Here is a 50,731-nt window from a genome sequence, read left to right on the forward strand (position 1 = left end):
AACTGAAATAATAATTTCGCGAATGTAGGAATATACTTGGATTTCGATGGGGACGGAGGTGGAGAAAACGATTTCTTAGTTGCGAAGCATCAAATACGTTTTGCTAATTCGTTTTGGAAACGGCGAAGTCGCTAGACTGGATATATATATATATACGAATGTATTTCGTTCGCGAAATGGTTTTTCTACATCCATTTGAAGTTTCGATTTATTATTTTTAGTAATATATGTTGAATATTCACAATTTATATTTCGTAATCTGGAGAATCCATACGACGATTGAAAATTTGTATGAGCTTTTGCTTTTTTTTTCATATTCGTCATTTACCCAACATTCTTAAAAGGCTTCATTTTCTTCCCATCGAATTATTGAATTTTTTCACGAATATTGAAATAGTATATCAGTCCAACCCAAAAACAAAATTAGTATAAATTTTTTATTATTATGCTTGATTTTTTGTTCTGAAGGGGTGTCCTCATATGAAGAAATGAAGGAGGAAATATCAAAAGCATAGGGAAACATATTTTCTGCGAAATAATTTAACGAAAAATAGTATTAAACTATGAAATTGAATTAATTTCATTATTTTATATGAAATTTTATGAAACAGTTTCGTTCCAGGCAGAAGGTCGCTTTGGACATTTTTTGATGGCACTATTTGCATCTCAATTGTTTCTCCATTTATTTTTCTGAGTAGTGTACCCTTTATTTCTTAGGCTTGAGAGAAGATCTAAGCATGTTTATCCGAGTCTATTCATTGCAATTTGACTAATTGTCTTCAATTCTGATAAAGACCAACAGGTTTATCTTTGGTGTGACAGTTCGACATCAGATCATCTTCATCAATATCTTCTTCGTCCATTTGACCATCGATATCTGGTGGAATAATTATATCAACAGGCTGATTTTCATATTGGACTCTTTCTATTGCTACCTGAAGAATTTTGAAGGATCTTCCTTGTAAGTGGATTGAATATTATGATTTCATATTTCTGAACAAACCTGCAGTAATAATAATATCCCACATTATTACAGAAATGAAAAAAAATTCCGTACTGAAACTACTGAGGAAATGCTCAGTGGCATAATATGGAGACAAGGTTAGAACTATTCATAATAGAGGGCCACTAAAGAGTTCTAATGCAGGGCCTCTAAATAGATCTAACTCTGTTTAGCTGTTATGTACAGTTACCTAAAAATTACTCACCAAGAACGATTTCTAAAAGTTTCAAGAAATCTACAAACTTTGATTTTAATTATTATTAGCATATTAAATAAATTAGATATTATCAAATGTGCGATTTTATTTCAGATAGTAAGATTAATATCACACCATTGAAACAAAAAGTATTGAAATTATTCGTCAGAACAAAGTGTAGGCAACATTCAACAGACAGAAATAAAATGAGTATCTACCTAAGGAGAAAAGAGAACAACTATTTCAAATGTGCACGTTATTCCGTAAGTGAATAACTCAAAACTTCACTTTTGCCACTAATAAATTCGAAGTTCAACTTCACTTCACTTTTCCTATTAAATGTACACTTTTTGGTATGACCAACATTATTCATAATAGAACTTTAGCTGATTTCCATACGAAAAAGTGACGTCTGATGTCTAATAAAACTTAGACATTATGAACTGACGTTGATAAAGTCGATATTACTTGACGTTTGCGGAAAATTAGTATTATCTGAACGTTTTGCGCATTTCAAAGAGCTAACAGATTTATAGATATGAAACTTTTGTTCATTCTGAAGAATTAAAAAATCTTATCGATGAATGACAGTATTCCCCTTATATGACTCCGGCTCATAATTTTGGATAGATAACTCGAAAGAAGATTCGCGATCTCGGAATAAATGAAAAATATTTATATATAAGTTGTCCAATGACAAAACTAATTCGAAAAACTCAATATCTTTGAAACGGATAACATTTTTGAAAAATCGAAAATGGGATTCTTTTCAACAAATCGGCTAAAAAAAGAATATCGGGTGTCCTATTCAAAAAACACCAACTGCCCTCTTTATCCTTAAAACGGTAATTAATTTCTATGATACGTTATGAGTACCATATAAACCATAAAATTTATGGAAAAAAACTTTCAAGAATTTTTGGAATCCTATACATGTAACACTCATGAAGAAGAATGTGTTGAATATTTTTTTTTTTAATCCTTTATTGAAATTTACAATCTACAGTTCACAAGTATTGAGTAAATGTGGTTCATTTAATAGAAGTTATGATACATATCGACACGTCTCATTCACAAAACTTGAATTGGCCAAGTTTTCTGTATTCTCCTTCTGTTGTACTGATTTTCTGCTAGTTGGTCTATGAAGCTATTTTCATGCTCTTCCAGCTTTCGTTGATATTTTCTTGATCGTTTTTTGATTTCGTCATTAATAGAGGGGATTTTCAAATCATTTTGTATGATCAAATTGGAAACATAACATGGTGCATCTGTTGAGGAACGAAGGATTTTGAATTGCAGTCTCTGTATTATTTGGATATTTGAGGCCTTGGCACATCCCCAGAATCGAATGCCGTATGTCCATATTGGTTTAACTATGGCTTTGTAAAATCAGTACCTTGTTTTGAAGGGATAGCTTGGATTTTCTGCCTATTAGCCAGTACATTCCGACATTCTTTGGAATGTCGGATGTATATATGAGATAAACAGTGGACCCAGTATACTCCCCTGTGGTACTCCTGCTCTTATTTCAGTTGGTCAAGATAAAGCATCACCCTGTTTCACAGCAAAATATCGATTGGTGAGATATGATAAGAAGTATGGCTGAGGAAGAAGATTTTCCAATTTGTAGAGTTGACCATTATGCCAAACCTTGTCGAACGCTTGGGATGAATCTAGGAATACAGCAGTACAATATTTATTGTCTTGAAGAATAATATGTAATTTCTAAGGAAAAAAGTGTTTTCACCTATCAGGCCCGGATTTTATCGAGTGAATTTTAACATGCAACAATTGTTATTCCAGATCTCCTAATCAAAAATTCCTTAGATAATTCCTCTTCTAGTTTGTTCCCTAGTGTCCAATCCCCCAATCTTAACGTAATAAATTCCCTCTCGCGATCAACCGAAACTTACGAAACTTATTTCGTCGTAATTCTGAAAATGTCCGACCATGTCTTAATAACTGCCGCTCCCGGCCTGCTGCGAATCATATTTGGCATCCGCATTTCCGCCTGACTTCCCACCAAAGCCGTCGTAGATCTTCAGATGTGGATGGCAATTTAATTACAACCTATATGTTATAATTACAGGAATTTATAAAGATTTAGTCGACCGTATACCGTTATTAAATCGTTCTCGGTTACTATCTTCTTCCTTTTAGGTTATGCGTTTGATCTTTATTGCACTGATTGCAACCCTCCATCAGGAATCGTATTCGGGTGCTTTTGGACGGCAATAATTGGTATCGTTAAGGAATGAGATCGTTCTGTAACTGGGATCTCATTTATTTTTTGTTTGATTGCATCATCAACAACTCTTCTGTGTTCGTTAATAGTTTCTTTATGTGTAATTCAACTCTTTTCTATGTCGAAGATTTCAATGGAGATGTTGAGTTGGTGCTTTTATAGCAGGTGTTTTAATAATAATAATAATAATAAATAATAAATAACTTTATTTACCCAACAGGAAATTTCCCAGTAACAGGGTAACAAATTACATCAATTTAAAGAAAATACATGTGAATTCCCTAAAAAACTAAACGAAATGGCAAGTACTCCAAAAAATTATAGATATAAAGAAGTAAAAAAAAACTTTAAATAAACAATTACAATAGACTTATATTGACTTTGTTAGCACAATCACAAAGCCTATACACTGGTGCCCGCTGGAGTATGTTGGTCCGAGGCGTGGGTAGACTAAATGTTGGAGAACTTCTGGCTGCCATCCTCGGGACGTGAATGAGAGAGCAGAAATGGGCAGTCAATCCTTCCACCTAAAAGTTTTTGGGCGAATCTCGCGCACTACTGAACCTGCCGCTCAAATAAAGTTGAAAGCCTCAGCTCTTCCATTATGCCGGAAAGATCAACACCACGCTCCGGATATATGCCTGTCTTCCTATAAACGACGTATTTCAGGAACTTCCTCTGAACTCGCTCAATGGGAGTAAGATGCCTTGCATAAATTGGGAACCAAATCATGTTAGCGTACTCCAACCTACTGAGAACAAGGGAAAAGTAGACATTTCTGAGAGCAGATAGATCGTCTAGCTCACGGAAGCTCCTGAACAGAAAACCCAAAGACCTACAGGCAGATGAACACAGATCCTCAACATGTGGAACAAAACTCAGCTCACTGTCAAACCAAACTCCCAGGTCACGAAAGTGATCTCCAGCCGCAATAAAATCACCACCAATGTGATAATCGAAAGCTAGTGGCTGCGTCTTCCTGGTGAAAGTAACTTTAAAACACTTCTTCAAATTTAAAATAAGTCCATTCCGCAAGCACCAACTTTGAACCAACTCCAAACTCGACTGAAGAAGTAATTGGTCATTAATTCCATGTATTCTCATGAACAGCTTCAGATCATCAGCATAGGCTAGAGCCTCACAATTGAGAGAGCATAAAAGGTCATCAATGAATATTATAAACAGCAATGGTCCGAGGTTAGATCCCTGAGGAACGCCAAACTTGAGCTCATACTCAAAAGATCTGAATCCATTGTAGAAAACATAATTAGTTCTACCCTTCAAATAGGAACGAAGCAACCTCACAAAGTCAGGCGCAAAACCAAGTGATGCTAGCTTGTTCAAAAGCAAATTATGGTCAACGGTGTCAAAGGCGCGTGAGAAATCTGTATAGATCACATCAACCTGACCTCCATCATCAAGGGACTCTGCTATGTTTTATAGAATTGAGAGTATTCTAAAGCACTTCTTTCATGTATAAGGATTTCCAATGATAGATTTCATTGTGAATAGCCCGCTATCTCAGCAGCTGTCATATTTTAACATTTGAGAACTAAAACTACGCCATTACTGAAAATAACAACAAGGTCTTCAAATTCACTACAAAAAGAGGTGAAAATTTTGCAGTCAAGGTTCACAAAACGAATGCACTTTTGAGTTGTCGTGAAGCTCTTTATCAGACGGCAATAGTGAAACTGGTGGAAACATTTGAGCTGTTGGGACGAGTTAGTGAAGTGAAGAATCGAAACCGTGTTTGTTGCTCAAGAACAACAGTGAACATAGCTGCTGTCACCCGTAGACCCAAATTTGTCGGTTTCTCATAGATCTTGAGAATTAGGCAGTCCACAAATGACATTACACCGTATTTTGCATAAAAACCTGGGTCTTAATGTTTATTTTCAACAAGACGGCGCTACGTGTCACACAGAATCATCGCAATTTTTCAAGAAGAGTTTCCTGGCCGTGAAATTTGTCAAAAAAGTGATAGAAATTCGCCAGCGAGATCATGAGATTAAACTTCTTCAAACTTTTTTCTTTGATGCCATGTGAAAGATAAGGTCTATGCTAATGGTACACAATCAATTCAAGACCTTAAAGATAGTGAGAGGATCTCAGAATCCCTTTGACCTGGAAAAAAATGAATGGCACATTTTCGGGAACCATTTTTGAGAGAATCAATTCAACTGTTTTCAAGCTATAATAAAAATCCGAAAAATGGCATGAAATCAAAAATTCTCATGACTTCTTTATTACTAATGCTATAAACATAAAACAAAAACATTCTATAGGCACTTTTCAGTAGAATCCATTGGTGTAATCATTTTTTTTTCATTGCAATTAGTTTTGATGTAAGTTTACAACCTTGTGTTTTTTTTAATGTGAACCATAAAAATTTCTATAACCAATGAAATCGCTTTTTTTCTCCTCTCAAGAGTATTAAACATGATATAGTATTTCTCATCAAACTATAGAAGTCATAAAAATTTCAAGTTTCAAATGCTTATCTATAATAATCTGTGAACTTAATAATGAATATTAAAATATTCAGTGGCCACCAAGGTCTACGGATTTAACACCGGAAGTATTTTTCAACATTTTCATATTGATAAATGTTTTTTTTTATGTTACCAAAGAATACAATCTAACATTGTTACATTCGGAAATCCTAGTGACTACCGAATATTTTAATTATCTGAAGTTCACAAATTATCAAAAATAGGCACTGAAAATTTTAATGATTCTCATAGTTCGTTAAGAAATTTATATCATGTTATATATTTTTGAAAAGGAAAAAAAAAAAAGAAAGTAGTTTTCAAAATACAAATACAACTTCAAAACTGATTGCAATGAAAATCAAATAAAAATACCAACGGACTCAATAGAGTCCTGCACTTTTTCAATGGAAAAAGGGCCTGTAGAATGTTTTTGTTTCATGTTTACAACACATGTAATGAAGAAGTTATGAAACCATTTTCAAATTTGGTCTTCTAACTTGGCAGCAATTGAACTTATCAAGTTGTGGTCATCACCAAATATTCGTCTCAAAAATCGAGCCCGAAAATGTGCCATTCATTTTTCTAGCTCTTTCCAAAGAAACAACTCAACTCGTTTTTTTTATATCAAAATGAAACATTTTGTTGGAAAACCCTACATAATTTGTTATTGGATAACCCGTTGTACTATTTTTATGAGACTACTATATCAGAATGATCAAAAAGCTTTCTGAAAACAGAGGCCAAATCAGACAACTTCTAAATACAGAACTTCTCGGATAACTTTTTACAATCCGAACGAAAATTAACTCAGATTGAACATTCAGATGGTCTCTCACTTAATTAAACTTCAATCCAGACAAGCGTCACGTATGGTTTTTGCAGATATATCCCAGTTGCCATTGGTAACTATAATTCGGATCACAAAGTGGCTGCCAAATTCAGTAGGCGAGATGCGGTTTCGTTCCCAATAATAATTATATATATATATTATAATTTTCTTCTAATATCAAAATGAAACCTTTTATTGGATAACACTTCATTACGCTGGATTATTTTTATGAGACTACTATATCAGAATGATCAAAAAGCTTTCTGAAAACAGAGGCCAAATCAGACAACTTCTAGAAACAGAACTTCTCGGATAACTTTTTACAATCAAAACGAAAATTAACTCAGATTGAACATTCAGATGGTCTCTCACTTAATTAAACTTCAATCCAGACAAGCGTCACGTATGGTTTTTGCAGATATATTCCAGTTGCCATTGGTAACTATAATTCGGATCACACATTGGCTGCCAAATCCAGTAGTCGAGATGCGGTTTCGTTCCCAATAATAATTATATTTATTATAATTTTCTTCTATCATCAAAATGAAACCTTTTCTTGGATAACACTTCATTACGCTGGACTATTTTTATGAGACTACTATATCAGAATGATCAAAAAGCTTTCTGAAAACAGAGGCCAAATCAGACAACTTCTAGAGACAGAACTACTCGGATAACTTTTTACAATCAGAACGAAAATTAACTCAGATTGAACATTCAGATGGTCTCTCACTTAATTAAACTTCAATCCAGACAAGCGTCACGTATGGTTTTTGCAGATATATCCCAGTTGCCATTGGTAACTATAATTCGGATCACAAATTGGCTGCCAAATCCAGTAGTCGAGATGCGGTTTCGTTCCCAATAATAATTATATATATTATAATTTTCTTCTATCATCAAAATGAAACCTTTTTTTGGATAACACTTCATTACGCTGGACTATTTTTATGAGACTATGCTATGAGACTACTATATCAGAATGATCAAAAAGCTTTCTGAAAACAGAGGCCAAATCAGACAACTTCTAGATAGAGAACTACTCGGATAACTTTTTACAATCAGAACGAAAATTAACTCAGATTGAACATTCAGATGGTCTCTCACTTAATTAAACTTCAATCCAGACAAGCGTCACGTATGGTTTTTGCAGATATATCCCAGTTGCCATTGGTAACTATAATTCGGATCACAAATTGGCTGCCAAATCCAGTAGTCGAGATGCGGTTTCGTTCCCAATTGACCTTCCAGTTTCTCCTTTGACTTCAAAGGGTAAGGCGAATTTCCATTAGGAACTAATAACAATAAAGGATTGTTTGTCCTGGACGATATTGAGGCAACGCAAATTTCGAACAGTCTCAGGACCGTTCTTCGGCTGACCGCAAGATGATGAAGGTGTTTACGTCGAATCCTGCGAGAGGGCGATGATTAGTGAGCGGTGCCTTTTAATGAATGCCCCCTGTGACCCCTGAGGTACTTCCGGTCCCACCGGCATTGAAGACCCTTTGTGAGACTTGACGAAGCCTGGTTCCCGTTCAATTTCATAATTACGTTGTATTAATAACTTAAGATGTCGCTAAGGATACGCTTATCTCGGCTGGAGTATCCTCTTAAACCAACAAACTGTACCTACCGCAGCTGAGGGGAGAACAGTCTCATTATCAATTTGGAGAATTGAGGAGGAATACCTCATGTCTAATTAGACCGTTTTGAATTGGGTAACAATACTTGAATTCGTTTTAAGGATATACAGGGTTGTATATGACTCCATGCCGTTGAATTTTCGAGAATGCACTCTCTTCTCTGAGATAGGCTCAAGAAGTCGTAATAGATAGTTCATGTTACGGTATCATCAAGGTTGAAGACTCGTTATCTATTGAATCATTTTTCAATATATTTCTAACGGGTGTTTTTTATCGAGGTATATAACTTTAAGTTGGCATTTCTGTTCAAGATGGCGACCAATTTAACAGCTGTCAAGTGATTTATTCTCAGTTTGGTTTGGCAATTCATCATGAATAGACTCACGCCTGAACAACGCTTGAAAATAATGCAATTTTATTTCAAAAATAATGGTTCTGTGTGGAATACGTATCGCGCACTACGTCCATTTTATTTTGTTTAGCGATGAAGCGCACTTCAGGTTGAATGGCTACGTCAACAAACAAAACTGCCGCATTTGGATTGAAGCTAATCCTCAAGTGTATGTCGAAACACCGTTACATCCAGAAAAACTGACTGTTTGGTGCGCTTTATGGGCTGGTGGAATAATTGGTCCGTACTTCTTCAAAAACGATGATGGCCAGAACGTTACAGTCAATGGTGATCGGTATAGAGCCATGAATACTAACTTTTTCATTCCTGAATTGAACAACCATGATGTCCAGGAGCTGTGGTTCCAACAAGACGGCGCAACATGTCACACAGCTCGTGCCACAATCGATTTATTGAAAGACACGTTTGGTGACCGCCTAATTTCACGTTTTGGACTTGTGAATGGGCCTCCAATATCTTGTGATTTAACACCGCTAGACTACTTTCTGTGGGGCTATGTAAAGTCATTGGTCTATGCGGATAAACCACAAACCCTTGACCATTGATTGGCCGTGTTATTGCCGACATACGGCCACAAATGTTGGAAAAGTCATCGAAAATTAGACGTCCAGATTGGACTTCATCAGAGCCAGTCGTGTGGGTCATATGCCAGAAATCTGAGAAATCATATTTAAAATGTAATGCCACGAGATTATCTTGCGAATCAATAAAATTCATGTCAATCAAATAATCCATCGTTGAATTATTGCAATTTGAAGTTCTATAGGTCTAAAAAAAACACCCTTTACAACCTTGCTCTTTTAACCCTTTTCCCGCACTCATTTTGAGTTCCTTTCTCGCATGCAATTATTAAATAGTAAATTGAATTCTTTTGTCACATCTCTATGCACCGAACGTTCAATGATGAGATAACGATGGTATCGACATGCAGAAATATTAGGCCAATTAAAAAGTCTCCGGTCTGATACACAGATGGCGCTGCTAGTATTAAATCCATATGATTTTTAATTAGTATCAACCTTTAAACGATACGTGTTGAAATTTGACAGCAGTCAGACCATTAGTTTGTGAGTTATTTCGTTGTGAGTGTAGTCACTTTTGTTATTTGAAAAAAGAAGAAAAAAAAGAATTTCGTGTGCAGATAAGAAATTACTTTTTGAAGGGAAAAAATAGAGTTGAAGCCAAATCTTGGCTTGATGAAGAGATTCCGGGGTCTGAACTAGGAAAATCAACCATCATTGATTGGTATGATAAGTTTAAACGTGGTGAAATGAGCACCCAAGACGGTGAACGCAGTGGACCCCCAAAAGAGGCTGTCACCGACAAAAAAATCGAAAAAATTCACAAAATAATTTTGAATGAACGTAAAGTGAAGATGATCGAGATAGCAGACATTGTGAAGATATCATCTGAAGGTGTACAACATATTATCCACGAATATTGATACATGAGAAAGCTGTGTTCAAAATGAGTGCCTCGCGAGCTCACAATCGATCAAAAGCAACAACGTGTTAATGATTCTGAGCAGTGTTTGAAGCAATAAACCTGAATTTTTGCGTCGATATGTGACAATGGATGAAACATGGCTCCATCATTTCACTTCGGAGTCCAATCAGCCATTTGAAGAAAAAAAGGTGGTGTTTCATCAAGACAATGCGCCGTGTCAAAAATCAATGAAAACAATGGCAAAATTGCATGAATTGGGCTTCGAATTGCTTCTGCATCCACCGAATGCCAGATCTAGCCCCCAGCGACTTTTTCTTATTCTCAGACCTCAAAAGAATGCTCGCTGGAAAGGAATTTAGCGCCAATGAAGAAGTAATCACCGAAACTGAGGCCTATTTCGAAGCGAAAGACAAATCATACCACAAAAATGGTATCGAAAAGTTGGAAGATCGCTATAATCGCAGTATCGCCCTCGAAGGCAACTATGTTGAATAAAAAAATATAATTTTGTATAATGTGTTTTACTATGGTAGACCGGGGACTTTTTAATTGGCCTGTTATATCCAAGCATGCTTCCCCTTAAGTTCAAATAGAATGTGAATCTAACATTCCTACAAAAGCATCAATAATATAAATATAGCTTTGTCCCGGCGTCTGACTATCATGCCGCATTTCATTTTATACATAACATATTATTCATTCAAACAATTCTATTTCAGCACTAAATAATAACATTATTATTCCTGTGAAACGCATAAATTGATGCCCCCTGGATTAAGCTGTCCACTCTTGAATTTTATGATCGAATTTCGTAATTGTATTGTCAAGTGTGAAGATATTTGAATCCCCCCTCTTCCCCTCACATCCACATTCGCCGTGTAATATAAGCGCAAACAACCCAAATTAACATATTCACACATGCACCCGTAGAAAATAATTGCGTCGGATACAATCCAATTCTGAATGTAAATTAAAAAGAGTCAACCCTGCTCCTCGCTGCAACAAATGAAGTCATTGGTGTTGGCTCCTCTCTTCAAGTTAAAATCGAGGGATCAATTTGCATGCTCTGTGGAGCTATTCATAGAATTTCCACATACTAATCCTAATATTCATATTACCAGAAAAATAATAATCTACTCTTGAAAGTATAGCCTTCAATTATTTTACACTGGTATTCAAAATATTAGGTCTACAACTTTTTACTTCCGCCGTTTTGCAATAGATGTCATACGCTTAGGTATTTATAAACGCCATCAAAATATTACTCGATTTTTGTCCGCATCATGAAGTTATTCTCGATTTATCGATTAAACATATCAGCTTACGAGCCAAATTTGTGGAAGTTTTTGATTTTCTGCTTCAATATGAAGAAATCTGCGGCTGAGGCTCATCGAATGCTCTCAAATACATATGGTGAGGCCGCTATTAGTGAAAGAATGTGCCGAACTTGGTTTCAACTCTTCAGAAGCGGTGATTTTGACGTCAAAAACCAGCGGCGGTGGAAGAGATCAAAACTCTTGTCAAACCCAACAAGAATTGGCAGGATCATTGGGAGGGACGCCATAAATCATTTCAAAACATCTGAAAGTCATGGGAATGATTCAAATACAAAGAACTTGAGTGCGGTACGAGTTGAAGCCAAGAGATGATGAACGTCGTTTGTTTACATGTGAACAGCTGCTTGGAAAGCAAATACGGAAGGGATTTCTGCTTCGCATTGGTGACGAAAAATGAGTTCATAACGATAATCCCAAGCGCAGAAATCATAGGGATATCCCGCCCATGCTTCCACGTCGACGGCCAAACCGAATATTTACAGTTTCACAGAGTTGCTAGTATTGAATCCATATGATTTTTAGTTAGTACCAACCTTCAAACGATACGTGCCAAAATTTGATAGCAGTCCGACCATTAGTTTGTGAGATGTGTATTGCGTAATGAGTGTCGCTACATTTGTTATTCGAAAAAAGATAAAAAAAGAACTTCGTGTGCTGATAAAATATTGCTTTTTGAAGGGAAAAAATACAGTTGAAGCAAAATCTTGACTTGATGAAGAGTTTCCGGGGTCTGCACCAGGAAAATCAACCTTCATTGATTGGTATGCTGATTTCGAGAGTTTAAACGTGGTGAAATGAGCACCGAAGACGGCGAACGCAGTGGACGCCCAAAAGAGGCTGTCACCGAAAAAAAATCAAAAAAGTTCACAAAATGATTCTTAATGACCGTAACGTGAAGTTGATCGAGATAGCAGACATAGTGAAGATATCATCTGAACGTGTTCATAATATCATTCACGAATATTTGTACATGAGAAAGCTGTTTGCAAAATGTGTGCTAGCGAGCTCACATTCGATCAAATGCGATAACGTTTTAATGATTCTGAGCAGTGTTTGAAGCTGTTTGAGGGCAATAAACCTGAATTTTTGCGTCGATATGTGACAATGGATGACACATGGCTCCATCATTTCACTCCGGAGTCCAATCGACAGTCAGCTGAGTGGAATGCTTACGATGGACCGAATCCAAAGCGAGGAAAAACACAACAGTCAGCTGGCAAGGTTATGGCATTAGTATTCTGGGATGCGCAAGGTATAATATTCATTGATTACATCCAAAAGGACCATAATAATCAACAGCGATTATTATATAGTATTATTGAATCGTTTAAAGAATGAAATCGTTAAAAAACGGCCGCATTTGAAGAAAAAAATGAGCTGTTTCATCAAGACAATGCGCCGTGTCACAAATCAATGAAAATAATGGCAAAATTACATGATGGCTTCAAATTGCTTCTGCATCCACCGTATTCGCCAGATCTGGCCCCAGCGACTTTTTCCTGTTCTCAGACCTCAGAAGAATGATCGCTGGAAGGAAATATAGCGCCAATGAAGAAGTGATCGCCATTGAGACCTATTTTGAAGCGAAAGACAAATCGTTCTACAAAAATGGTATCGAAAAGTTGGAAGATCCCTATGATCGCTGTATCGCCTTCGAAGGCAACTATGTTGAATAATAAAATCGAATATGAATTACTATGGTAGACCGGGGACTTTTCAATTGGCCTGTTAGATGTTAATATGACGGGCGATTGTTCGATCTCAGCAAGCCGTTTATTTTCCCAAATGCGGCGCGATTCGAATACTATTTTTCCAATCGTTGATTACCTAGCAGACAACTCGAAATCACGGTTTGGCTGATCGAACACAAACAGGTCTCCTCGTTTGAAAACAATCCAATAAAACAAAAATAAATTGCGTTTGGAGGCACCGCTCGGCATATTTCCAACCCTTTCAGCCGGTCCATCTGGGGTGGACGTTCCAGCCCCAGGCTTGGACAAAGGAAAAAGAGACGTGTGATTGTTTTGTCAATTTGTAGTTGCCTGAGCGTCAAATTAGATTCATCGATTATTTGATTAATACGTGTGCGATTCTGCCGTGGCTACAAATTTCGCAGAACCACGACGTGAATGTCTTTATCGATTGCCGCGTTGGGGATCGGACGTTTTGAAATTTACATTCTAAATTGGATTGTTACCGACAGAATCGTCCTGGTCGGGGCTGAAACTGATCAATGTCTCCACGTGGGGATATTATTCTTCCTTTTTGCTTTCCGTCTAATGGATTTTTGGACAAAAGATGCAACGATTTTGCACGCTTCATTCCATGTTACGCTACTGGAATTTTTGAAGACGCGGTAATTTGTCAATTAATCGTATCATATCGTGTACCATCGGTCGGAACGCAGATGCGCGGATCTAGAGAGAATCTTCTGAAAGATTTTCAATGATTATTGAGACTTCAGCAAGAATACGTACCTAAGATATAGATTTCAGTCATTATTAATTTAATTTGAGACTCGGAATCTGATTTATCGGCGAGAATTGTGTCGGGATTCTCGGTAAGTGTTAACATGAATATTTGTATTCAACAAGTAATAATCTCACCAGAACGAATCAATTTAATTTGAAACAGTAGTTTTTTTTTAGAGTCATCCATCTTGTCGAAACGTATTTCAGGTTTGGTAGAATTTGGGGGCACTGAGGCTTTTTCACATTAGTTTTACATTTTGACTGGACATTTTGACCCTCTAAGTAAAGAAGAAGGGGACAATATTAATTGGTTTATTCCATTTTTTTTCACGAAAAAGCAAATCTACGATGAGTAAAATAAAAGTAGCCAAAGGCTAACTACACCTAGGTGCCTTGAATTTTCATCCATTTCAGACATGTTTCCATGTTTTCCAATTCGGTAAAAAGACTATTACTAACAACGTTATTCTGGATGGTATTAAAGCATAAATCGCTAAAAGGCCATCTTAGCGGAACCAATAGCACAGAGAAGATTGATGTAGCGGGCGTATTACGCTGAGATAACAGGAACAAGCCACTAAACATGATATACAGGAGGCGGTAACTATGTTGAGCTATAGGAATATCAACTTATCTCCTGATACGTACGGGATTCGACTTCGCTGATTTACGATCGATGCGTGTAAAAATTACGCCATAGTCTCCGAATTTATGGGGTAATTATGTAGATGATATAGTTAAGAGGGGTGTTATTGCAATAATGTGAAAAGTTTCAGTGGACCGTATAAATAAACGGGAACCCCATTTCGTTGAAGACACAACTACCCTAGAGCTTCAGAAGAGCTATTTCTTCTATTAAACCTTCGTTGAAGTTTGAGGAGAACCTTCCAAAATATATCTGAAATCTTGGCAATATAATAATAACAATAATAATTTATTGATCCTTCAGGCCGCTCAACAATGTTTATACGATAAGTCAAGGAAATATTAGAAATTAATCGTTATTATTATATTATTTAAAACAATTACTATTCTATTGACTAATAGAATAGAAGCACTTTTGCAGCAATAACTTCTCAATTACTTTTTTGAATGTTTGTTCAAAGATTTCAAATCGGGAGGCAAATGATTGAAGAATCTGTTGCCATGATATAGTGGAGATCGTTCAAAAATATGAGTCCGATGTTTAGGAACCAGAAGCACCTGTGAACTACGTATTCTATGATTGTGGGAAGTAGCAAGTTTTTTCCAATGAGTCTCATTATCCTTAACGTATAAGAGACATTTGAGCATGTGTACAAATGGGAGTGACAATAATTTATTGGCGAAAAATATAGGCTGACAGAATTCTCGATGATTCAAACTGAAAATGAGACGTTTTACTCATCTCTGTATCACAAAAACTCTTGAGAAGAAACTACAGCCTCCCCAGAGCAGAATAATGTGGGATATATGATAATAATAAACAAGGCTGTAATGAACACCAATGAAAGAACTAGGTGGTAAAGAAGTTTTGAATCTACTTATAGTGAAATAAGCATTGATTTTTTTTCACATAGGACATTAGCATTGACCAATGTGGATCCCATGAAATTTAATACAATCTGCTACAACAGACCTCTTTCATAATTTCTCAATCCGAAATACAAACAAGCTGTCAAGTTTGTGACACTATGATATGAAGTCAGCCTGAAGCTCTCTGAAGCTCACCACAACTTCGAGCCGCGATTACAACAGATGTGTCATCAGCAAATAATATATCAGTACTACGCAGGACAAATGAGGGAGTAAGTCATTCATAAACAGCAAGAATAATAGTGGTCCAATTACAGAGCCCTGAGGAACAACCAGGTCTATATTATATTCTCTTGAATAATGTTTAGCTTTTTTTGCTGACATACTTCAGTAATGGAGAAAACTACTCCGCCAATAGGAAAAAAAATCCTTTTAAAGCCAAGACTATGAGATTCATCTATAATAAAATTGAAGTATAGAGTATCAAAGACCCAAAAAGGGTTGGAAAAAAGTCCTGGAACATGCAGATTTGAATCCAGGCTTTCGTAATCTTTGTGGCTATCTGAGTGAAGTAACCAACGCTAAAATAAAACCATGCTGGGATTAAGGAATAAGGATTAAGGAATAAGGATTATTGAATTCATTCAAATATTACATCATTCTCTTTAAAACCACTTCCTCAAATACTTCGAAGAGAACTTTAAGAATCAATAGATTTTGCAGTTCGAGTTCTACAAACATAACTTAATAAAACAGTTTATCTTCGTGTCCAGGATTTACCAAGTTCAATGCTCACTGAAGGCATTCCGAGAACTATAACTATAAGCGGAAAATTTTTCAACGGCCTCCCTAGCCTCATTTTCTAACCTCGATCATCATCACAAAGTCTGTATTTTCCGAATGTTGAGCCGGGAGTTGTCTCAAACGATGAAGATGCCTCAGTGATGACGAATCCGTTTTCAAATTCGATCCGTCTGTCCTTATTCACGCCAACTTTCAAACAGAAAGACCTATAAACTTGAAATTTTCAAGGTAAGTTCGGATCTAGAATACTGTGGTAACTTCTAATAATGAACAAATCCCAACAGAGGTTCCATAAGTATGGCTCCAATTGCAGTTTCGATCGAGATCCATAAAATGACCTTCTATATCGCTAGACTGAATTCTCATTATTATTTATGCATTAATCACTCTCAATAAAATTCTCATATTTTACATGGTTCAATGGATGTTGATTTCACTGATAAATTCTCGCGGAATTCCATTTGTGCGAACGAATTTCCAATCTTCTCGTTTCAGGATGGCTTACATCAAACTTCTTGCTGCTTAACTTTCCATAATCTGCAATTTTCGAGAACGTGTTCCTGAGTCCATAATTCAAAGAAGGCTTATAGTTGGATCATTGATGTCTCCCTGTATTCCCTCCATAAGATCAACATGCTGCGATGCTAGCATTAAAGAAGACTTTTCTATAACATTCTGTCAGCCAACCGTAATGTGTTGATGTCTCTAGGAATTGAACTACTAACTGCAGTTTGAAACCATAGATAAAAATATATAATCTTATTTTCAATAAACAATGTCGCACCATAGATATACACTTGGAGGAATTGAAATTAATGTATAATACTTGTACTGGAGGCTTATTCTAACAATCGTTCATTAGCAAACTCTTTCTTTTTTTATTTGAACTCGTAGAAGAATATCAATTCCTTCTGCATATTCTTATAGATAAATACTTTTAAAATTGACTATTCACACAGAAAAGGATTCTGAAAAACTAAAAAAGATTTGATCTTTTCAGTATTTCGTCGAAAGTAATTTCTACTCATCAAATCAAAATAAGAACAAATTACTGCAGATATTTTTCGAATAGTTATTCATGATTCGAGCTGTGAATTTATCTTTACAGATCAGATGAAAAAAGTATTTATGACGGTGAACTACGTGAAAGAATGAACAACGCGTCTTGCCTTCATCAAAATAATTCGGTATTCTACAGAAAATACGCAAAACCTTGATGATTAATCGATCACGTAAAGCAATCTCTTCCGAGATTCAAAAACGATAAATATTTCTCGATCTAAGCTAGTAGATACATGTATATAAATTTTTGTTATATTATTTTCAATAATGAATTAGTTTTGAAATTGATAGGTCTTGATTCAGTTTCAATTATGTTCCTTCTTATACCAACTTTATTTATCTTGTTTCCACTATCTTCAGAATATAATCCCGAAGTGAGTACTTTTTCATAATGATTAGATAAAATATCAGGATACTGAGAGCTATGAGAGTTTCCGTTATGATTTCTTTGAAGCTTTCAATATTTTTTCAATGTTTTTTGAAATTCTGAGTTCAAGTTCAGTGAAGTTACTTTATTTTATTACGGTACAATATGAAATGAAATTAACTCAAAAGCTCCGAAACTATGATGCCAAATTGAAACTTTGAAAAGTGAATACAACTTTTCAATATTTCTTTTCTCAAATATCTTTCGTTGCAGAGATACAGAGTGTTGAATATGAAAAATTAAAATAAATTAATAATTGAATAAAAAAATCTTTCAATTGAATTCTTAAGAATGTTTGTGTTCAATAGGTGCTTCATTTGAAAAAATCACATTCTCAGTTGCCACCAGTGGCGTACAAGAAGGGCATCATGAAACCTCCTCTCCCCTATTTTTTTTACCGCCCTTAAAATCAGAAAAAACAGGCATTTGTCTCATTCCCAATTTAATTTTGAGTAAAAAATGTATACATACATGTTCGAATCCAGAAAAATCAACCTTTCTCAATGTAATTGCACTTTTATGAATACAAACATACTGGTAATGAAAAATTTGTTCGGCAGAAATTAATTTTAGAATTCGAATTACTGGTTCAAATAACAACTGGATATTCAACCAAAAAAATAAAATAATGACACTTCCACATGCATTTTTTTACAAACCTGTTTTCCTGCGGAGGTACAGGATGCAACCAAATGAAAATGTTCAAAGATAACTCAATTCCCTTAGAAAGGTTACAGCTTGTTACCAAAACAATAAATAAATAAATTCTGAAGTATTCTATTTTTATTTCAAATAAATTACCATGACACTTTTATGACAGTGTGGCAACTAATTTTGTTTTTCAAAATAGATTGATTACCCATTGAAGGGTTTCAGCACGATGTGCAGTCTGGAAGGAAACAACTTTGGTTATTATTCATTAATTTTTTCAACTTCTATTTCAATTTTGTATTATATATCACGAGGTCTGATTATATTCTGAATTAAGACCATTTTACTTAGGTGTCGAATTTTTTCACATATTGTAGTTTAGTTCCTGCTATACTTTTTTTTCTACATCATTAAATGTCATTTCAGGAGAGAGATTGGCTTGATCATTGTGACCTCATTAAATTAAAGGAAAGATGTGCTGCTGTAAAAACTACAGCTCCCATTCCCGAAACAACAACGAAGAAAGGGGGATTTTTTTGGTGGTGGAAAAGCCAGAAAAATGTTGGTTTTAGACCAATGGCTCATGAAAAAGAAATATTGGAATCATTGAAACAAAAGCTGATATCTGACTCGTACGTATCTTCATTGTCTAAAATCTATAATATTGAACGAGGACCTGATATATCATGTTTTAATTCATTCAGTTTGCTCACAAGTCATAGCTATCTTCAATTCATTTCATATTTGACTCATTGAATCAGAAGGCCTTTGAAAAATAAAATCAATATTTTTGTTAACGTTCATAAGGTGGAAAAAACTTCATTTTACTCGAATAATACGAAAATTCACCTAAACCTCATGCATATTTGTTGTTTAACACATTTCCAAACTGTTTTTACTATTTTATTATTCCAGAAAGAAGCGCAGTCCCAATGTTGGGCACTGAATGATTATAATTATATTGATTATTATAATTAAGTTGCTTCTGAAAAAGTTCTTTTGGAGGTTAGAAGGGCTTTCAGTCTCACCAAACGAGTAGAAAGTCATATAATGAAACCCATATCATCAAATATTTTAATCATTAATAGAACGTAATTCTAGCTAGTAACAAAAAATATATATTTATTAATGAAATATTTCAGTACAATATTCTTAATTTCCAGTAAGTTTAGGGGTGAGTCTGAAGAAGACGATCCTTGGACTTTTGACAGTGAATATGATTATTACTATGGAGGAGGAGATATTCCATATTACTGGAGTGAAACAGTTCCACCACTCTGATTCGATAAATCAGATTATCCAAAGAAATGAGTCTTTTATATGTCTATATATTCTACTATCGAAATAACACTTTGTACATACAAATGATAATAATATAAATAACTTTGAAAAATTTTTTTTAATAGAACTCTCCCATTATGAGATTTCAAATCTGTGCTGAATTTGGTCAATAAATATTCTAAGGTTGGTATTTAGTCATCTATATATTCTTCATCTTTTACTTATGTACTCAAAAATAATAAGGATTATAAAAAATTTTCAATACTTTTTGAATAATATCGATGCCTATGCAACTTATATAACGTCATTCAATCGCAGACCTGACGCACATATGACTCCACGGATGCCATACAATTTTTTTTTCTTATTAGAACCAGGCTTCGAAAGATGAGTGTCAAAGTTCAGACATAACATACAATTAATTTCTTATTGAGATATTGAAGGTTTCTATTCCGGTAGCAATAATGAATCTTTCTGAAAAAAAGTTATTGATTAAATAAAAACAGAGAAGCATTAGAGTGAATGTATCACTTTTGAAGGTGACAATTTTCACGAATAAAGTCGAATTTTTGAAAAAACTGTTTTCACTAGTAAGACTTTATCACAAGTGAACAAGTGATTTATTTCGAAACTATGATATCGCCATATCGACCCAAATCCCAACATATTATAGATGAGAATTATAAATGTTTGAAGATTACTTATTGAAAAAAAAACAAAAACTCTGAAATGAAGATAAAACCATAGTATGAGTTATGAATGGATATGAATGAATACCTATTTGTGCAATATTATTGTAGGTCTATGGACCGCATAAAAGTATTTAGGTGAAATCCAATCAAAATTTTCAGTATAGATATTACAGTCGAAGAAATAGTAGGTATTAGCTTATCAAAGATTTGTGTCACGCTTCTATTCGATATTTTAAGAGGTTGAATGCAATATATAATAAACTTATATCTACATTTTATTTCCGTCAGTAAATTAAAAAAAATATATAAAGCAGTTTTATATAAACTATTAGAAAAGTTTCAAACTGAATGAGGGTTGTTCATTCCGAATATTATTCCAGAATTTCTCAAGTTAAACTTAACAATTTCTGTGAGTAATAATAAAAAACGAAAATTTTTCCGATCATGCGATAACAATTTACCTAGTAAAATGTAGACTTGACTAAAAGGGGAAAATAACGAAAACTCCTGTTCTTGTTCAAACTGCTATTAAAAAAATCAACTACTAGTAATGACATTCCATGTTCAGAACAAAGATTGGCTGGAGCACTGCGATTAAAGAGATTACATTCAAATTTAGAACCAGCAACAACAGAAATACCCACTTCAATAAAAACTATCCCAGACTCCAACCGATATACCCATTTTGAAATCAAATTCCAAATGAGAATGACAAAAGGTTACTAATGTTTCAAATACACTGTGTCCGTAAAGTATGGCACAAATTCATTTTCAGCTAACCAGACCATTTTAAGAAATAATCTTGAAACACGTTGATTTTTTATTTTGATTTACCGTATTTTAAAATAATAATCTAATATACAGGGTGAATTACTTTCGATTAATGACGTCACCGTCATTTTTTTTTTTTTGAACACCCCCTTTTGTCTCAATTTTCCGATTACTCTAGCTGAGCGGTTTCCAAAAATGTATCAGATGTTGATTCCAATTGGTACAGAGTGGACAAAAATAATAAATTAAATCTAAGCAATAATTAAAACATTCACAAATATCAAAAATATTGTAGTACTAAACTGTAATTGAACACCAATAAATTACTAAACAAATAATGACATTTCACGAAAAACTAGACGACTATGTTTTTTTTAAATTGATAAGAAATTATTTCTTTCATATTCTGTCTGCTAGACCACAACTACATGTTTGCAAACAGCTCATTTTTATTAATCTAAAAATGTAACAAACTACAGGGTGTTACATTCAAACCAATTGCCGCTAGACAATAAGTGTTTTTGATAATATTGTTAATTTAACTAATGGAGAATGTTTCGCGGCGTTACTTTATGAGCACACATAAAACTATTGTATTTTTGTCCACCCTGTACCAATTGGAATCAACTTCTGATACATTTTTGGAATCAGCTCAGCTAGAGTAATCGGAAAATCGAAACCAAATGGGGATGTTTCATTCAAACAAAATGACGGGTCGTCATTACTCGAAAGTAATTCAGCCTGTATATTAGATTATTATTTTAAAATACGGTAAATTACAATCAAAAATCGATATGTTTCAGGATTATGTCTCAAAATGGTCTGTTAAGCTAAAAATGAATTCGTTCCATACTTTACCGACAAAGTGTATAGTGATCGTAATATAACGTACGTATGAACAAATTAATCGATATGCTTCAATCAAATCTCAGAATGAATACGCAACTTGATGATTAATTGGTCACGTAAAACAATCATTTCCCAGATTAAAAGACGATAATTCTTTCTTGATCTATGAGAATATATAATACCCTTTTCTTTCTATTATTTTCAGTATCAAAAAAAGTGTGAACCTCATATTTCCTATCATGCGGTCCATTTCATTTATGTCTCTTCTCATCATATCAACTTTGTTCCTATTTTTTCCTCTATCATTAAGATGTAATCCTGATGTAAGTACTTTCATTTGCAGTTGAGGAGCTACCTAATGCATTTTCATACAATAATCAGTCATATCAATTTTTTTCTCATAACATTATAACAGAAAATTTCATGAAACAGCTCGTTTTTTTATGGACATATTTCGCATCGTGAATATTTCTGATTTTCATATATACGATTTAACGAAAGAATACTAGAATAGTAGGTTATTACAAAGGGCTTTACATTTATTCCACTCCATTCTAGGGAAAAGATTGGCTTGATCGATGTGACATCAATAGATTAAAGGAAAGGCCTCCTGAAATAGCCTCTGCTACTTCCATTCCTTATACAACAACAAAGAAGAAGGGCATATTCTGGTGGTGGAAAGACAAAGGTTTTCCTCTTAGACCAATGGCTCATGAAAAAGAAATTTTTGAAATATTAAAAGAAAAGCTGATGGGTGAGTTGTAAGTATCCTCAAAGCTTGAATTGAAACCTACATCGAATATTTTGAAATTATAACTTCTTCATAAAATATCTCGAATCATAAAAATGAGTTCCAGTCCTCCGCTCTGAAAGTCTAGTAGCTTACCGCACAGCTACAGATTTTCATAAGAAACAATGAGATTATGATGAACATAAAGGTTCAAGGGTTATTCAAAAATTCATAACTCAGAAACTAGGACTTTACGGTGAACAAATTATATGCAGAGGCATCGTAGATATAGATGATTTCAATTTCGTGTTTATGTGTTGGTAAATTCACGAGAAATGAATTTTGTTATTATTTTTTTCTGAATTAAAAAGTTCATGGATTGTATTCTTAAGCTAGAAGGTAATGCAATTGACTTCTATACCAAATTTTATGTGAAAATAATAAACCAAAACAAAAGTCCTCCATTATTATACAGGCTGATAATATAATTTAATAACTTTGGCGTCGGATAGATCAACTCTTTTCATGAAAAATAAGTTCATATAAATATATACCCTAACAAGCTTTGATTTCGTGATAGAGGGTGTTAAATTTTGAAAAAGAACATAAGTTTTTTACTCACACCTCTAGTATTATTACATTCATTGTTTCAATATGCAGGTATTGAATTTTAGATAATGTAATGCTATGAAGACTATTATTCAATTTTATTTCACAAAAATTTATATCGCAATTTGTTTTCGTCTTGAAAATGTTTATTCAATTTAGAATATAGAGTTATACACCTATTTCAATACCTGTATCATTCTTATGTTCCAGAAAAGGTAACGGTTTGTCTGAAGAACTGGATCCTTGGACTAATGATGCGAGGGCTTTTCTTGACTATAACTATGATTATGAATATCAGAACCATGAAGGAATCCCTCCATAAGAATCTCATAAATCAGATTATCCAAAGTAATGAGTCGTTACTCTTGAAACAACACTTTGCAAATACAAATTATTATGGATATAAAGAATTTTGAAAAAAGGGTTTTTGAATTACACTCATTTCCTGCAACGTTTTCTTCAACTGATAATCCTCATAATAATCATGTTCGTAAAAATATATCACTTCAAAAGTACTCTCACATATGAGGTTCCATATCTAATTTGGAAAATAAATAAATAATCCAAAGTATTTAGTCCTCCATATTTTCTTCATATCCTGCTATTGAAAAACAACAATTTATACATAAAAATTATAATGAATTTTAAAACTTTTCAATAAACATTTCGATCTTTATTGATGCCCCTGCAACTCATTCCATGTCATTGAATGTCCCATACCTGGCGCACATATGACACCAAGAATGCCATACCAATTTGTTTTCTTGTTTTTAGGTAAAAAGCTTCAAAAGATGCATGTCAAAATTACGGAATATAGAAATAGTCCTAATCGAGATATTGAAGTTTAGTTACGCTACATTTTTTGTTTGTTGCAATACAAAAGTATTCAAACATTATAATCCCGACTTTTGCCTATACGAGTAGGATTTCTCCTCGCCGTCGGCCTCTCACTCCTCGCTAAGAGGAACATTCACTCAATCCCAGATATTTAAAATATCAGAAGGGTAGAGCTCGGTCGTGTCCGGTCCTTGTAGTCCCTCTGGTTCTCGTCGAACTTCTGGTCCTCTTACACGCGATCCTTGGACCTGTCCTTCCCTTCCTAGGAATTTTCTCACCGTCGTTGCAGTACCTAAAAGAACAGCTTTTTGCATTATATTACATATATACTCACTAAGTCCTAGTTGCTTGATATTTCTCCTGAGATTTTTGGGTACTGTTCCTAGTCCTAGTTGCTTGATATTTCTCCTGAGATTTTTGGGTACTATTCCTGTTGTTGAGATGATAATTGGAATAGTTCTTGTTGATATAATTCCCCACTGGCGCTTTATCTGGAATTCGAGGTCCCTATATTTTGAAATTTTTTCGACCTCTTTTTGACAGTTGGAGAAATTGAAATTAATGTATAATACTTGTACTGGCTTATTCTAACAATCGTTCATTCGCAGACTCTTTCTTTCTTTATTGGAACTCGTGGAAGAATATCAAAGCCTTCTGCATATTCTTATAGATAAATACTTTAAAAATTGACAAAGTATTCACACAGAAAAGGAATCTGAAAAACTAAAAAAGATTTCATCTTTTCAATATTTCGTTGAAAGTAATTACTACTCACCAAATCAAAATAAGAACAAATTACTGCAGGTATTTTTCGAATAGTTATTCATGGTTCGAGCTGTGAATTTATCTTTACAGATCAGATGAAAAAAGTATTTATGACGGTGAACTACGTGAAAGAATGAACAACGCGTCTTGCCTTTATCAAAATAATTCGGTATCCTACAGAAAATACGCAAAACCTTGATGATTAATCTATCACGTAAAGCAATCTCTTCCGAGATTCAAAAACGATAAATATTTCTCGATCTAAGCTAGTAGATACATGAATATAAATTTTTGTTATATTATTTTCAATATTGAATTAGTTTTGAAATTGATAGGTCTTGATTCAGTTTCAATTATGTTCCTTCTCATACCAACTTTATTTATCTTGTTTCCACTATCTTCAGAATATAATCCCGAAGTGAGTACTTTTTCATAATGATTAGATAAAATATCAGGATACTGAGAGCTATGAGAGTTTCCGTTATGATTTCTTTGAAGCTTTCAATATTTTTTCAATGTTTTTTGAAATTCTGAGTTCAAGTTCAGTGAAGTTACTTTATTTTATTACGGTACAATATGAAATGAAATTAACTCAAAAGCTCCGAAACTATGATGCCAAATTGAAACTTTGAAAAGTGAATACAACTTTTCAATATTTCTTTTCTCAAATATCTTTCGTTGCAGAGATACAGAGTGTTGAATATGAAAAATTAAAATAAATCAATAATTGAATAAAAAAATCTTTCAATTGAATTCATAAGAATGTTTGTGTTCAATAGGTGCTTAATTTGAAAAAATCACATTCTCAGTTGCCACCAGTGGCGTACAAGAAGGGCATCATGAAACCTCCACTCCCCTATTTTTTTCGCCGCCCTTAAAATCAGAAAAAACAGGCATTTGTCTCATTCCCAATTTAATTTTGAGTAAAAAATGTATACCTACATGTTCGAATCCAGAAAAATTAACCTTTCTCAATGTAATTGCACTTTTATGAATACAAACATACTGGTAATGAAAAATTTGTTCGGCAGAAATTAATTTTAGGATTCGAATTACTGGTTCAAATAACGACTGGATATTCAACCAAAAAATAAAATAATGACACTTTCACATGCATTTTTTTACAAAGCTGTTTTCCTGCGGAGGTACAGGATGCAACCAAATGAAAATGTTCAAAGATAACTCCATTCCCTTAGAAGGATGCAACCAAATGAAAATGTTCAAAGATAACTCAATTCCTTAGACAGCTTGTTACCAAAACAATAAATAAATAAATTCTGAAGTATTCTATTTTTATTTCAAATAAATTACCATGACACTTTTATGACAGTGTGGCAACTAATTTTGTTTTTCAAAATAGGTTGATTACCCATTGAAGGGTTTCAGCACGATGTGCAGTCTGGAAGGAAACAACTTTGGTTATTAATCATTAATTTTTTCAACTTCTATTTCAATTTTGTATATCACGAGGTCTGATTATATTCTGAATTAAGACCATTTCACTTAGGTGTCGATTTTCTTCACATATTGTAGTTTAGTTCCTGCTATACTTTTTTTTTTACATCATTAAATGTCATTTCAGGAGAGAGATTGGCTTAATCATTGTGACCTCATTAAATTAAAGGAAAGATGTGCTGCTGTAAAAACTACAGCTCCCATTCCCGAAACAACAACGAAGAAAGGGGGATTTTTTTGGTGGTGGAAAAGCCAGAAAAATGTTGGTTTTAGACCAATGGCTCATGAAAAAGAAATATTCGAATCATTGAAACAAAAGCTGATATCTGACTCGTACGTATCTTCATTGTCTAAAATCTGTAATATTGAACGAGGACCTGATATTTCATGTTTTAATTCATTCAGTTTGCTCACAAGTCATAGCTATCTTCAATTCATTTCATATTTGACTCATTGAATCAGAAGGCCTTTGAAAAATAAAATCAATATTTTTGTTAACGTTCATTAGGTGGTAAAAACTTTATTTTACTCGAATAATACAAAAATTCACCAAAACCTCATGCATATTTGTTGTTTAACACATTTCCAAACTGTTCAGAAAGAAGCGCAGTCCCAATGTTGGGCACTGAATGATTATAATTATATTGATTATTATAATTAAGTTGCTTCTGAAAAAGTTCTTTTGGAGGTTAAAAGGGCTTTCAGTCTCACCAAACGAGTAGAAAGTCATATAATGAAACCCATATCATCAAATATTTTAATCATCAATAGAAACGTAATTCTAGCTAGTAACAAAAAATATATATTTATTAATGAAATATTTCAGTACAATATTCTTAATTTCCAGTAAGTTTAGGGGTGAGTCTGAAGAAATGGATCCTTGGACAAATGATGCGAGGGCTTTTCTTGACAGTGAATATGATTATTACTATCAGTACTATGGAGGAATTCCACCACTCGGATTCGATAAATCAGATTATCCAAAGAAATGAGTCTTTCATATTGTCTATATATTCTAGTACCGAAATAACACTTTGTACATACAAATGATAATGAATATAAATAATTTTGAAATTTTTTTTTTAATAGAACTCTCCCATTATGAGATTTCAAATCTGTGCTGAATTTGGTCAATAAATATTTAATTTAGTCATCTATATATTCTTCATCTTTTTCTTATGAAACAACACTTTGTACTCAAAAATAATAAGGACTATAAAAAATTTTCAATACTTTTTGAACAATATCGATGCCTATGCAACTTATATAACGTCATTCAATCGCAGACCTGACGCATATATGACTCCACGGATGCCATACAATTTTTTTTTCTTATTAGAACCAGGCTTCGAAAGATGTGTGTCAAAGTTCAGACATAACATAACATACAATTAGTTTCTTATCGAGATATTGAAGGTTGCTATTCCGGTAGCAATAATGAATCTTTCTGCGAAAAAGTTATTGATTAAATGAAAACAGAGAAGCATTAGAGTGAATGTATCACTTTTGAAGGTGACTATTTTCACGAATAAAGTCGAATTTTTGAGAAAAACTGTTTCACTAGTAAGACTTAGTATCTCACACATTATAATATATCATCCGAAAAATACACTCAAATACGAGGTTTCATCTCTGAGTGAAATTTAGGCAATATTTTTTTTCTGAAGTCTCTAGCAAACCTAATTCAAATGTATTGAGATTCTTATTGAACATTGCCAAATTCAAATTATAAAAAAACCAATTGAGGGAGGTACACAGAAATTTATCAGAAGTGAACAAGTGATTTATTTCGAAACTATGATATCGTCATATCGACCCAAATCCCAACATATTATAGATAAGAATTATAAATGTTTGAAGATTACTTATTGAAAAAAAAAACAAAAACTCTGAAATGAAGATAAAACCATAGTATGAGTTATGAATGGATATGAATGAGTATCTATTTGTGCAATATTATTGTAGGTCTATGGACCGCATAAAAGTATTTAGGTGAAATCGAATCAAAATTTTCAGTATAGATATTTCAGTCGGAGAAATAGAAGGTATTAGCTTATCAAAGATTTGTGTCACGCTTCTATTCGATATTTTAAGAGGTTGAATGCAATACATAATAAACTTATATCTACATTTTATTTCCATCATTAAATTAAAAAAAAAAATTATAAAACAGTTTTATATAAACTATTAAAAAAGTTTCAAACTGAATGAGGGTTGTTCATTCCGAAGATTATTCCAGAATTTTGCAAGTTAAACCTAACAATTTCTGTGAGTAATAATAAAAAACGAAAAATTTTCCGATCATGCGATAACAATTTACCTAGTAAAATGTAGACTTGACTAAAAGGGGAACATAACGAAAACTCCTGTTCTTGTTCAAACTGCTATTAAAAAAATCAACTACTAGTAATGACATTCCATGTTCAGAACAAAGATTGGCTGGAGCACTGCGATTAAAGAGATTACATTCAAATTTAGAACCAGCAACAACAGAAATACCCACTTCAATAAAAACTATCCCAGACTCCAACCGATATACCCATTTTGAAATCAAATTCCGAATGAGAATGACAAAAGGTTACTAATGTTTCAAATACACTGTGTCCGTAAAGTATGGCACAAATTCATTTTCAGCTAACCAGACCATTTTAAGAAATAATCTCGAAACACGTTGATTTTTTATTTTGATTTACCGTATTTTAAAATAATGATCTAATATACAGGGTGAATTACTTTCGATTAATGACGTCACCGTCATTTTTTTTTTTGAACACCCCCTTTTGCCTCAATTTTCCGATTACTCTAGCTGAGCGGTTTCCAAAAATGTATCAGATGTTGATTCCAATTGGTACAGGGTGGACAAAAATAATAAATTAAATCTAAGCAATAATTAAAACATTCACAAATATCAAAAATATTGTAGTACTAAACTGTGATAGAACACCAATAAATTACTAAACAAATGATGACATTTCACGAAAAACTAGAGTACTATGTTTTTTTTAAATTGATAAGAAATTATTTCTTTCATATTCTGTCTGCTAGACCAAAACTACCAAGCATGTTTGTAAACAGCTCATTTTTATTAATCTAAAAATGTAACAAACTACAGGGTGTTACATTCAAACCAATTGCCGCTAGGCAATAAGTATTTTTGATAATACTGTTAATTTAACTAATGAAGTATGTTTCGCGGCGTTACTTTATGAGCACACACAAAACTATTGTATTTTTGTCCACCCTGTACCAATTTGAATCAATTTCTGATACATTTTTGGAATCAGCTCAGCTAGAGTAATCGGAAAATTGAAACCAAATGGGGATGTTTCATTTAAACAAAATGACGGTGTCGTCATTACTCGAAAGTAATTCACCCTGTATATTAGATTATTATTTTAAAATTCGGTAAATTACAATCAAAAATCGATATGTTTCAGGATTATTTCTCAAAATGGTCTGTTAAGCTAAAAATGAATTCGTTCCATACTTTACCGACTTACCGACAGAGTGTATAGTGATCGTAATACACAAACAAATTAATCGATATGCTTCAATCAAATCTCAGAATGAATACGCATTTTGATGATTAATTGGTCACGTAAAACAATCATTTCCCAGATTAAAAGACGATAATTCTTTCTTGATCTATGAGAATATATAATACTGTTTTCTTTCTATTATTTTCAGTATCAAGAAAAGTTCGAACCTCATATTTCCTATCATGCGGTCCATTTCATTTATGTCTCTTATCATCATATCAACTTTGATCCTATTTTTTCCTCTATCATCAAAATGTAATCCTGATGTAAGTAGTTTCATTTGCAGTTGAGGAGCTACCTAATGCATTTTCATAGAATAATCAGTCATATCAATTTTTTTCTCATAACATTATAACAGAAAATTTCATGAAACAGCTCGTTTTTTTATGGACATATTTCGCATCGTGAATATTTCTGATTTTCTATTTTCATATATACGATTTAACGTAAGAATACTAGAATAGTAGGTTATTACAAAGGGCTTTACATTTATTCCACTGCATTCTAGGAGAAGAATTGGCTTGATCGATGTGACATCAATAGATTAAAGGAAAGGCCTCCTGAAATACCCTCTGCTACTTCCCTTCCTTATACAACAACAACAAAGAAGAAGGGCATATTCTGGTGGTGGAAAGACAAAGGTTTTCCTCTTAGACCAATGGCTCATGAGAAAGAAATTTTTGAAATATTAAAAGAAAAGCTGATGGGTGAGTTGTAAGTATCCTCAAAGCTTGAATTGAAACCTACATCGAATATTTTGAAATTATAACTTCTTCATAAAATATCTCGAATCATAAGAATGAGCTCCAGTCCTCCGCTCTAAAAGTCTAGTAGCTTACCGCACAGTTACAGCTTTTCATAAGAAACAATGAGATTATGATGAACATAAAGGTTCAAAGGTTATTCAAAAATTCATAACTCCGAAACTATGACTTTACGGTGAACAAATTATATGCAGAGGCATCGTAGACATAGATGATTTCAAATTCGTGTTTATGTGTTGGTAAATTTACGAGAAATTAATTTTGTTATTTTTTTTTCTGAATTAAAAAGTTCATGGATTGTATTCTTAAGCTAGAAGGTAATGCAATTGACTTCTATACCAAATTTCATGTGAAAATAATAAACCAAAACAAAAGTCCTTCATTATTATACAGGCTGATAATATAATTCAATAACTTTGGCGTCGGACAGATCAACTCTTTTCATGAAAAAAAAGTTCATATAAACATATACCCTAACAAGCTTTGATTTCGTGATAGAGGGTGTTAAATTTTGAAAAAGAACATAAGTTTTTTACTCACACCTCTAGTATTATTACATTCATTGTCTCAATATTCAGGTATTGAATTTTAGATAATGTAATGCTATGAAGACTATTATTCAATTTTATTCCACAAAAATTTATATCGCAATTTGTTTTCGTCTTGAAAATGTTTATTCAATTTAGAATATAGAGTTATACACATATTTCAATACCTGTATCATTTTTATGTTCCAGAAGAGGTAGGGGTTTGTCTGAAGAACTGGATCCTTGGACTAATGATGCGAGGGCTTTTCGTGACTATAACTATGATTATGAATATCAGAACCATGAAGGAATCCCACCATACGAATCTCATAAATCAGATTATCCAAAGTAATGAGTCGTTTATGTTGTCTACATATTCTACTCTTGAAACAACACTTTGCAAATACAAATTATTATGAATATAAAGAATTTTGAAAAAAGGGTTTTTGAATTACACTCATTTCCTGCAACGTTTTCTTCAACTGATAATCCTCATAATAATCATGTTCGTAAAAATATATCACTTCAAAAGTACTCTCACATATGAGGTTCCATATCTAATTTGGAAAATAAATAAATAATCCAAAGTATTTAGTCTTCCATATTTTCTTCATATTCTGCTATTGAAAAACAACAATTTATACATAAAAATTATAATGAATATTAAAAATTTTCAATAAACATTTCGATCCTTATTGATGCCCCTGCAACTCATTCCACGTCATTCAATGTCCCGTACCTGGCGCACATATGACACCAAGAAAGCCATACCAATTTGTTTTCTTGTTTTTAGGTACCAAGCTTCAAAAGATGCATGTCAAAATTACGAAATATAGAGTTAGTCCTAATCGAGATATTGAAGTTTAGTTACGCTTCATTTTTTGTTCGTTGCAATACAAAAGTATTCAAACATTATAATCCCGACTTTTGCCTATACGCGTAGGCTTTCTCCTCGCCGTCGGCTTCTCACTCCTCGCTAAGAGGAACACTCAATCCCAGATATTTTAAATATCAGAAGGCTAGAGCTCGGTCGTGTCCGGTCCTTGTGGTCCCTCTGGTTCTCGTCGAACATCTGGTCCTTTTACACGCGACCTTGGACCTGTCCTTCGCATCCTAGGTCCTTGTAGTACCTAAAAGAACAGCTTTTTGCATTATATTACATATATACTCACTAAGTCCTAGTTGCTTGATATTTCTCCTCAGATTTTTGGGTAGTATTCCTGTTGTTGAGATGATAATTGGAATAGTTCTCGTTGATATCATTGCCCACTGGCGCTTTATCTGGAATTCGAGGTCCCTATATTTTGAAATTTTTTCGACCTCTTTTTGACGCATGTTGTTGTTATTAGGTATTGCTACGTCGATGAGTATTGCTGCCTTTTGATGTTTATCAACAAGCAGTATATCTGGCCTGTTGTGAGGGACTGTTTTATCAGTCAAAACTGTATGATCCCAGTACAGTTTATAGCGTTCAATTTCCAGGATGGTTTCCGGTCGGTATTTGTAGTATGGCACTTTTTCAGAATGAATTAGTGTTAATTTAATTGCTATTTCTTGGTGTAGTATCTTTCCTACTGCATCGTGTCTTTCTTTATATTCATTTCCTGCTAACATTTGGCATCCTCCCGTGATATGCTGGATTGTCTCATTCGTTGGACACCCATAACGGCATCGATCGTCAGTAATAGTTCGATCCTTTATGATAAAAAAAAAAACATTGGAAACATTATAATTATTATTATTATTTCTTCAGTCAAGTCTCTAGCGACGATAATTCAAATATATTGGATTCACATAGACAGTGTTGAATTCGATTTAAAAAAATTAATTGAGGTATACAGATAACCGCTAGAAGTTGACAAGCAATTGATTTTCAAATTAAGATTTTGACGCAAATCCTAACATTTCATAGATGTGACTGAAACTGTTCTAAGATTCCTCATTGTAAAAATATTTAATTGACACTGGAACAAAAGAGCCAACAACGAACATTCTTGTTCTTGTTCAAACTGTAATTTAAAAAAAAAACACTAGTAATGACATTCCATGTTCTTTCAGGACAAATATTGGCTGGAACATTCAATACATTCAAACTCAGAACCAGCAACAACAGAAATACCCACTTCAATAGATACTAACTATCCTAGATTTCGTATACCAAATAGGTATACCGATTTTTTATTCACTTTCCAAAGAAGACAAACATAAGGTTGATAACGTCTCAAATATAATGGTCGGTACGAAGTAAGAACAAATTCATCGAGATGCTTCAATCAAAGCTCAGAATGGATACGCAACTTGATGATTAATTGGTCACGTAAAAAAAACAGTTCTAGAATTGAAAGACGATAATTATTTCTTTATCTATCAGAATATAAAATACTGTTTTCTTTGTATTATTTTTAGTATCAAAAAAAGTTCGAACTTCATATTTCCTGATTCCTGCAGTCCAGTTTAGTTATGTCTCTCCTCCTCATATCAACTTTGTTTCTAATTTTTTCACTCTCATCAATATGTAATTCTGATGTAAGTACATACTTTCATTTTGCAGTTGAGATTGAGAATCTACCTAATGCATTTTCAAATAATAATAAATTATGAATGTCAGAAGTAATAACAATTTTCTCCCTTATTATATCATAACAGAAATTTTTATGAGACAGCTCGTTTTTATGGGCATATCATAAAATCATCATAAATATTTTTTTAAATTTCTATTTTCATTTACTTCTATTCATAAGAACGAATTAAAGTAGAAGTACTAGAATGGTGGAGTACCACAATATACACACTCTGGCTAAATATGTATCTTTGAAGATATAAACCTATAACGAATAATATTTTTATATTTTCAAGGAAATCCTTATTTTTACTCTCTGTAGTACGACAAGAATAGGTTGTTTTGAGATCACTACATCAATCATGATTTCGTCAGCACTCACAACCGAGCTCTCAACTGTTCTTAAAAAAATTACCAAATTTCAATTTCAGTCCATTTAATTTACTTTACTAGCCTAGTGATATTTTAATATCCTGTCTTATACTGAAAATTTTATTGTTGCTAGGGTGATTCGTGAAGGTAAGATTATCCGTATTGTACATAGTGTTTCAGATAAGATGCTACTTTTAAAATTAAAAGATCCTTCTGACATATGTTCTAAACCTCTTCTGAGCTATACAGGTGTTAAATTTACCTACAAGAAAAAGATAACGTTTAAAATGAAATGCAAATATTTCATATCAAAAATTGACAGTTGAGTCTTATAAAGTATTTGCCTGATTGCAAAAAAGTTTTTATGAATTTGTTAAAATAATGAGAGACTAGCATTGGTAATCTCTACTTCACACTTTTACCACTACATTTCAGGAGAAAAATTGGCTTGATCGATGTGACATCAATAGAATGAAAGAAATGCCTCCTGAAATACCCTCTGCTACTTCCATTCCTTATACAACAACAACAAAGAAGAAGGGCTTACCATGGTTGAGTAAAAAGAAAGGTTTCCGTTTTAGACCAATGGCTAATGAGAAAGATATACTTGGAATATTAAGAGAAAAGCTTTTAGAAGATTCGAATTCGTAAGTATCCTCAATGCAAATACTAGAAATTTACACTGTAGTTCATTATTTCCTTATGAAATATCTCCAATCAATAAAATTAGCTACTGCAGAGATATAGCTTTTCATAAGAAACAAAATATATATATATATTTTTTTTTTTTTTCATTTCACACAAAATGTATTCCTCTCGGATTACTCGGGCAAAAGCGCCAAGAACAATTCGACTGATTAGTGTGGAAAGAGTACTTGTCGTATTATGCTGACGGTTGCCAATATTACGGCCTTCTGCATCCTGTATATATGCCACGGTGCCACTTGATCACAACTTGGCACAAGCTTATGACAGCAAAATCGTCAAATACTCAGAATTAGCAAGAGAACTCAAAACATTGTGGAAACTTGAAAAACAGGTGAGAATATTTCCTCTAGTCATCAGCAGTAATGGACTCGTGCACGTTAACACCACGAAACACCTGGCCAAGCTCCAACTTCCAGACAACACTTTACAATGGATGCAGAAGGCTGTGGTGTTGGGAACGGTGGAATTAAATATTTGAAAATTCATTACTCTGAAACTAGGACTTTACGATAACAATTCGTATTCGTTTGATATACCTGGTCTCAATTTCATGTTTATGTGTGGTTTGAATTTTTGAAATTTTGTGTCCTGGATATTTCGCTTCAAAAATCCATGGACTGTATCCTTAAGCTAGAAGGTAATGCAATTGATTTTCATACCAAATTTCATGTGAAATGATAAACCAAAACACATATATAAGAAAAAACTTGTTTTTTCGGGATTTCCTGAATTGCTTCACCTCGAGAATTAGGTAAATTTATTCATCCTGGAATATGAATTGTAAGCATACAATTTTAGGAACTATTCAGCTGAATGTAAAGTATACTTTATAGTTTAATAGCAGATTGTGAAGATTAATTTTAAAATTTTTCTTTGTTCTTTTCATTCAACTGGAAATAAAATGTTATGTTCAAGACAACAATTGAATTTTATCATCAAAAATTGATATCGCAATTTGTTTTCTTCTTAGAAAAATATTTTTTGAATTCAGAATATAGAGATATATACATAATTCAAAAGCTATATCATTCTTATTTTTCAGAAGAGTTAGGGAGGAGGAGAACTCTGCAGAACTGGAAGCTCGGTATTGGCGATGGTTCACTTCTTATGAATCTTATAAGGACTATATTGAAACATTGGGAGTATAAAAGAATTATGTCTTTTATATTTTCTTTAAGTTCTGCTATCGAAACAACACTATGTACATACAAATTATATTGAATATAAATAATTTTGAAATGTTTTGGAACAGTAGGTATCATGCTTTTGCAATGTTTAATGAACCTCATAATCCTTATTATAATAATCACCACAAATAAAAAGTACTGTCACATATGAGGTTTCATCGATGTGCGAAATTCAGTCCAAAAACAAATAATTTAAACTTCAATATGTTCTTTATATTCTGCTATTGACAAACAACACTTTATATATCATGATTATAATGAATATTAAAATTGTTTAATACACTTTTTGAGCTTTATTGATGCCCCTGCAACTCATACCACGTCATTCAATGTCCCATACCTGGCGCACATATGACACCAAAAATGCCATACCAATTTATTTTCTTGTTTTTAGGTACCGAGCTTCAAAAGATGCATGTCAAAATTACGAAACATAGAGTTAAGCCTTACCAAGATATTGAAGTTAAGTTACGCTACATTTTTTGTTTGTTTGACAAATGTATTGCAACGAGTTTTATATTTTGATGAATTACTGAACGACTAGAGTTCAAACCCCGATACCCTCATACGAACTTGAAAAAAGTATGGTGCGTATACAAGTCCAGACAAGAGCAATTTTGGCAAACGGTTCTTCTCAGAACCAAACAATCGGTCCTTCTCAGGACCACCGCCCTGAAGACGGCAGGCTAATGCTTGCCGAAACATCAGAAACATCTAACCGCACAGATGATGGAAATAGCCCAATAAACTATCTAACAAGGTACTTCCTTCCACGCATTTTTGTTCCGAAGATTCGAAAAAAAGTTTTTGGTTGAACCAATTCTATAAGAAAGACTGCTCAAACCCATTTAGGACAAGTCAGTGCAAAAAGAAACGATTAGCAGAAGTGAGGGACGAATTATATAGTGCTTGAGTGCTCTGACTCTAAATTGAAGAGTGTGGATGAACAAGATTCCACAGCTTCTTAAGTTTTTAAATGACAGAGGGAACCAAAACACTGATTTCTTTCAATTCATCGATTGTTATTCAAGGGACCGGGAATTAAATTGACTGTATTACATAACGTTGTTGCATCGATGGACTGGCAGGAATTATAAAAAAATATTTAGAAAAGCAGAAGAAAAAAATTTCCTCCACCAAGATAATGCTTCTTGTCAGGAATCGATTAAAACCATGACCTAATTGGACGATTTGAGCTTTCAACTGCTTGACCATCGAACTTTTTTATCAGATCTAGGCTTTAGTAATTAGTTTATTTACAAACCTCGAAAGAATGATGCAGGAAAAGAAATTTAGTACTTATGAACTTACTTACAGCGGTTGAAGCCTATTTCCGAAGTAAAAATGAATCATTCCCACTATATTCAGAAAAATTGAGACAATTGAAAAACCAATGAAGTGTATTTAGGGCCAGTTGCACCATTCGCCTAAACATTGATTAAAAATTTAAACATTGATTACTCTCTGATTTCTTAAGAGAAATCAGAAATTAATCGATGTTTAAATTTAAATCAATGTTCAGGTAAATGGTGCAACTGGCCATAAGTGTTCGTTAATTAAAAACTTCGAAACTTTTAGTGATATTTCGTTCTAAGTACACTACTCTCACAGCTGCATTCTTCAAAGTCAAGCAATCACAGAACTTTCAATTTCCATGAAAATTTTCAAATCATCCTCAAAAATTAATTCCAGCGAACTTATAATATCAGACGTCATCTACAAATAATAGAATAGAAGAATATGAATAGAAGAGGTCCCAAAATAGGCCCTTGTGGAACCCCCGAGATGAATTTTATCATTAATTTCATATTCTTTCAGTAACTATTCAAAATGATAACCTTGGACTTCGATACATTTTTCCATTCTTCCAATAAATGATTCTGAACCGTTTCAGCAATATTTAGTTCATTATTTTGAAATCAAATGAAAAAAGTTTCAAATAATGTTAATATATTTTTCATGAACAATAAGAATATGCACTGAAAACTATACCTTTTCATTTGAAAAAATCAAGTTGACCTTGAAATAACCTTGAAGTCAAGATCAAGGTTGAAACGAAATAAGTATGTTCATTTTGTTTCCCCTTCGTTACCTAAAAGCTTTTGATTGGAACATTTTTTTTCTAAATAACAAAGTTTTTGAGATAATATACTGTCTCAAGTTAAATGCCTCACCCAGAATATTGAATATAGAAAAGAACCCAGAGTTCTTGGGAATGTCTTAAAATGCATTTTGCGTGCGAAAATTCCGAAATCGGAAACTTAAAATTTCTTTCACTCGAAAGCCTTCCTCTGTACGTATTATCCATTTTCATTTAGATTCGATTGACACCGAAGCAAAATCTGAAAAGATTAGAACCCTGAATTAAAAACTATCATTATCCTCAAAACTTGCTGTTACCTATTGATTATCAAATTAGACACTTTTAAATACTGTACAATTTGGGGAAAATTCATATGAGTTTCATGAATTCCTGAAAAAGACAACCAAATACGGAGACGCAGATTGATTTAACAGAAGCTTTGCGATTATTCTTTCTTTGTTTAGTTATCTTTATGATGGTTGTTATAGTTTTTTCCTTATGTGGTTAGCCACATCATTATCCTATTTTAAATGATAAGTGGTTCTCTAATCAGACTTATCATGCTCACAGAACTAAAGGAAGTTTTCAAACGAGGAAATGTTCATCCCATATTCCTCCATTGAATGAAATTCTTCATTTCGGAATGAATGAATCAAGAACATCACTCTGTTTTTGTCTGATTTATTTGATACCTTTGCTATTCTGATGTTATGTAAACTGTATAATGATAATTTTTAAACTCGCTATACAACTATAACTATTTCTTTACACAATTTTCTATCCTCAACAGTTTTACATTCATATTTTCTGAATCTTAAAGACAACAAATATAGTGACTCTGAATAGATTTAAAAAAAAGAAATCATGTAACGGCTACAATTATCGTTTGATATGATCTCTATTTTAGAAAATACTCGTAATTTCTTTTTAATGACAAATTATCGTTTAAATATATTGTTTTTATTCTTGGGTTCACTATTATTATTTATCATTCAAGCTAGTTTCTGAAAAAAATTATAATAAAATTAATTTTGAAAGCAACTGGTAAACAAATATTCAAAATGTCCTTATTATCGCCATTCGAAGTCGAAACAGATAACCGAATGTTTTCGTAGTCTCTTTGAATCTGTGAATTCATTTCCAGCAGGAATGTAATTGACCGCATTCGATTCTAAGTTCAATGAGTGCTCGAAATTGAAAATTCATCGTTTACTCATGGTCTACGTATTGATTAAGTTAACAATTCAATAAATTAATTATTCTTCATTTCCTGATTTCCACAAATAATAGAATTTCTTCAACTTGTTTTGCTACTTCTGCGTCACAGTCGATTTCCTATTGAATCGATCTGCAGATATTTAATATCTTAACTGAAACAAAGTTTTCCATAATATTTTGTCAGTCGATTAGTGCGTAGGTGAAGTGAAAAAATGAAATTCTGTTTGATAATTAACTTATCGTTAGTCTTAGATTCAATTTTTTATGCCGATGCAATGCCACCTGATCCCATAGTAAGTTGCTTTTATTTTTTTGTTGGTTAGTAGTTTGCTGATGTTGGTTTATTATTCTGACAATATTTAATTTCTTACTCTTTATTTGATGAGAATTATGTACCTTATGGTATCACTAGAATCATACTTCCCACAAATCAATATAACTCCTTTAAAAGCAATAAAAAATCACCTACTAAGATTAATTTTTTACATATATCTGCACTTAATTTTTGCTGATTTTTGAAACGTGAATTGATCAAAGGTTCGATTTACGTATTAAACTTTAAGCTGTGTGAAACTTAATCAAAGAAATGCCTAAACTAAATATTCTAAATAGAAAATCAATTTTCTGTATTCAAAAAAATTTAAATAAAATCGGAACAATAGTAACAATGGAAATTGATCAATGACAATCTATTAAAAATATATTCCTTTGAAATTCCAAAGACCAACTATTATTGACATTCTATGTTCTTTCAGGAGAAAGATTGGCTGGATCAATGCGATCTAAAAAGATTAAAGTTACAGAATGCAATAGAAACAACAACAGAAAAGCTCACTACGAAAAAAGGTATCGCAGGTTCCTTACCGATTTTGGGTCCTATTTTCGGTACAGGAAATCGTAAGGTTAAAAAATATCCAAAAATAGATGTGGAAGCAAACTTTGAACAATTGATCAAGGAGCTGAAATCAAAACTCACTATGGATGCGTAAGTGAAATTTGCCTAATATATAGGACCTATTTCTTGTCACCCTTTGTCACAGAATATTTCACGATTTTTAATTGTTCAGGATTTCAATTTGAAAGTTGAGTGTCTTTTTGCTGGAAATTATACATTAATGATTACCTATATCATATCATCATCGCATTCACATTTTTCAGTAGATCAGTCTTTTCCATATCTTTGAGTTCATCAATTCGATTTTCGTTCTACTCATGGTTACATCAAATCAACGGTCAGTTCGATATGTCATGCCTTGTGATCCTTCATGACTACCTTTGTCACTTTGCATTACACATGTGAAACGAACACTCACTATATAAATTTTATTTCTTGGTTATTATTGTTTAATAATAAATCTCCAGAATTGTTCGAAAAAACATTTTTTCACACATCTTTTAAAATTTGTAACGTATAAAAATGAAATGTGAAAAACACTCCAAATTCTACACAATGGTTCATTCAAAATAAAAATGTTGATTACAAAAATTTTTGGACATGCTCAGAAGAATTGCTGTCATACCATGTTCTACTTTTGAATTGTATGTGCCCTAACTTTTGAAACATGTACGTTACATACGTGTTTCCATAATATTATTTTATAGCCTGGATTTTCCCCCATAAGATATTCAAAGATAAATTCTTCGATTTTAACCTTTCAAAATAGATTAGGGAAGCTGCGACAAACCTAGAGCAAATAGAAGACTCTAATTTTTTTCGATACTAGACATTTCAAAATGTTAACAGTGAAAAATGTCGAGAGTAGTGTCGCTTCATTTGAATCTCAACAGTAGGTTAATTGTAATAAGGTTATCAATTAGGTGATTATAATTATGGAAATAATCTTTGTAGGCTTTTTCTCATAGACCGAAATTTCTGAAGCATGAGATTTTTTTCAGACATGAAAGGGGGGATTCCCTAGAACTTGATTCTCCAAAAGTAAATGCTAGATTCATAGATATCACAAATTATTTGTATTCCAATGAGGAGCCAAACAAAAATAATAATACTGAATCAGACGAATGTGAAGACGACTACTACTAAACCCATCCAGAACAGACTCAGCTACCAAAAAATACCTGAATAAGCCCAAGCAATCTACATACTCGTTTCCAAATCATAATGTCGATAATTTCTGGAATAAATAATTGTTTTGGTTTATAACTTTGATTGAATAATAAATCATTGAATAAAATTTGCTTTCCTCATCAAAACAGCATATCTAATTCCATATATCTGGTGAAAGTCCAATTTTTTATGAGCTACAGAGCGTAGTTGAACAATACATGAGCATTGCTGCCTTACCAAAATATAGTGTCTTTTACAATGATTGCTGTAACTTTTCTATTTGAGAACCTTTCTAAAGTGACATTCATAAAATATGTAGGTTCTTTTAATTCAAAATTGTTCCCAAATCCCAAAATCAGTTAATCGAAAATATTTTGAATGTCAGTATGATCTTACAATCATTCATAAACACTCTGTGTATTATTAAATATATACAGAACAAATGATTTACTCGGCTTTATTCAAAGTACAAATAGTAATCAGGTTTCCTGACTTTTCGAACGGTTTTCTCAACATTTTGTAAGTGCGGTTAGACCAAACGTAGATTCACACTAGCGATGGGCAACTCGAGCTGTTCAACTCGATTAACTCGATTTGCAATCTCAACGAGACAGTTCGATTTATCTTTGCGTTTATTCGAGTCAACTCGGAAGAAACCATACGATTCGGTAAATCGTGAATCCCCGTTCGTTCCCGTTGCAACTCGAGCTGTGGCTGGCCCGAGTTGGGTTCGATCTCACGAGTTACGACTATACGTCGTAAATCGAATCAATCATTGTGTTGTTGGGACGCCGAGTTAAACCTGCCTTCACCGAACTGAACTCGAATGAACCGAGTTCAACTCGGTCGACGGCGGCAGTCGAAGTCGACGCGATGAGCCTTCACTCGGTGCGGTGAACGCATCGAGTATTTCGAGTTGGGCCCGGATGCGGCCGACTCGAGTCAACTCGACTTTCAAATCGAGTTGGCCATCGATTCAACTCGAGTAGATCGAGTTAAGATTTATACGACTCGTCCCATCACTAATTCACACCCATCAGTCAGTCACTTCCGTCCGTCAGTTCCATGAAGTGTAAGTCACCAAGAATAATGAATGTTTCCTAAAATAACGAATTTTTCAAATCTCACATGTATGCAATTCAAGTATATTGTGCAGTATCATTCTGCAATACTGAAAAAACTTCGTTTCGTCGTTGATCAATTCTTTAAATAACTCTCCTTATATTCTTTTTTTTCCATGCTGCGTGAACCCATTTCTTTTTCTTTTTATGTCATACAAAATTAATGCTATGACAGTCAGGTCGTTTTCCGAAACCGCCACACCAAAATATTGCTAAACACAGTAGAATAAAATTACTGAATACAGTCAAAATAACCTGACGGGTAGATGTGAATATAGTCTCTTTTCTGACTGAGACTAGCCGGCTGCGGTTTTGTTTGGAAACGGTGACTGATGTGTGTGAATCGACCTTAACATGACGCAGCATTTTAATCGTTAAGAGACCAAATCTATTGCGAGTAGTATGATAGGTATAATATGTGCAAAAAGTGGTCCATAATTCGAAAGCAAAAATTTTTCTGCCTTTTGACAAAAGTACTCATATTAATTTTGTGAATTGAAAACATAAAAACCGAGGTATCCAGTACAAAAAATTAAAAAAGTATTGAGGGATCACTCTGCGTACTTTTTCAAATGCTTACCATTCATGTTATTTTTCTTCAAATTTCTCAAAAACCTTCAAACCGTTATTCTACAACCAAGTGTTTGGTTTCTCCTGGATTTTATCTATAAATTTCATAATGGCGCATATTACATCTAGAATTTCATTGAAATTTACAAATGTTTTAAAAATACGTGTCTACATGTCATGTCCTTGACATCCATCCTCCTTGCATCTTGTCAATTCTTTCACCTGTCCTGCAAAAAATCGAATACTTCGAAAGATAATATGATATGGTTTTATGGATTAATCTCGTTGAACACAAAATTTCGATAAAAACTGACTGACAGGTTCTGAGATATCAAAATTTCACGAACCCAAGAAACGTTCGTAAATATATACTTGAGTATACGATTGTTCCTGTTTACAAGAAGTTAAATAATAAATCATTCAATGTACTCTTCTTTTCTCATAGAAAAAATTATATGTTTATGCTATTATAATATGTAAAATATACTGCTGAAATAATTAAAAAATTTCAGAGTTGAAAGAGGCGAATCCCCTGAACTTGAACCCGTGCAGCTCAATGTACCAAGACATCTAGATTACGATAATTTTGTCTATGATTCCTCAGAAGAATCTGACGAATTCCTGAAACAACAAGAACCACCGAAAACTAGTTTTGGAATTGACCATTATGATTACTCGTATACATACACGTGATACTGATGGAGCACTTTTATGCAACTTTTTCAAACTTTCTCATAAAAAAACTAAATTTTGTTATTCCTTTTTTTCATTTATTTTTACAATAAAGTTTTGCCCTACGGAAAGTGTGTATTCTTCTCATCATAACCTAATATCTGGGCTGACAAATACATTCTACAAAATGTTTCACTACATCAGTCTAAATTAAGACTTTTTTTAAGGAAAGTTTAAGTCTTTGAAAAATTTAATTTTATCTGTTTTCGATAGGATGAAATTCATCACAATTCGAAATATAAATGAATATAATAATATTTGGTATTTGTGTTAATAAAAACATGACTTCATCAAGAAAATTACTATACCCACCACTTTCTATAAAAAAAGAACTACCATATACACCAGATGAAGCTTTGTTTCGGCAGTTTAGAGGGATATAATTTTTCTTGTTTCTACTCTACTTTTCTAATCGCATGTTTTATTTATTTTATTGTTATAATACGTTAAATATACGGCTGAAAAATGTTTGAATAAATTCAGACTTATAAAATGCGAATCCCTTGAACAAGAATCCCATCAGATCAATTAATCAAAATTTTATATCTCTGAATCCTCTGATTCTTCGCAATATTGAAAAAATTAAAAACGACTGAAAAATCATTTTGGAAATGACCATTATGTTTACTTGTATACGTATAACATTGTTGGACCACTTATATGTAGCTTTATTCAATTTTCCTCATGAAGATAACCCTGATAATACTCAATTTTATCATAATTGTTTTTTAATCATTTTCGAAATGAAATTTTGCGCTACTATTTTACTATTTATTTTTCTCATTATAAAAAACTAATCTTTGGACTGACGAGAACTATATCTTAAGGGTGTTTCACTACATCTGGCTTAATTCAGACTCTTTAAGGAAAGTTAAGCTATTTAAAAAATTGAATTTTATCGGTATTCCCTGGAAAAAGATTTTTCATCATCCGAAAACGTAAATTCTTCTAATATTTGCTACTTTTTATTTTATTTGAAAATAATAATGAAACCATGACTTCACCTGGTTGGTTACTCACCACTTTCTACCAAAAAAAAAAATGACCAAACACACCAGATGAATTTATGTTTGGACAGTTTAACGTGACATCTTCATAGCAAAAGATTTTTTTCAGAAATGAAAGAGGGAATTCCCCAGAGTTAGAGTCTCCAAATCTGAAAGATAGGCTCATAGATCTCGAATATTATATGTATTCCAATGAGGGTCCAATCAAACAGTTTAATTCCAATGAGAAGCCAAATATACCAAATAAAGCCAAAGAGTCAGAAAATGATAGTTCCGGTGACGACGAAAAAGAAATATTGATTGAATTAATAGAGTATTAAGCTCAAGCAGAGCACAGCTCAATCAAGTTTCATAAAGACTCTCAAACAACGTTCCTACCTACAACTCCTCGTAGATTAGAATTGTTAGAATTCATTATTGTTCTTGTTTATGAAATTAATTGAAAATAAATCATTCAATATACTTTGCTTTTCTCATCGAAACCATTATTTATTTTTGTTATTATTATATCTAGAATATACGGCTGAAATATAAAACAAAATTTCAGACTTGAAGATAGCGAATCCACTGAACTTGATCCCGTGCAGATCAATGATACAAAATTTCTTAATTCTGCTTATGATTTCAATGATTCTTCAAAACACTAAGAAAATTAAAAACCACTGAAAACACATTTTAGAAATGACATTATGTGTCCCAAGTTATCGAATATAATATATAGCAATATATAGCTCATTTGACAAAATAATGAAAAAATTGCTTTGTATAACATCAAAGTACCTTCCCAACGATGTATAAAAAAGGTTCGTACATTTGAAAGCCCTGTGGCTGTCATTTTTAAATGGCACCCCCTGTATATTGTCAGTGGAAATTACATATCATTCCATTTGGAATGACTTCATCAGGGAAGTTACCATACCCAAGATTTACCAATCTCACCAGATGAAGTCATGTTAGGGTAAATTAGCGAAAAGTGTTTCACGTACTTCGATAAGTGGAAAATTTTCTGTTTCATGAAATGAGAATTTTTCAAATTTCACAACAATTCTTGAAAAAAAATTAAAACTTCTTCGAGAGCTTTTCTCATTCGTTTTTTTGCCTATCTCACAATTATTAAAAAAAAGATTTCGAGCAATTATTTTAATATTAGTATTCCAAAATAAGGAAATACTCTTCATAGGCGGCTCTTTAAGAGATACGAGTAGTTGGATAAGAAAGAAGATTCGAATGCTTCGAAATCTATTGGACGAAATGATAAAATTACTGAGAAATTTGCTGTCATCAACCATCAACCAGTTGATGTTTATGAAGGTTATTGAATTCATATTTTGGAATATGCATGATATATTCATCGATTATCTGAACAAAAGTAGAACTAACAGAAGTGAATATTACAAAACGCTCTTGAAACAAATGGGTGCAGAAATTAAGAAAAAACGTCCTCAAATGCAAAAGAAAACATTATTTTCACCAAATCAGTACTCATTGCGACAAATCGATGAAAACCATAATCAAATTGAACAAGATTCGCATCCAACTGCTTGACCAACCAGCTTATTCTCCAGTGACTACTGGTTTGTTGATAACAGGTGTCACAAACTTTCGATCGACTAATAAACTCGTTGACTTTGGTGAAATCTATACTGGGATCAAAAATAAACACAAAATTAGTTGATTCGTACAATTGTAAAATTATGTTATCAACACGAAACGAAAAAATTCTTGGAATTCGTGTGAAAATGAAATATTTCGAGTTCACAGTAGACAATATGCAATCCACGCCCTTCTCAACAAACTCACTAGTTTTCAACGCTGATGCGACGTTAGAGCTATTAATCTGCTCATAAAATTACAACATTTTCGTCTAAATAGGATTAGACGCATATCAGTATTCCACCTTTGATTGCATGATGTTGATGTAACCAATAGCACTCGGAAGAAGTATGATTTCAATATTTTCTCATAATTTATCGTGGGTAAGGTACTCATGCAATGGTGAATATTTATCAACACGATTGCTCATGTATAAGCTTTCAATATTGCCAGTTACTCGAATCTCAATCCATCAAAATCCCTCTCAATGTTAAATCATACCATGTTTCTCATTATGATTTATTACATAATTTTTTACTTTTTCAATTCAATTCCGTTAGGTTCCACCATCGACATTTATGAGGTGAGTGAATTACTCATTAATAACATTTAAGATTTGATTCCCTAGGAAAATTATGATAAATATTTTCTGTTATCTTTATCATTATAACAAGACAATGCGATAATTAAACTTTTAGCAAAAGGGATGGATGATAACCTGTGGAGATTATGATGTCAAAAAATTTTTGGCTCATGCTGCAACATCAACTGAAAAACCCACCACAACTAAAAAAACGTTCCAAGACAAGAATCCTGAGAAACATTATCCGAAAATCAAAATGTTTCCTACAGTCGAAAATCTGCTGAAAGAAGTGAAACAGAAAGTAGATATTGATAAGTAAGATACAGATTTCATTCATTCATAGCGACAACACATGCGTTACATCATTTGCTTGCATATTGGTGAAAAAATATATTCTAAAGCGGTCTATAGACGTATAATAATATTGTACAAAAAGATTGCACAAAAACTCGAGGTGGCCCATAGACGTACAATAATATTGGACAATATTGGGAGTTGTGCAATAATATTGGACGTGTATGTGCCACATTACACAATATCTCCTATAGTTGATGCAAAATTTTTTTGTATTGCACAATAAATATTTAATATTTTTGATTTCGTACAATATATTGCGCCATTTTTCAATACCAGAACTACGCAGGTTCAATATTATTGCACAACTCCGAACAATGTAAAATATTATTGTACGTCTAGAGGCCGCTTAATGCAAAATTTCATGCTGATCACCTCACAATATCCAGAGAAAATTCAAGAAAATTACATCTTGGTGTGATCATATTCGTTCAGAAGGAGATTTTGCGTGTGGATAATAAACAACAAAATATCGTGTTGACCGATAGGTATAGAGAATACCAAACAAAAAAATCTAAAAGTGAAATGTCAGGACCATCGTATATATCATAATAAATCATTATAAATTAATCTAATATAATATAATTTCATATCATACAGCAATTCTATGGTCTCCAAAAACTCCTTTTTTTAATTTGGGTCTATGTATAGGTCTTATATAAACCTACTGGTGAGAAATTTCGATTTAATCTTCCTTATTTTTCAGCGCTCGGAGAAATCTGAAAATATAATGCTTGCTGAAGGTTTGGAACCCCATGCTATCCGTCATTTATGCTTTTTTTTCAAATAAATTATATGAATATTGTAGTTATAAATTGTTTTCGCAAATATGTTTTTCGATTATCTGCATCTTTCTATGATAAAATTGCAATGCATTGAATTCTGACGGAATTCAGGAAATATTTCTATGGAAGCAAGAAATAATAAGTAATTAGTCTAGATAAGATTTTTCTGATTGTTCTTTTTCATGATTAACCTAAACTCCAGTTAATTGTTTTGAGCAATTCATTCGATAAAATTACAGTTAACCGTTCACACTGATATATTCATATTTTCACAAACAACACCTAAATGAAAATTATGAGGTGCTGGGAATTTCTCATTTTGATTATGATACTTTCAAGTTTTACTCTGTTTTATGTAATGGGTCAAGATGTCCCAGATAAATCAAAGGTAAGTCTCTTTTTGATGAGGAATTGTATTAATCTAGAAATAGTCATCATAACACATCCGGTTTATAATGATCATCTGAGTTGAAAGGTAAGTTTCGAATTTATTATTTCATCGTATTATACAGGGTGAGTCAGAAATGTGTACCGAGCTTTCTGTGGATGATATTGTACATTGAAAAAAAAAGTTTAGCTTGATGAATAAACTTATGGCCCAAAATGCATATTAACGGAGACATATCCATTCAAAGTTGATAAAATTGAAAAAATTTCCCCGCAAAACTTCTAAACGGTGAATGTCACCAGATTGATTTTTTTTTTGTTATACTTCTTCATTTCTGAAATAATTCTTATAAAGGGTGTTTTTAGAGTATTTTTTTGGGACAACTTCTTTCGTTCTATTCGTCTTGGTAAAAAAATAGAAGCATTCGATGGAGCGAAGAAAATTACATGAAAAAAGTACTCTTATCCAAATACAAAAAATTGAACCTTTTTCAAGATATTTGAGTTTTGTAGGCACATGTCAGCAGATTCATTCATCGCGAGATTCATTGTTAACAATAAAAATTGTTCCAAAAAAATCATGACTCACCCTTTAAAAACACCTTTTATAACAATATCAGAAATGAAGAAGTATAATGAAAAAATGTATCTTAAGAATATACATTTATGCACGAAATTTTAATCTGGTGACATTCACCGTTTAGAAGTTATGCGGAGAATTTTTTTTAAATTTTATCAACTTAAACGGATATCCATAATATGTCATAATGAATACCTCTCCAAACATATTTGAGAAACTTCACAGGTCAAGGAGAGACTGAATGAATTGGTGCTTATGTTCATTCACAGAGAAATAAATATTGAAATCAAGAAGGTACAGGGGGTACGAGTACAGGGGGTTAAGTTCAGCTAGGAAAAATTAGATTTAGCAATTAATGCCAAAATTTCGGCAGATATTCGTAAAAAATTTTAAGGACTCCTGCATGGTAGGAAGTTTTGTGATGGAAACAATTTTTTTTTGTCATTCCACTGCTCTTCTTGAAAATTTTTTCTCAAAAATCCCTCCATTTTTTTCTCAATTGAGCAAAGTAATTGAGTGAAAAGTAAATATTCAAAATGATTATTGATTCAATTCATCCATAAAAAAAAGGAAAAAGTTTACTACAAAAATGAAGAATGCAGTTAGAGAAATTGTTCAATTCAATTCACGACACTGGACCCTCGATATATCATCTTTCAATTAATGATTGTATTGCATTTGATACTTCGTTCTGATTTTGCCGAATGTCATCACAAATTTGGTGCAATCTCGAATATTGGCGAAGCCAGCTTTCAAGAATAGGGGGGCCAAGAAGGGACCGGAATTTCTTTGATAGATTTTACGCTTCTCAAACTGAACTACTCTGATAGTGGTTATTATTTATTCCTTACAGTTTCAAATGTTTAGTTATTTATTTTTTTTTATATCAGCAGCAAGGAGTAGATGTCGCAGGCAATGTAAAGAGTACCGCTAAAAATGTTGCATCTACTGTAGTTGGTGGTGTACAAAGGGGCTTCAGTGGGTTGATGAAAATATTAAGGAGGAATAAGGTATTTTGATAATAGAGTTTATTTTGTAGAATAAACAAATTACATTACTGAGGTATAATTTTGATAGTCATTATATTCAAACTGAAATATTCAGTGGAAATAAAAGGTTTCTGAAATTTATCAATTAATATAAAATAGATTTTGAATTTCTATAAATTATTTTTTTCTGGTTGGAAAAACTTGTATCATTCATTGAAGATTCCAGTTTTCCTGAAATGTTCATGTTATTCATCAGATTATAAACAATGATTTCATCAATGATGACATCATATGGAAAAAAATAAAATAAATATCCGCCTTACAGATATTTTCTGAAATTAAATGAAATAACAAAAATCTTAATACTGAAACTAGGATGTCATCATAGCAATAACTGATATCAATTTCATAATTATTTTTTGCGAAGCTCGCTAGGCAACTCAAACCATAAGTTTCAAAAGCTTTCAGATAATGAAATTCCC

The 50,731-nt window shown here is 32.9% G+C and overlaps 5 protein-coding genes across 9 annotated transcripts; all 5 read left to right on the top strand.

Moving 5' to 3' along the window:
- Positions 1-17,686: 17,686 nt before the first annotated feature.
- On the top strand, positions 17,687-19,892 carry LOC123675523. Its single transcript, XM_045610888.1, has 3 exons — positions 17,687-17,832; positions 18,963-19,168; positions 19,700-19,892. The coding sequence occupies exons 1-3, from the start codon at positions 17,692-17,694 to the stop codon at positions 19,815-19,817; spliced, it is 465 nt and encodes a 154-aa protein (XP_045466844.1). The 5' UTR covers positions 17,687-17,691; the 3' UTR covers positions 19,818-19,892.
- Positions 19,893-22,347: 2,455 nt separating this feature from the next.
- LOC123675522 lies at positions 22,348-31,981 on the top strand. Of its 3 annotated transcripts, none has more exons than XM_045610886.1 (3): positions 22,348-22,452; positions 30,573-30,771; positions 31,566-31,981. In XM_045610886.1, the coding sequence occupies exons 1-3, from the start codon at positions 22,369-22,371 to the stop codon at positions 31,772-31,774; spliced, it is 492 nt and encodes a 163-aa protein (XP_045466842.1). In that variant the 5' UTR covers positions 22,348-22,368; the 3' UTR covers positions 31,775-31,981. The 3 variants fall into 3 exon arrangements, with proteins under 3 accessions (XP_045466842.1, XP_045466841.1, XP_045466843.1); XM_045610885.1 differs by lacking the exon at positions 22,348-22,452 and adding an exon at positions 30,201-30,330; XM_045610887.1 differs by lacking the exon at positions 22,348-22,452 and adding an exon at positions 30,201-30,330 and having other exon boundaries at positions 30,573-30,778; positions 31,566-31,968.
- LOC123675524 lies at positions 25,360-27,599 on the top strand. The gene is made up of 3 exons (XM_045610889.1): positions 25,360-25,488; positions 26,653-26,858; positions 27,373-27,599. Exons 1-3 carry the CDS (start codon positions 25,426-25,428, stop codon positions 27,515-27,517), a joined length of 414 nt encoding a protein of 137 aa, XP_045466845.1. The 5' UTR covers positions 25,360-25,425; the 3' UTR covers positions 27,518-27,599.
- Positions 31,982-33,746: 1,765 nt separating the features above from the next.
- Positions 33,747-36,464, top strand: LOC123675789. The gene is made up of 3 exons (XM_045611308.1): positions 33,747-33,881; positions 34,723-34,934; positions 36,038-36,464. Exons 1-3 carry the CDS (start codon positions 33,816-33,818, stop codon positions 36,141-36,143), a joined length of 384 nt encoding a protein of 127 aa, XP_045467264.1. The 5' UTR covers positions 33,747-33,815; the 3' UTR covers positions 36,144-36,464.
- A 2,926-nt stretch (positions 36,465-39,390) lies between these two features.
- On the top strand, positions 39,391-45,440 carry LOC123675197. 3 transcript variants are annotated; one of them, XM_045610512.1, is made up of 3 exons: positions 39,391-39,776; positions 40,239-40,468; positions 45,088-45,440. In XM_045610512.1, the coding sequence occupies exons 1-3, from the start codon at positions 39,696-39,698 to the stop codon at positions 45,296-45,298; spliced, it is 522 nt and encodes a 173-aa protein (XP_045466468.1). In that variant the 5' UTR covers positions 39,391-39,695; the 3' UTR covers positions 45,299-45,440. The 3 variants fall into 3 exon arrangements, with proteins under 3 accessions (XP_045466468.1, XP_045466470.1, XP_045466469.1); XM_045610514.1 differs by lacking the exon at positions 45,088-45,440 and adding an exon at positions 41,380-41,675 and having other exon boundaries at positions 39,447-39,776; XM_045610513.1 differs by lacking the exon at positions 45,088-45,440 and adding an exon at positions 43,752-44,042 and having other exon boundaries at positions 39,597-39,776.
- Positions 45,441-50,731: the final 5,291 nt, after the last annotated feature.

The sequence above is a fragment of the Harmonia axyridis genome, chromosome 3, assembly GCF_914767665.1.
Source record: "Harmonia axyridis chromosome 3, icHarAxyr1.1, whole genome shotgun sequence".
In the NCBI taxonomy this organism is placed as follows: Eukaryota; Metazoa; Arthropoda; class Insecta; order Coleoptera; family Coccinellidae; genus Harmonia; species Harmonia axyridis.

What these genes read in the sequence shown, in the direction of transcription:
- LOC123675523 (XM_045610888.1), top strand. Translation starts at nt 17,692, where the DNA reads ATGTATATAAATTTTTGTTATATTATTTTCAATAATGAATTAGTTTTG. An exon ending in CTTCAGAATATAATCCCGAA is followed by an intron (nt 17,833 to 18,962) that starts GTGAGTACTTTT and finishes ATGTCATTTCAG; the next exon opens with GAGAGAGATTGGCTTGATCA. An exon ending in CAAAAGCTGATATCTGACTC is followed by an intron (nt 19,169 to 19,699) that starts GTACGTATCTTC and finishes CTTAATTTCCAG; the next exon opens with TAAGTTTAGGGGTGAGTCTG.
- LOC123675522 (XM_045610886.1), top strand. Translation starts at nt 22,369, where the DNA reads ATGCGGTCCATTTCATTTATGTCTCTTCTCATCATATCAACTTTGTTC. An exon ending in CATTAAGATGTAATCCTGAT is followed by an intron (nt 22,453 to 30,572) that starts GTAAGTACTTTC and finishes ACTGCATTCTAG; the next exon opens with GAGAAGAATTGGCTTGATCG. An exon ending in ATTAAAAGAAAAGCTGATGG is followed by an intron (nt 30,772 to 31,565) that starts GTGAGTTGTAAG and finishes TTTATGTTCCAG; the next exon opens with AAGAGGTAGGGGTTTGTCTG.
- LOC123675197 (XM_045610512.1), top strand. Translation starts at nt 39,696, where the DNA reads ATGAAATTCTGTTTGATAATTAACTTATCGTTAGTCTTAGATTCAATT. An exon ending in CAATGCCACCTGATCCCATA is followed by an intron (nt 39,777 to 40,238) that starts GTAAGTTGCTTT and finishes ATGTTCTTTCAG; the next exon opens with GAGAAAGATTGGCTGGATCA. An exon ending in TCAAAACTCACTATGGATGC is followed by an intron (nt 40,469 to 45,087) that starts GTAAGTGAAATT and finishes GATTTTTTTCAG; the next exon opens with AAATGAAAGAGGGAATTCCC.
- LOC123675524 (XM_045610889.1), top strand. Translation starts at nt 25,426, where the DNA reads ATGTTCCTTCTCATACCAACTTTATTTATCTTGTTTCCACTATCTTCA. An exon ending in CTTCAGAATATAATCCCGAA is followed by an intron (nt 25,489 to 26,652) that starts GTGAGTACTTTT and finishes ATGTCATTTCAG; the next exon opens with GAGAGAGATTGGCTTAATCA. An exon ending in CAAAAGCTGATATCTGACTC is followed by an intron (nt 26,859 to 27,372) that starts GTACGTATCTTC and finishes CTTAATTTCCAG; the next exon opens with TAAGTTTAGGGGTGAGTCTG.
- LOC123675789 (XM_045611308.1), top strand. Translation starts at nt 33,816, where the DNA reads ATGTCTCTCCTCCTCATATCAACTTTGTTTCTAATTTTTTCACTCTCA. An exon ending in CATCAATATGTAATTCTGAT is followed by an intron (nt 33,882 to 34,722) that starts GTAAGTACATAC and finishes ACTACATTTCAG; the next exon opens with GAGAAAAATTGGCTTGATCG. An exon ending in CTTTTAGAAGATTCGAATTC is followed by an intron (nt 34,935 to 36,037) that starts GTAAGTATCCTC and finishes CTTATTTTTCAG; the next exon opens with AAGAGTTAGGGAGGAGGAGA.